At 37.5% G+C, this 72089-nt stretch overlaps 2 protein-coding genes and 1 long non-coding RNA gene across 4 annotated transcripts; 1 reads left to right on the top strand and 2 right to left on the bottom strand.

Annotated features, from left to right (window-relative positions):
- Positions 1–23557: 23557 nt before the first annotated feature.
- Positions 23558–27618, bottom strand: LOC107821096 (E3 ubiquitin-protein ligase RMA1H1). Its single transcript, XM_016647497.2, has 2 exons — positions 27463–27618; positions 23558–24588 (listed from the first exon to the last, which is right to left on the bottom strand). The coding sequence occupies exon 2, from the start codon at positions 24581–24583 to the stop codon at positions 23831–23833; it is 753 nt and encodes a 250-aa protein (XP_016502983.1). The 5' UTR covers positions 24584–24588; positions 27463–27618; the 3' UTR covers positions 23558–23830.
- Positions 27619–36199: 8581 nt separating this feature from the next.
- LOC107821094 (uncharacterized) lies at positions 36200–41983 on the top strand. Of its 2 annotated transcripts, none has more exons than XM_016647496.2 (2): positions 36200–37578; positions 37841–41983. In XM_016647496.2, the coding sequence occupies exon 2, from the start codon at positions 40515–40517 to the stop codon at positions 41580–41582; it is 1068 nt and encodes a 355-aa protein (XP_016502982.1). In that variant the 5' UTR covers positions 36200–37578; positions 37841–40514; the 3' UTR covers positions 41583–41983. The 2 variants fall into 2 exon arrangements, with proteins under 2 accessions (XP_016502982.1, XP_075098094.1); XM_075241993.1 differs by having other exon boundaries at positions 36208–37578; positions 39791–41983.
- Positions 41984–42531: 548 nt separating this feature from the next.
- LOC107821095 (uncharacterized) lies at positions 42532–44323 on the bottom strand. Its single transcript, XR_001656059.2, has 3 exons — positions 44123–44323; positions 43703–43759; positions 42532–42843 (listed from the first exon to the last, which is right to left on the bottom strand). It is a non-coding gene; the product is annotated as an uncharacterized LOC107821095 (long non-coding RNA).
- Between the last annotated feature and the right edge of the window lie 27766 nt (positions 44324–72089).

The following is a 72089-nucleotide window of genomic DNA, read 5'->3' as shown; positions in this document are numbered from 1 at the left end:
GGTAGATATTCATGGCTCTTAATAATCGTCCTCAAGGGATGTTACATACAGACACAAATATTAATCCAAAAGAGCAATCCCGAAGCAACTAATGACTGTGAGTCTGAGAAATGATAGAGATCTAGATTTGGAGCAAGCAATTGCTCGAGAAAGCCAACCAACTGCAACACTTATGCCACTACAACTTGAAGTAGATGAGTCAACTGATTTAATTGAGGAAACATTACAACAAACGTAAGAGGAACCAAGCAAAGAAAAGGGGGTTGCAAAGGAAAATGAGCAAGTGAAAGAGAAGGTATCATAAAAAAATACTTGAACGAGAACCGACTTAAGCCATAGGAAAGAAGCGACCTCCAGAACCCTTCCCGCAGAGGTTGGTTAAATATCATAAGTATGATCAATACAAAAAGTTCATAGAGATGTTAAAGCAGATCTAGGTGAATATTCCACTAATAAATGCCTTGTGAGAGATGCCTGTTTACGCAAAAATGATAAAGGATTTGATATCTCACAAGTTCGACTTCCAAAACCTAGCCACTATGACATTGAGTCAGACTTGTAGTGTTGTTGTTACAAGACATGTAGCTGAGAAGCTATCTGACCCTGGAAGTTTCATAATTCTATGCACCATAGGCAGCTATGCATTCGCCAAAGTGTTGTGTGGTTTGGGGCGAGCATAAATTTGATACCCTTGTCTATCTATAAAAAGTTAGGCATTCAAAGAGCAAGGCCAACATCTATGTTGTTACATCTAACTGACCAAACGGTGAAGAGGCCCTCAGGTATACTTGACAATGTGCTTGTGTAGGCTGGGAGATTTGTGTTCCCTGTAGACTTTTTCATTCTAGACTATCTGGTTGATGGGGAGATTCCCATAATTTTGGGAAGGCCATTGTTGGCCATAGGGAGAGCTCTGATTGATTGTGAAACTGGGGAGCTAAAGATGAGACTGAACAATGAAGAAATCATATTTTATGTGCAAAAGTCCATGCGGCGACCTAGTGAGTTTGCTAATTGCTCTTTGATTGAAGCAGTAGATGTGATCATGGAGGAGGAAGATGAGACGCTTCATACAAAAGACCCTCTAGCAGCCTGCCTCATGAACTTAGAAGACTATATGGTGAGGACTTGGCGGAGTAAGTTTTGGCTATTGAAGGCCAAGGATACTGGAAAAGAGATCTTGAATCTGAGCCTTTATACTTAGAAGAGAGAAAGACCCCTCCGGCTAAGCCGTCAATTGAAGAGCCACTATAGTTGGAGCTAAAATCGCTCCCATCTCATCTTAGGTATGTCTTCTTGGGACCTAACTCGACTTTACGTGTTATTATCTCATCAAATTTGTTAGATGCGCAGGTAGAACAACTTTTGCATATTCTAAAGGAGTGCAAGACTGCAATTGGTTAGACCTAGAGTTGTCTAAGGGGAAGGTATTACTCGTAACCGTACCAGTACCCGTACCGGACCGTACTGCTCCTGATTGGGGGTAGGGGTGAGGGATTCGAGTAAAGGGTAAGTTAATGGTAGGGTACCAGAAAATATACCTTTAGTACTGGTCCGGTTGGTACCCTTAAGGTATTAGACCAGTTCATACCGGTACCCTTAAGTTTTTTTGTTTATTTTTAAATGTGGCCATTTTTGCACCGTTAGCCAAAGATTATTTTTTAAAAATAGCCATTGGCAATGGCCAAAAATGTTACACCCCATATTTTCGTACGTAAAAGTATATTGTAAGTCAATTGATATAAGGTCAGAAATGAGATCATCCTTGAAAGTATATAAAGTAATTTAATCATGTTACCTTGAAGGTTACAAATATTTAAGATCATGAACTACAAGTACCAAGAGGGTTGGAAGGCTTAGAAGCTAAACGAATTGAAGAAAATAAGTTTTGTCGAAAGTCGACAAGTTGGGAATGTTATAACATGTATTTTTGTGGTGAGACTAGGGTGATTAACATAATAAGAAGGTTATGTTATAAGTCATTTTAGTTGTATGATAGTCGTGTGTTACGTTTTGAAGTTAAGTGAGTTGTGAAACAAAAGTTGGGAAAGGTCATCACAAGTTACATTCATAAATGTACTAAATATTAGGTCAAATGTAGCAGGGCTTTTATCTCAATATAATGAGAATTACGGGGTAATCCACATATCAAATTGAAGATCTATGAGTCTAGTTTCCAATGCATTAAACTGTTTATCGATACGACATCGGAGTAGAAAGATATTTGTATTTTTGTGAGCCTGCGCAAGCAGCTCCCAATGGGACTCACTTTGGCGGTGGATGACTCTCCAACCTTTAAAGATCGGGGCAAGGCTCATTTGGGTTCATTTATTCGACCCAAACAGACCCTATACTCTCCCAAAACACTCTTAAATCAGTCTCCATGATTCTAGAGTGAAAATCAAAGATAAAAACATGCATCAAATGCTAGAAATTCCGTTGTGCTAGTGAGTTTCTTGTTCTTCTTGTGGCTGCTGATTTTGGTGATGTTCCATCTCGTGTGGGTGGTTGTTTTAAGTGGTATATGTTCTGTAAAATACTCTCCTGAGGGCCTCATATCAACCCTAAGTGATTTCAAGTATTTCAAAGCGATACTAGATCCGAGAAACCCGAAGTGCTTGCTAGTTTCTCTTCCTTGTTCTTGTGGATGCAATGGAAGGATACTTTGTGGTGAAGTAATATCAAATTCGAGTTGATCCATCTTTTTGAAGGTAAGGAACCTCTTACTCTACATGTATTTGAGTTTATCCAAGTTACGGCTAAGTCGTTGAAGCTAGAACTTGTGAGATATTGATCGAAAGGCTTGTTAGTAATGGTGTTGATTGTTGGACTATTTGGGAGGTGTTCCTGCAGCAATTTATGGATGGAAAATTTATGGAATAACATGAGTATTTTGTGTTGTTATTATCAACATCTTTCTGAATATAAATAAGAGGGAAAGGGTTCAGAATATAGTGTTATTAGACATGAACCGAGCTTACCGCTCGACGTGTTATTGTACTAGTTTTGTTCCATACAGCTACTGGTTGTTGTTTGGGTTATTTGGTGACTTTTAGTAACTTATGGTATGTAGTAAAAATAGGGGAGGTGCTGTCCGTTTTTTTGTAGAATATTAGTTTTGAAATATGAGAGTTGTAATGCTTATATGATGACGACGAAGTCGGTTTACTCATTGTAGACGTAAGAAGATCATATTGATCTTGGTTGACGATTGGAGAGAAGATTGAAAAGGTATGTTAAGGCACTTCCTTCTTTCTTTTGGCATGATCTAAAGTTAAATGAACGTAAATGATACGCTATTTCATAACGGATCTACTCCTAGCAACTAAGGTTGTCAATGTTGTTCTTTCCTTATAAGTTATTCTAAGCAAGTATGTATGATCCTTGAATTCTATTGAGATTCATATTGATGGTATGGATGTCCATAATGTAAATCGAAGGTGCAATGACCTTACGTCACTCCGAAAGGTTTAGAATGTGATTCCATGAATCCAGCATGCATTATATATATGTATCTTTTTAACTCTACCGAGCCGCATTGTAGTTGGCCGGGTACAACACCTACTATGCAACCACTAATTAGTTGGGTTTTACTGAGCTCCACGTGGCGGGTACAATTCTACCGAGCCTTATGATGGCCGAATACGTTTTTACCGAGTCCTCTTCGAGGCCGGGTACGATATGATGATGATGCCCATAGAGGCATATATTTTTTAAAAGTGTGTGTGTATATATATATCATGCATTTTATGCCAGTCGCCCTCAGAGGCACTCAGATGTTATAGGTTGTATCTTCTCTATCTCTCTTTACATTACTATTCTTATTTATGATTTCCTGCATTACATACTCGATACTTTATTCGTACTGACGTCCCTTTTGCCTGGGAATACTTCATTTCATGCCAGCAGGTCCCGATAGAGAGGTTGACAGTCCTCCTAGTAGGTCATGATAATATGATAAGAAAGATATGTTACATTGGTACTCGGTTGAGTAAGACACCGAGCGCCCGTCACGACCCACTGATTTGGGTCATAAAAAACTTGGTATCAGAGCAGTTCTGTCTTAGGGAGTCTACAAGTCATGTCTAGAAGAGTCTTGTTAATGGGTGTGTTATGCACCACACTTATAAGCATGAGGCTACAGGGCATTTAGGACTATCACTCTTTCTTCTTACTCTAGATCGTGTGGTAGAGCTCAGTTGTAAGTATTCAAAATCCTACATCCAGAAAGACAGTTGGTAAGAGATTGAATGTGGTTGTGGAAGAGTTGAGTTAGAGGAACTCGATTTTGTATCATGCTTATGATGAGTAAATGTGAGATCTTCAGCTGATCATATATGTACTAAGATGTGTCATCTTGATAAGGAGCCCTAAGACATGGATATCTATCCACACATATGGTAAAAAGCAACGAGATAATCAGAAGGTAGATACAAGTTTTAACAAATAAAAGAAGCAAGGTGAAGAAGGGTACGAGGTACCCAGTTAGTGAAGATGATCAACATTTACAATTCAGGCAGAGAAATATAAGCATTCTAAGTTACTTTCAATAGTAACAAAGATATACACAATTGACCACACCCATCTCAGTTATGCCCTATGTGAGCTAACATATATAGTTTAAGAGAAGGTTGGGATATCAACATCCAGCTGAAGTTAGAGTAACCCAAAATGGTGGATGGATTGTTAGTGTTAGCTGATATTTTCGAAGGATATTGCAAATGTGGTAATAGTTCTCCTTGTGAGACACCCAGATGGTGCATTCTAGAATAGTACAGTTAGATATGAATACTAGAATATTCAAAAAATTCAAAAAATAGGCACTAAAATCCTAGAAGGAATAAATATCTACCTTAGTATGGCTCACGTCCCTAGTAAAGAGAGAATGTTAGGCGACCTGAATAGCCAGTGGATGGAGCAAGAGGAGCTAAAAGCAAAAGAATATTTTGTTGAAGTTTTCAGAATAAGGTAATAGACGAAAATATTAGCAGGAGAATAAGAGGAGAGTAAATGAAGTATTATGAGTAAGATGTGATAAATGGCTGATAACGGTAAACCAAAATATGATATGATGACAGAGTCTATATTCATTGAAGGAAAATACAAAAGGAGACGGGTCTTGAGACAATAAAAGAGTATAAGCCATAATGTCATATCCTCATTTTGAGAAATGTGTTGGTAATTCCAATGTGACTACCAGAAGGCTCAGTTAGAACCCCAGAGTAATAGAAATTAATATGGGCTAGTAAACAAGATGAAACCGAACATGAGTTATGGATCATAGGATTTGATAATAGTTGACATCATGAGAATTTCAGAGATCACGTTCTGGCAATAATAGAAAGGACAAATAGAAGAATAACCTTTAAATGTCATTCGGGAAGACGCTTCCCTAAGGCAAGCAATGTGAGCAGAGTTAAGCTTAAGGGACGAAGTGTGCCAAGTACACTAGGTGTCACCCTCGTGCCTAAGAAATTCAGTTATCCTTGGTACAGAAGGGTTACCTCAAGGCGAGTAAGATGTCAGTGAAGATGTGAAAGAGACGCCAAAGATGATGAGGTAACTATGGAATAGTATAGGAAGAATGCGGCAAAAAGGAGAAAGGAATGAGATTGCATTTATTCAGATCCTACAGATATGCTATGACTCTAGAATATTATGCAACCACGATGCCAGGGAGAGGCAGAAAGGTTCCCTCCCAGGATGTTATTGATAAATAAGTGCGAATGAACACTTGATACATATGGAGCCAGTGTGAGAGGTAAGTTAATACAAAGGAAATAACCCAAGAGAGATTATGCGGAATATAGATATGAGAATGGACCAACGAGTAGTTAGTAACTAATTCAGGAAGAGTCTAGTTATGGCTAGACAAGAGGATATAGATAAATCAACAGATCGTGCAAGATAAATGTAGTGAACCCCAACATAGGGAATTCAGTCTCACAGATATGACATCGTGATTCTTGAGAAATATTCAAACAAGAGTTGGGGTAGTTAAAGGTACCGCATAAATGTTTTGAAATTAAAAGAGAGTGCCACTAGGGAGACAATCAAAATTTTAGTTCAAAAGTTACCCTACGAGCACAAAGGCGTGGTGGTAAGTAACTAAGAATAATTATAGGCGAGAAACAAAATCAAAAAGATTTTCCTTCGGGTATGCGATGTAATAAGGTCGCAGCTTTACAGGTGTCAGAGGGTCTCCCCTAAGTATTACCACGAAAGACTACCTGAGAAAATAAGGAAGAAGGCTTCAACCTAAGCATAGTCACCTAAAGAAGAAATGATCTTGTAACAATAGTCTCACTAAAACATCGTATGCACTCTATAAGAAAGTGGCACCTATCGTGACTAATGAATGGGAAGTAAAATCAAAAGTAATATTCAAGATCATATGGGTTGTATGGAATTCCGATATATGTGGGCACTAAGATAAGCCAAGTATTCATGCAACAAGTGGCAGAACGACCAGGAAAAGTAATTGCTTACATTTAAAGACAACTGAGAAAGCACGAAAGGGAATCTATGGTGCTAGTAATTTAAAGGAAGGTTGCGCGTAGCATAAATAGATAGGTGTAGGTTGCAAGCTAAAGTTTGGTAGAGCGACAAGGTTTTAGGTAGATAGGAGTAAGAATGAGAAAAGGTGAGTGAGAAGGTGACAAGCATAGGTAAGTCCTTGGGATTAAGCCCATCAAAACAAGAGAGTTGATGGTTTCCGTAAGTTATAGAAAGCTCAGTATAGCCTGAATGAACTCAGAAGAGTCTAAGACTAGGAGCACTTAGAAATGATGGAATGTTTCCTTGGAAGTAGAATAAAGGTATAATTGTGATTGATAAGAGAATAATGTTTAGGCCTTCGATTGAGTAATGATTCAAAGAAAAGAGATTTCATGAGTTGCATGGGATTAGAATACCCTCCATAAGATGAATCACGTTGGGATGCTATGAAATACAGTTATCGAAGTACAATATCGTCCCTAGGGGGATCAGGCAAATAACTTCAGATGTTCCCCAATGAGATGCAAACCCTAGTGAAAATATAGTACGTAAGTGGTTTCAAGCCATCAGTGGTAGATTATAGATCAACAATAAGGTGAATTAGCAATAGATGGATAATTACAAAGTATGAGATGAGATTAGGTTGTCATAATTAAGATGAACAGTAATGAGGAAGCATTAATAAACTTAGATTTATACATATAGGATAAGCAACGAGAAAGTAACCTGGTGTTGGGTAGCAGACCTCGGTAATAATAAATCGAAGTAAGAGTTATGGTATAGTATGACCTACCTAGATATAGTAAAGCCATAAGCATAGTTAACCGAGGCTATTAAAAAAGATATAGCAATAGCCGTAAGTTCGATAAAGTACCGAGCGAAGTACTTCAGTACAGCTATAGATGCCCAGAGGGACAACTTGTCATAGTTATGTATATGTTCACAAAGTGAGGCCTAGAGATTGGCTAAAAGCTGGAAGAAAAAGGAGAGAGCAGTTGTATAGGCTCACATACAAGGACAGAGTCGTACATGCTGCATGACAGAATGTAGCAACAATTATGATATTGGAGAATTCCGACCACAAGTCGTCTTGTGAGAAAGAGACCTAAAAGGGGGAATGCCTTAGTTTGGATTTATTCACAGAACAACTGCCTAGATGGTAGGGACATTATTAAAGTATTCATAAGAGCTATAGGTTATGAGATTGATAAGTGTATCAGTCAACATTTGAGGATGAATGTTCCAAAGGGAGGAATGATGTTATACCCCATGTTTTCATACGTAAAAGTACGTCATAAGTCAATAGATGTAAGGTCGGAAATGAGATCATCCTTGAAAGTACATAAAGTAAGTTAAGCATATTACCTTGGAGGTTACAAATATTTAAGATCATAAACTGCAAGTACCAATAGGGTTGGAAGTCTAAGAAGCTAAACGAATTGAAGAAAATAAGTTTCGTCGAAAGTCGACGAGTTGGGAATGTTATAACATGTGCTTTTAGGGTGATACTATGGTGATTAACATGATAAGGAGGTTATGTTAAAAGTTATTTTAGTCGTATGACAGTTGTGTGTTACGTTAGAATTCAAGCGAGTTGTGGAACAAAAGTTGGGAAAGGTCATCACAAGCTACATTCATAAATATGCTGAAAATTAGGTCAAATGTAGCAGAGCTTTTCTCTCAATATAATAAGAATTACGGGGTGATACATATATCAAATTAAATATCTACAAGTCTAGTTTCCGACGTATTAAACTATTTATTGATACGACATCGGAGTAGAAAGACTATTACATTTTTGCGAGACTATGCAAGCGGCTCCCAATGGAACCCACTTTGGCGGTGGATGACTCTCCAACCTTTAAAGATCGGGGAAAGGCTCATTTGGGTTCATTTATTCGACCCAACCAGACCCTATACTATCCAAAACACTCTCAAAGCAGTCTCTATGATTCTAGAGTAAAAACCAAAGATAAAACACGAATCAAATGCTAGAAATCCCTTCGTGCTAGTGAGTTTCTTGTTCTTCTTGTGGTTGCTGATTTTGGTGTGGTTCCAGCTCATGTGGGGAACTGTTTTAAGTGGTATATGTTTTGGAAAATACTCTCCTGAGGGTTTCATATCAATCCTAAGTGATTTCAAGTATTCAAAGCGATTCTAGTGCCGAGAAACCCGAAGTGCTTGCTAGTTTCTCTTCCTTGTTCTTGTGGATGCAATGGAAGGATACTTTGTGGTGAAGTAATCTCAAATTCGAGTTGATCCATCTTTTTGAAGGTAAGGAACCTCTTACTCTACATGTATTTGAGTTTATCCAAGTTACGGCTAAGTCGTTGAAGCTAGAACTTGTGAGATATCGATCGAAAGTCTTGTTAGTAATGGTGTTGATTGTTGGACTGTTTGGGATGTGTTCCTACAACATTTTATGACTGGAAAATTTGTGGAATAACCTAAGTATATTGTGTTGTTATTATCAACATTTTCCTGAATATAAATAAGAGGGAAAGGGTTCAAAATATAGTATTATTAGACATGAACCGAGCTTACCGCTCGACGTGTTATTGTGCTGGTTGTGTTCCATATAGCTACTGGTTGTTGTTTGGGCTGTTTGGTGACTTTTAGTAACTTATGGGATGTAGTAAAAATAGGGGAGGTGCTGTCCATTTTTTTGTAGAATATTAGTTTTGAAATATGAGAGTTACAATGCTTATATGATGACAACGAAGTCGGTTTACTCATTGTAGACGTAATAAGATCATATTGATCTTGGTTGACGATTGGAGAGAAGATTGAAAAGGTATGTTAAGGAACTTTCTTCTTTCTTTTGGTATGATCTAAAGTTAAATGAATGTAAATGATACGCTATTTCATAACGGATCTACTCCTAGCAACTAAGGTTGTCAATGTTGTTCTTTCCTTATAAGTTATTCTAAGCAAGTATGTATGATCCTTGAATCCTATTGAGATTCATATTGATGGTATGGATGTCCATAATGTTAATCGAAGGTGCAATCACCTTACGTCACTCCTAAAGGTTTAGAACGTGATTCTATAAGTCCGGCATACATTATATATATGTATCTATTTTACTATATGGAGTTGCACTATAGTCGGCTGGGTACAGCACCTACTGTACAACCACTGTTCAGTTGGGTTTTACCGAGCTCCATGTGGCCGGGTACGATTCTACCGAGCCTTATGATGGTCGAGTACGTTTTTACCGAGTCCTCTTCGAGGCCGGGTACGATATGATGATGATGATGATGCCTATAGAGACATATGATGATGATGATGTATATATATGTATTATGCATTTCATGCCAGTCACCCACAGAGACTCTCAGATATTACAGGTTGTATCTTCTCTATCTCTCTTTACGTTACTATTCTTATTTATGCTTTCCTGCCTTACATACTCGGAACTTTATTCATACTGACGTCCCTTTTGCATGTGGACACTGCATTGTATGCCCGCAGGTCCTGATAGACAGGTTGACAGTCCTCCTTGTAGGCTATCAGCTCAGTGAAAGGTGTTGGTGAACTCCACTTGCTCCGGAGTTTCCTATTTGGTCAGTATGCTTTGGGTATATATTGGTTCATATGGAGGGGACCTGTCCCGATCTTTATGATGTTTATGTACTCTTAGAAGCTGTTAGACATATGTCATTTATATAGATACTTGTATGGCCTTGTCTGCCTATGTTTTGAGTGTACAAATGATCTTGTCGGCCTTTTGGCCTGTGTGTCACATGTATAAGTTTGTATATCATGTTGGGTCGTCCTATGTCGAGTATTCCCTTATGTTTTATTCTGATTATCTCATAATGGCCCTTTTGGCCCATTTACCTATGATGATATGATAAGAAAGATATGTTATGTTGGTAGTCGGTTGAGTAAGGCCCCTGGTGCCCATCGCGGCCCTCTGATTTAGGTCGTGACAAAAAATGACTATTTTTGCTTCCCTAGCCCCCTACACCCTAATTTATGTTTATTGACCTCTAAATTTGTTAAAATACACTTTGGCCCTATTTTAAAATTATAAATACGCCATTTCATTCTTTTAATTTTCACACAAAACTCTCATATCTCTCTCTATCTCTAATTGCAATTAACGTTCTAGCACTAATATTAATTTTGCATTTATTTTTGTTATATTTATGTTGCTATTTGTTGTAATTTTAATTATTTATTATTAAAATGGCTCCTAAACTGGTAAAAAAAGTGTATAATAGATTGACTAAGGGTAATTCTAAGGAGAAGAGTCCTCATTTTGAAACAAATCCTAACTTGTTCGGGTTTAAGCGTTACATACTAGAAACGTATAATCCTGACTTTCAAGGTTTTCCTAGAACAACTGTTAGAAATAATATTTTCGATGATGAAATAAATGAAGACTTGCTGAAATATTGGAAGAGAAAAAACTATGGCCTTCAAGAAAAAACTCAAGAAGATGACGATGTGTATAGTGAAATACTATTTACCGGAGACAGCAGGGACGCAGAAGAACAAGTGCTATCAATTTCAAGCGAAGAACCAATAGAAGTTATTAAAAAATTCCATAAATTATAATTTTATTTTAATAAGTATTGAAATAAAAGTATTGAATTTTTTTCATCCATTAAAGTTTGTTTGTTTTTAAATATAATTTTTTTAATTTAAAGTTACCCTTAAGTACCGATATCGCACCCCTATGTACCGCACCATTAGGACCGGTAGAGTTACTGGTAGGGTACTAGTAAAAGTACCCTTACCTCGTATCCTTAAATCTCCTTAAGAAAAGTACCCTTAAGGAACCCTTTCCTTACCCTTACCATCCCAATACCCTTAACCTTTAAGAACCAATACCCTCCTCTTAGACAGCCCTAGTTGGACCATTGCAGACATAAAGGGTATCAACCCATCCTTTTGTATGCATAAAATTCTACTAAAAGACCGACACAAACCTTCTAGAGAACATCAAAGAAGATTGAACCGAAATATGACAGAAATGGTGAATAAAGAGGTGATCAAGTGGTTGGATGCACGAATCATTTTCTCCATCTCCGACAGCAACTGGGTTAGCCCATTTCAGCGTGTTCCGAAGAAAGGTTGAATGACAGTAGTACAAAATGAGAACAATGAGTTTATTTCAACAAGAACAGTCACGGGATGGCGAATCAGTATGGACTACAAGAGATTGAATAAGGCCGCATGAAAAGACTATTTTCTCTTGTCGTTCATTGATCAAATATTAGATTGATTGACATGGAGGTCCCACTTTTGCTTCTTAGAGGGGTACTCAGGGTATAACTTGATCTCTATTGCCCCTGAGCATAGAGAGAAAATGTTGTCCACCTTTCCATATGGCATCTATGCTTTTTGAAGAATGTCGTTTGGCCTATGCAATGAACCTTCCATTTTTTAATGGTGCATGATGGCCAACTTTAGTGATATATTAGAGGATATAATGGAGGTTTTCATAAATGATTTCTCAGTGCTGGGGAACTCATTCGATGACTGCCGTATAAATTTGAGAGGAGTGCTGAAGAGGTGTAGGTATATGGAGACTAATCTGGTATGAAACTGGAAAAAGTGTCATTTCATGGTACATGAAGGTATAGTCTTGGGACAACTAGTGTCAAGTAAGGGTATTGAAGTAGCCGTACTAAAGCTGACGTGACAGAGAAGTTTCCACCATCCACTTCCGTCAAAGCAATAAGAAGTTTTCTTGGTCAGGCCGACTTCTATAGGCGATTTATAAAAGATTTTTTTAAAATTTCTAACCATTTGTGTACATTTCTTGAGAAAGATCACCCTTTTTTATTTTCTTATGATTGTAGTTGCTTTTGAGAAGTTGAAGAAGAGGCTGGTGACTGCATCCATCATAATTGCAATTGACTGAGAGCAACTATTGAGCTGATGTGCGATGAAAGCGACTATGCTGTGGGAGCAGTTCTTGGGCAGCGAAAAGAGAAGGTCATGCATCCAATATACTATGCACGTAGAACCTTGAGTGGTGGACAACTAAACTTCATAATGACTAAGAAGGAGATGCTAGCAGTGGTGTTCGCATTTATCAAATTCAAGTCATACCTGATAGGCTGGTAATTGTGTACACTGACCATGCTGCTCTCAGGTACCTAATTGAGAAGAAGGAGTCAAAGCCATGCCTAATTTGATGGGTGCTACTACTGCAAGAATTTAACTTGGAAATTCGTGACCGAAAGGGAACGGAGAACCAAGTGGCTGATCACTTGTCCAGGCTTGAAGGATATGAAAAGAAGGATGAGGTGGAAGAGATCGTGGAGACCTTCCCTAATGAACAACTATATGCCACTAGCCTTGAGGTAGTATCATGGTATGCAGATATTGCAAACGACCTGGCGAGCGGTATTATTCCTATGACTTGTCCTCTCTGCAAAAGAAAAAGTTTTTTCGTGATTGTCGCATGTATTTCTGGGATGAGTCATATTTGTTCAGGATTTGTACTGATAACATAATCCGGAGATATATCCCCGAGACAGACTAGTCTTCTATTTTGCAAGAATATCACGCTTCACCATATGTTGGCCATTTTGGAGAAGTAAGGACAACTGTTAAGGTGTTGGATTCAGGCTTTTATTGGCCGATGTTATTTAAAGATGCACGTTTTTGGGTGAAGGGTTGTGATAAGTGCTAACAGACTAGGAATATTTTCATCGATATGAGATGCCCATGAATCCAATTCAAGAGGTAGAAGTATTTGGGGAATCTACTTCATGGGACCATTTGTAGCTCATATTGTAATAAGTACATACTGGTAGCTGTGGACTATGTCTCAGAATGGGTGAAAAATGTGGCACTCCCAACGAATAATGCAAAGAGAGTCATTGGGTTTCTGAGAAATAATATCTTCACCCGATTTGGCACTCCAAGGGCAATAATCAGTGATGGAGGCACCCACTTTTGCAACCGAGCCTTTGCAAAATTATTAGAGAAATATGGTGTTCGCCACAAGGTTTCCACTCTGTATAACCCACAAACTAGTGGACAAGTGGAGGTGTCGAACAGATAAATCAAGAGTATTTTTACTAAGAAAGTACCTGCTTCTCAGACGGATTGGGAAAGAAAATTCGATAATGCACTATAGGCTTACAGCACTGCATTCAAAACTTTAATTGGTAAATCGCTGTAAACATTGGTACTTGGAAAGGCATGTCACTTACATATGGAGTTAGAGCACAGAGCGTTCTGGGCATTAAGCAATTAATTCTTGTCGTTGAGGCCGCTGGTACAAGTAGAGTCACATAGCTGCATGAACTTGATGAGTTCTGTTATCATGCTTTTAAGAGCACCAAGTTGTACAAAGAAAGGATGAAGATGTTCCATGACAAAAATATTATGGAGCAAAATTTTAAGCCTTGAGACGTGGTACTATTGTACAATTCAAGACTGGAATTGTTTCCGAGAAAGTTGAAGTTAAGATGGTCAGGACCATTTCGTGTGCTAGAGGCACATCCTATGGGAGCAATTGCAATTAAGTCCGAAGATGGAGCTTGAAGTTCACATTCAATGGGAAAAGGTTGAAATATTTCCTTGACATGGGCAATGAGGAAAATGTTATGTCATTGATTTATTTGAAGGAACCCCAAGTGTTGAGTGAACTCTGATCGTGATTGATTACGTCGTGACGCAACATTAAATCGGGAAATTCCTGGGAGGAAACAAATGGTTGTGTATTACTCCCCATTCCATGACATTAACTGATGCGCTTATTGGGAGGCAACCCAATTCATAGAGTAGACATAGTTTAATTTTTGCTTTTGTTTTTGATATAGAGGCAAATTAACAAGTTAATTTTGTGTGAATTTCATGTGTTTTGCTAGGTTTTAGAGCTATTTGGAGGAAATATGTGCTTGGGGGTCCAAAACAAGCTTAAAGATTGCAAAATGAACAAGGAAACATCGATCCATCGTGGGGTGAAGTCTAAAGCGCTACCTTAGCGCGCCTCATGCGGCCTAGCATTAAAATGGCCCAGCCTCGCACTGAAATTTTAGCGCCCCACGCACAGCCTCGTAAGGTCCAGTGCGCCAGGGTTAGCGCACCTGCTGGTGCCTCGCATACCTCTAATTTCACACCTCACTCGGACTCGCCTTGTCTGCTGCGCCAAGCTTGGCGCACTAGCCACTTCCTCGCGGTCTTCAAGCGGCTCCCCTCACGCTGCCTTGCATCGTCCAACACGCCAAGGCCCCAAGTAAGTCCCTCAATATTTCTTTTGTTTTACCATTCAACCTAACCCCTAAATAAAACCTATCTACCCTACATAAAATCCCTCACGAACCCAGCCCTACAAAAACACTACACCCCATAACCTCCTACAAATAAAACAACTCTGCCAATATCACAAACCAACCCACAGTTCCCCTTACCCAACACAAGTTCTCACACATACTACCCCCATCTGCCCCACTCATCTCTCTGCCTTGCTTCTCTCTCGGACAATAGGTATGTCTCTCCTTTCTTTTACCTCTAGTCTCTCTTTCTCCAAGGTAAAAGAAAAATTTGATAGTTTGCATGATTTGCAAGGTGCAACGATGGTGAAATTGCACTAAAATTTCTCCCAACCCCTCATACCCCATAGGATATCTTGTGTTTGTTGTAAGAGTGTTTCACACACGATTTTTAAATCGACTTGGGAGGGTGACGCAATCATGCACCCACAAAGAAACTCACGCACAAATAATGCATGCTAGGTATTCGATAAATTGCCTCATTGGCGATTTAGTCCCAATTGGAGCCTGAGTCTTCAAAATTGATTGACTTTGTGATCATGATTGACATGAAAAACTATGTGTGGGGTGACTCCACAGAGTCGAGATGGATTGATGATGTGTTCTTGCAATGCATACGTGCTAAGTGTAATGTCGAAATTTAGATGCTAATGCACTTACCTGATAATGGCGAAGTCTGAGTAGCCTATGATTCAGTTAATTAGCATATAGTGGAGCTTTAAGTGTTAGGTCACTCCGACCTTATTTTTGTGATATCTCCTGGCCTTGAATTGACAATTGGTATGGTTGATAGGTACGTACAATATGGTTCATCCAAAGCCTAGTGCTAAGGCCAAAACACCGCCAAAGGCAAATGCTACCCCGTCAGGCCCACCGCCAAAGAAAAGGAACAGAGTTGAGGCTACGTCTGGTAGTCACAGTGGCAACAGAAAGTAAGTGGCTTCTGCTTCTACCAAGGAGCAACTGCAGGAGAAGGCAACTCGAGAATATGGTATCAAGAGCGTGCCCCCATCTGGGAGGACATGATACAGGAAGTGTCGTCCAAACATATATCACCCTAATTTGGCAGTCGATGAGCACAAGTTGAAGTTCCGCTACACTCAAATTTAGAAGACAATACTTGATCTGGGATTGAGTTTTGTCTTTAAAAATCCAGGAGATGCAAACTTTAGCTTAATTCGGGAATTTTATGCAAGCTGGGACCTCCAGGATGAGGAGCAATTAGTGCCAATTTGTGGGAGGCTTATTGATACTTCAGCGAGTGTGTTATGTATATTTTTGGATGTCCCTAATATTCCAACGGGGCCATTATGTGACTTTGTTGTGTGACCTTCTTACACGGATATTAAGCACACATTGTGTGGTGTTAATTTGAATACTGCGTGGACTAGGGACAAGCGATACAACACCCGTACATCTTTTCCTTAAATAAAGTTTACAAAATTGCTAAAGTGTGGTTGTGCCTGGTGAACACGAGACTACTTCTGTGATCATGATACTAATATTGTCCAAGATAGAGCAGGTCTTGTGTATTTTTTATGACACGTAAATATGGAAAAATTGATGCTTCATCATATGGCGCAAACTAGAAAAGGCATGGTTACCAGGACATTCTTTGGGAATGTGCTTACACAATATTTGTGTCAGGAGAAAGTGGATGAGGAGCCCAGGTATTATATGATTATTCCAGTTGTACTTCAAGCTACTGATATTGCTTGTATCCATGGGCCCGATGAGGAGGATGGTACTACATTGAATATAGCCTAGCATCAGGCTCGCGATGATAGCATTATGGTTCATTTGTATGGGATTATGAACTTGCAGTTGCGGATTGGGGGTAGACATGCTACTCCAGAGGAGAGTACTCAGTTGATTGAGCGATTCCCTCTCACCACACATGCTCAGCGGTTGGTTAGTATAGCTGAGGGCTAGGGGTGTCGTCGGATGAGGATGTCAACACTGGAGCATTCTGTGCATGGCGATGAAGAGCGGGTGGATCCAGAGTTTGATGCCACTGGTGAAGATCTGGGCAATGATGCAGATGATTGGGAGGGTGCTGATAGAGCCTTCTTCGATGAAGGACATAGTCTTGAGGACTGACCATGGAGTTTCTTGTTCACCCTTACTATTTTAATTATGCATTTAGGACACTGTATATTTTAAAGTGTGGGATGGGAGACTCTCTTTGTGTATAGTAGTATTATATTAATAACAATTTTAGCTTCTTATATTTTTATTTCTAGCTTCTTGTGTTCTTTTACAGTTAGCTTCTTGTTTTATTATTTTAGGGTACTTATATAGAGTAGTATAACCATTAGTATAGTATTTAGCGGTGTAGTATTTTTAGTAAGAGCTTGAAATAAAAAAAAATTAGAAAAGGAATGGACTTTTCCTGACGGTGGATCTCCTAGACAGCTTTCTTCAGGGATAAAGTCTAAACAAAAATACAAAAAATAAAAATTTTAGAAAATAGAAAAATACAGAAACAAGTCTTTATTTTTCATAGGTAGTAATAATCCCTCGTATTTGTTTTTGTGTCTCGATTCTTTTCCATGGGATATCACTTGAACCGGGTAGTAAAGTAGTTATTTTTAGAGTAGAGTAGTACTTAGGAAATAAAGGAGAAAGAATGATGTGATTCGCATCTTTTGATTTGTTTGATGGTTGCATACTTAGGTTTTGGCAGGTGTTCCACCTTACCTTGGTTTTAAATATATGATGATTCCCTAAAAAAAAATGAATAGCATATGGTATGACTCTTATGTCTCGTTTGCTTGACTTGTGTCACTTTGTGCTAAATCCTTAATATATCTCTTGGCTTTATGAATACTTATTTGATTGAGAGTCGGAATGAGACCTTCCTTAGTGAGTCATGTGCCATGTGTGAAGTGAGTTCTTAATCTAGTCCATGCTATTGCATTTGAGTCTAGAACTTACCTAGAATGTGAATTGAAGTGAAATCCTAGGTGTTGCTCGGTTTGAAAAGTGATGTTAGGCTTTCTTTGATCCTTTTGAATTTTGTTGCTTATAACAAATAAAATCATCCAAAGTTTAACTTTTTGAGCCTATAAGCCTTTATTTTGGCACCCGCATTATAAGTATATACCCTTTTATTCTTAATTGAATCCTTTTGATCCTTATACCTCGTAATGCACTTGAATTGTAAAGAGAGCGCTAGAAAAAAGTAATGAGAAAACTTGGGATAGCTGTTGAGTGGAATCAATAGAAAGAAGAAAGGTGCACTTGTATCTTAATAAAACACCACTAGCGGCAAGGAAAAAACACAAGAAAAATAAATAAATAAATAAATAAATAAGGAAAAAAGAGAGAAAAAAACGGGAAAAAAAACAATGGCTCTTGTTTATGCTAGTGAGTGTGAGTTATAATAGTGCTGGAAAAAAAAGGGAACATATTTTGGGATGAGCTTTCTTGTGATAATTAAAGTGGATTGAAGAAATTTTGCGCTTAAAGTTGACTACGTGTTGTGTTAAAGTGCTTGGGAGATTTAGCTACTATTTCCTAAATATATCATACCCATCAGTTAGCCTAAATTACCACCATAATAAAGTCCTGATTGATTTTGAATCGAGCAGACCTACATTAGTAGAGGTTTACATAATGGGCAAGCCTATAGTACCTTTTGCGTGCATGTGACTTCTTGTGAGTGATTTCCTTCATATATGTGAGTCCTTAAAATATATTCGATCATTTGATTTGGATGTGTGGACTGCTTACTCTCTTGATTTTATTGTGAGGGCACATGATTTCATAATGGATTAGTAACGTTATTAGAGTTCTCTGTTAGATTAAGTATTCAAGCCTTTAGTGCATTGTGACATTGGGTTAGTTTTCGAGATAGGATTGTAATGTGCGTGTTATTCATGTGTTGGATATTTTGACATTTGTCATAAGTACGGGAAGTGTGTATTAACTGCATATGCTAGAGCTTAATTATTGCTATCAACCATATTCATGGGTGTAGTGTATTTTGAATGTGTGGCTTCTTAGGTACTTGAAGAGGAAGTGTTTAGTTGGTTGACTCAAGGGCGATCAATATTTAAGTGTGGGATGTTGATGTCGGGCTATAATTTCATATCTTTTGACGTTATTCACCTTACTTGTTTGTTGTATTGATGCTAATGCGTGCGACATTTGAGTTTAGGTATTTTATGTGTAGGAACACATGTATATAAAGTGGTGAAAAATTGTATGAAAAGATACCTAGATGCTACAAAATAGAGCACAAAAATAAGGCATCACAAGGCTCATATGGTGCAAGGACATAAAAATTCACAGCCTTAAACGGTGCAATGCCATAAAAACTCACAGCCTTAGATGGTGCAAGGCACTGTCCAACGCGCTAACTTTGGAGCCCCTAATGATGCAAGGCAGAGTAGTTTTGGCGCCTCTAATGGCGCCTTGCACTGTAATTTTGGCGCCTTTGATGATGCCCCCATGCTGACGTTGTCTATCCGAGCCACTTTTGTTTCCTCCTCAGTTTTGGACGTGGATAATTTAGTCCTATCTTATAAATACCTCTTAAAGTTAGTTTTTAGAGGGTTAGATATTATTGAAAGCAATGAATCACAAGAGTTTTCTCTCCGTTCTCCCTTAATATGCAGTTTAATGCTTTCAAATATTATTATGATTGTTAGTAAAATTATAAGTAGCTAAACTCTTTTATCTAGGGTTTGATGGAATTTTTCGAATGGTGATTTTCCGTTGCGTTTAATATAAGTTTTCCATTGCCTTTTTTCTACTTGTTTAACTACGTGATTATTATTGTTGATTGAATGCTCCTCGATTAATTGTGCGTTTTTAGTATGTATTGCTTGAAAAATAATACATATTTAGGTAGTTGTTGAACAACATCACTCCTAGCGTACGTGAGAAATCAATACGGAGGGTAAAAAGGTGTGTTTAGGAATAACAAAACTTTGGTGCGATCTTAATGAGCCGTAAATTAGCGTCAACTAGCGTAGTTCGGGAGAATACATCTAGTAAATTGTGATAATTGCTCGAAAAAGAATTATGACACTTGAAGTGCTCACGATCGGTAAAGAATACTTAGAGAAATTTATAGGAGACGCAACGGGGAGGATTCCGATGATTGGAGAAATTATAACTCTAGACTTTTCCAATCTTATCTACAAGCTTTGTTTTACTAGTAATAAGATTATAGCATTTTAATTACTTGAATTCTGTAACGACCCGATCGGTCGTTTTGAGCTCTAGCGCGTCGTTCCGCGGTTTTAGGCCTTGAGTAGTTTCACTTCAGGTATTATGACTTGCACGTATGATCGGAATTGAATTTCGGGAAGTTCGGAGTTAGTTTGGGAAGAAAATTCTAATTTCGGAAGCTTTAAGTTGGAAGAATTGACTAAGATTTGATTTTTGAGTAAACGACCTCGAAATCGGGATTGAAAGGTTCCAACAGGTTCGTATGATGATTTTGGAGTTGGGTGTATGTCCGGATCGGGTTTCGGATGACCCGAGAGCGTTTCGGCGCCTATTGTGGAAGGTTGGCATTTTGGAAAATTTTCATAAATTTGGGATGAAGTGCATTTCAATGCTATTGATGTCCGTTTGGGATTCCGAGTCTAGGAATAACTCTGTATGGTGGTTCTGGTATTGGGAGCGCGCCCGAATGTGGATTTGGAGGTCCGTAGGTCATTTCGGGGTTATTTGGCGAAAGTTAAAAAATTGAAGGTTTTGAGAAGTTTGACCGGGAGTGGACTTTTTGATATCGGGGTCGGGTTCTGATTGGGGAAGTTGGAGTAGGTCCGTAATGTCGAATGTGACTTGTGTGCAAAAATTTGAGGTCAATCAGACGTGATTTGATAGATTTTGGCATCAAATGTGGAAGTTCGAAGTTGTAAAGTTCATTAAACTTGAATTGGGTTGCGATTCGTGATTTCGGTGATGTTTGATGTGATTTGAGGGCTCAACTAGATTCGTAATGTGTTTCGGTACGTGTTGGTGTAATTGATTGAGGTCCCACGGGCCTCGAGTGGATTACGGATGGCAAACGGATTTAGTTTGGGCTTGGAGGAATGTTGGGGCTGCTGTCATCTGGTGTAACCGCACTTGTGAGGTTTTGGCCGCAGGTACGGAGCCGCAAAAGCGGCCAGGAGGGTCGCAGAAGCGATGCTGGGCAGGAGCGCAGGTGCGGGGGAATATCCGCACCCGCGAAGGCGCAGATGCGGAAGGAAAGGCGCAGAAGCCGAAGCGGGCAGCTGGGGGCATCTCCGCAGAAGCGGAATATTTGCCGCACCTGCGGAATCGCAAAAGCGGTCAAGTGACCACAGGTGCGAGAAGTCGCTGGGCAGAAGGGTTCTTTAAGAACGTGGACTTGGCCCATTTTCTTCCATTTTTCACTTGGTTGGGGTGATTTTGGAGAGTTTCAAAGGGAGATTTTCATCAAGCAACACAAGGTAAGTGATTCCCACTTATTATAAGTTAAATACATGGTTTGTATGAGTATTTAAACATGAAAATTACTAGAAATTGTGGGGGGGTTTGGTAGAAAACCTAAAAATTTATATTTTTAGATTTTGACCACGAAATTGGACATGGAATTGAGAATAAATTATATATTTGAGTTCGTGATGTTATGGGTAAAGTTTATCTTCGAAAATTTTCGGAATTCGGGCACGTGGGCCCAAGGGTAATTTTTATCGACTTTTCGAGCAGAGTTGAAAATTATTGTAAAATGGATTATAATGAGTATTAGAGTATATATTTATGGATTTACTCATTTATTGTTTAGTTTGGGAGCGTTGGGCATCGGTTTGAGTTGTTGGAAAGGTTTGGGAGCCGGCTATGGAACTCTAGAGCGAGGTAAGTCTCATGTCTAACTCTGTGAGGGGAAAATTACCCCTAGGTGTTGTATATTGATGTGTGCTACTTGTCGTGGGGCTACGTACGTGCGAGGTGACGAGAGTCCGTACGTAGCTACATTTATGTTATTGTCCGGGTAGGCTTAGGTTCACATCATGCTATAGCTGTACTATTTGAGCACCCTCTCGCCTATTAAATTCCTCTGTTTTACATTACTACTTGAGACTAGACTTGCTATTGTAGAAACTTCACGAGTTCATAATTAGTCACTGAATAATTATACTCCTCTTACGACATGTTTTCGTGATATATATGTTTCATTGAAAGGTTTTTGTTTAAGAAATTACAACTCACACGTTTATTCGTGAGTAGGGTCAAGGACCCGTCAAAGCTCCTTATTCTAATGGGATCGGGCCGTTCGCCTCGGCAGGATTATGTACTTCTTATTCTAATGGGATCGGGTTGTTCGCCTCGGCAGTTTATTTGATGTATCTATGGTTCGCGCCGTTCGACCTTCATCGGTTTAATAGATGCATCTATGGTTCGTGCCGTTCGACCCTCGGCAGTGCACAGTTTAATATTTATGTTGGATCGGGTCGTACGCCTTAGAATTTCTATAAAATATCCTCACGAAATCGTGCGTAACATTTGAAAAGAAGCCAGTGTATCTGTGAGTTCTTCCTGATTTGAAGTATAACGACCCATTTTGGTGAGGTCCACTATATATCTATATATATGCTCCGGTTGAGGAGAAAATTTTCTAAGTGAGAGCTTGAGCCTATTGTAAAGAGGAGAATTTTAACACGTATTTATACTTGTTTATTTTATTTATTTACTCTGCCTCATATTTGTTCACCTCCTTAATGTACCTGATATTATTGGACCACTAGTGAGTGTTGATGTCGACCCCTCGTCACTACTCCTCCAGGGTTAGGCTAGACACTTACTGGGTACACGTGGATTTACGTACTCATACTACACTTGCTGCACATTTTTGTGCATGTACTTTTATGTCTGGTGGTCCTTCGGGCACGGAGGCACGGATGATGCGGGGACTTGCCGCGAACTGCATTTCATGCTACGGTTCGCAACCAGCAGAGTCTCCTCCAGGGTTATTTGTATTTTTCCTATCTAATTTGTATTTCGGACAGATGTTGTATTTTATTTTACTTCCTAGATGATACTCATGCACTTGTGACACCGGATTTTGGGGGCTACTTATGAGTTATTCAGTATTGTAATTGGGAAAATATTATCATTTACTCTGTAAATTTTATTTCTGATTATTTAATTGAAGGAAAATTTCGATTTTAAAATACTAAAAGGAATAATTAAGTGAAACTTTTATTGTTGGCTTGCCTGACAGTGGTGTTAGGTGTCATCACGACCTTTAATGGATTTGGGAACGTGACAAATTAGTGATTCTGTTGTTAGTGCAAGATGGATACAAGAACATGATTTGTAAACTCCATTGATAGCCATTAAAAAGTTTTGAATCTTTGAATTCGAAAAGGATTTTTGCAAAAATGTTGTTTGTTTGGATTGAGTGTTGTTGCAAATGACTGGGAGTATCTTTTGAAGTTTATATATTTGCTAAAGATTCGAGTTTGTTTTGGTTGAAATTTTATATTAAAACTCGAAAAAGAAGATATTAATAAATTGTATATATTTTGTATGTTATATAAACGACATACAAGATATATACAAAGAACACAATTTGATACAAGTTATATGTAAGATGTATGTAAATTATAACTTTTGACCAGATTCCGTACAACAAAAAATTCAAGTTGTACACAAATTGTAGCTTTTGACCGGATTTGTATATATTTTGTTAAAAACTTTAGTTACTTTTTGTAAATAGGAAACCCAACTAAAACCAGGTAAATAAGTTTAAAATTTCGTACACATATAGTAAAAACCCGAAGTACTATGATAGAACAAATGTCAGGCCAAGACAACCAAAATGATTATCATCTGCAATGGCAACTAATACATTAACAGAAGATCTATGATAGAACAAACACAGAGCATGTTTAATTGTCTTACTACCTTCTGAAGAACAATATCCTTTTGCCAAAGAGGCATAAAGAGAAGGGAATGAAGCAATGTTTGCATGGTGTAAAGCTATTTCTGTTAAATCTCTTAAGTAGTCTATGTTTTTCTACTATGAACTACTCCCAGACTGTTGTAAGCAGTCACATATTTTGTACAAATGTATGATGAAGAGAAACATTATATGACCCTCAAAACAGGAGGAGACACAAGATAAAGCAGCAGAAAAGAAAGAGGGACAATCTGTTAAGAAATTTGTCCACCTGCATTTCTTGCCTTCTCACTCTAGGGCTACCACTTCCCGGGATGAGGTAAGGGCTAGGATGAGGATAAGCAATTAATCTTGCGCCTGAGCTTCCAAACATTCTCGCAGAAAATATTTCTCCAAACACACCAGCCACTGGGCTGAACAAACTGGTCATTGCAGTGCCCCCAAAGCTAGACGGAGCCATAGCTGCATAGCTACCAAAGGCTTGGGGCAAGTATGGCCGGTAATGTTGAAATGACGGTTGTGGAGGATTGACAGAAGATTGATGAAATTGCTGATTTACGTGAGAAGTTGGAGACAGTGAATTATGCGGTGTGATTGTCCCAATCGCTTGAGGCCTATGAGGTATGTCCATGTTAACTTGAGACTTCTTCGATTCAGACTCCAGTGATGATGTCCCACGACCATAGAGAGGCACCAGTGAGGAATTTGAGACATGAGCTTTGCAGACTGGACATTTAGGTTTTTCTTCGGATCCTGGTGTAGAGCTCTCAATCTGGATCCACTTGTAAATGCAAGGCCAGCAGTAGAGGTGACCGCAGAGGGTGACTACAGGATCATGTGCTGAGTCAAGGCAGATGTTGCAATCAAAACAGGACGCCATATTTTCAGAGGTAACTGAGTTTCTCTTCTTAAAGGAAACATCTTCATCGGATTCAACACGGGTAATAGGCATGAAATCTGTTAACGAAAAAATTTCAAAATCAATTAATCGCCTCAAAAAGTGCACAACGGACTGAAACATCTATGTTTATCAGCAAACTACATGATATGTACAAATGGCAGTAACTAATGTCCGATTTGGTGAATTGATCATTAATTCTGTGCAAAATTAAAAAGCTAACCAGGAAAGCATGTCATTGTTTTCTCCTATTTTCTTCCTTTTTGAGCTTTAAATAGGAGTGAGAGTATGAAAGCAAGCGGCATGGATTGGATACAAAGCCCTAGTCCCATTTAAAGACCCTCCATTCGAGCACTAAACAAAGCCCTACGAAGTTTCATTTCTTTTGGCTTGAGTCTGTCCTTTCTGAACCAATCAATGAAAGATTTACTTACTAGTTCAAGTTGTATAAAGAGGGGGGAAAAGCTTGTTATTGGCTTATTGCTTCCCAAAATTTAAATAGATAAACCTAGATTATTAGCTAAACCACCCCAAACACTCCATTTGGATAAAAGGATTTGAAAAATGCACTTCTGTGAGAAAATATCACGTTTCCTAGTCATTTTCAATTTTCTTTTTAGTCTCACATAAAAATGGAAGGTATCAGATGGAAACATAACGCCATGCCAGATAACATAAAAACAAAGTATTCCCTCCCCCTCCCCCTCCCCCTCCCCCTTTAAGCTCAACAGCCAAGTACCAATTCTGTTTTCATTTCTGTTCACTAAATACAGAAGAGTATACACCAGGATTAGAAGAAAATCCTAAATGTCCAGTCTGTCGAACTCAACTTGTCTAGATCAGAAGAAATATCTGAATATGCAGTGTGTAAATCTATTCTAAAAACACTATTACAGGCCAAAATCTTCAGTAAAACATTGAGCATGTATCATTTGTGTTGCTACTAATAGGAGAAAAATATTGTTATGGAGAAATGCTTTGTGCAAGAATGCTGGAAGCTCATACACAAGTTTAATTGCTTATCCACTAATCCAGGGATGCAGTAGCCCTAGAATAAGAAGGCAAGATCATGCTCAACCTATAGTAAATATTTCTTAACACAAACATATATTCTCGACCTATAATGATGCTTTTAGGATAGATTTACAGACTGATCATATAGATTTTCCGGTTTACATTTGAAAATAGGGTTCAAGATATCGCCGTGTTACTGTTCCAGTTTCTTGTTAATAACTTGGGAGAACTTACTGGTGTTCATGTCATTTTTGAAACCAAACTTCAAATCCAATGGACTTTTTCTATGTGTACTCAACAGACTGATTTATGATCCACTTTCGGCCATAACTAGCTTGGCATTAAGGCATAGTAGTAGTTGTCAAAGTGCTCTATTCTAAATGCCTCATTACAAAAGCTCCGAAACCAAAATATCGCACAGGATTCTAATGAGAGTCAGATTAAAAGGGCAGCCCGATGCACAAAGCATCACGCGTTCACGCAGGGTCCGGAAAGGGCCGCATCCCAAGGGGGTGTAATGTAAGCAGCCTATCCTAATACAAGCATACATGGCTGATTCCCCGGCTCGAACCCATGACCTACAGGTCACACAGAAGACAACTTAATAGTGGCTCCAAGGCGTTCACGCAGGGTCCGGAAAAGGGCCGCACCCCAAGGGGTTGTAAGATTTCATGATTAGTTATTAATTTTTGGATAGGCTTACTGATTCCACGACTCGAACCCATGACCTACAGGTCACACAGAAGACAACTTAACCGTTGCTCCAAGGTTCACGTAGGGTCCGGAAAAGGGCCGCACCCCAAGGGGTGTAATGTAGGCAGCCTATCCTAATACAAGCATACCATTTTTAGCAACTTTTAATAGTACTTATATTGGACAAAATTATATTAAATTATTTTTCTTAAAATTTTAAGATTTTGCACTTAACTAAAACTTTAGTTATAATTTTTTTATTAGTTCCAATGCATAAAGTTGTTGATATGTATATTGAAGTCAATATCAATAATTTATTTAAGATATTGAAGTCACCAGGACAAATTACCTATTGATTTCACGTTCAGAAGCCTATTTTTTCTCTTTTCCGGTTTAAAACTTTTAATTATCTCTACACATGTATTACTATTACAATATTTTGTTTGTTTGTAAGATTTCATGATTAGTTATTAATTTTTGGATAGGCTTACTGATTCCACGACTCGAACCCATGACCTACAGGTCACACAGAAGACAACTTAACCGTTGCTCCAAGGTTCACGTAGGGTCCGGAAAAGGGCCGCACCCCAAGGGGTGTAATGTAGGCAGCCTATCCTAATACAAGCATACGTGGCTGATTCCACGGCTCGAACCCATGACCTACAGGTCACACAAAAGACAACTTAACCGTTGCTCCAAGGTTCCCCTTCTAATGAGAGAGTCAGATTAATCTATTAATTAGCCAAAAGGGGTTAGTGGCAACAAATGAAGAGTAATAAACTTTTCCTTTTTATTCCCATACAAGAAGATGTCAAACACCCAAATATCAGGTTTTCAGTATTCTGCAGACATTTTAACATTATTTCTTCGAGTTATTTCCTCATTTTTCATCCTTTTTAATGTTAGGATTAAAAAACTACTGATATATTTTCTAACCACAGAAATGTAAAATCATAGCTCCAATTTAAGGTTTACCCTGAAATCGAATGATCAAACTGCAATTCCACACTTTCTATTTCGGGAAGGGGAAAATCTTGAATAAAACAGAAAAGCAACATAGTATTAATCAATTAAGAATGCCAAAACTCTTCTCGTTGAATTTTTTTTTTAAAAAGAACTATAATCAAACTCAAGCATTAAAAAAAGATGCATTGAACGAGATCAAATAGGCAGTAAGAAACCAAATGAAATCAAAAATGAGAAAGAAGAAGGAAAAGGGTATATACCACCGACAGATGAAAATGCCCTCAAAAAATGAAAGGGAGCCGCTACAGAGGAGAAAGGGTAGTGTTGGTAGGAACTAGGAAATGAGTGATTTTTTTTTTTCTCAGCGGAAATGAGTGAATGGAAGATAATATGAATGAAAAGTGTGATAGGCAATGAGACCCAAAAATGCCGAATTAGATGGAAAGTGATTTATAAGGCCAAAAATGACCCAAAGAAAATAGTGACAAAATATTTTAATTTAAAATTTAATTAATTTCATATTATTGAGGGAAAACAAGTTATGTACATTTTTATTCATGTCAATTTGCATACACTTAGCTAGCGTGTGGACATAGATTTGATTGAAACTTGAAAAAAGAGTTTTTGAAGTTGTATTGAAAAATATTTTTTGAAAGTTTAAGTCATGTTTGGACATGCATTTTATTTAAAGAAAAATTGAAGTTTTGTGAGTGGAAGAAAAAATTTCACTCAAGAACTGCCCTAAACCAGTTTTGGGAAACTTTTTTGATTTGTTTCCCCCAAAATATGTTCATATTTCATAAACAAACAATATTTTTAATTTTAAAAAAAATGAAACCAGAATCAATGGCCAAAGGAAAACTTACACTAATTTCAAGCTTTACAACTTACCAATACATGTTTAAATTATTTGTTTATTAAGTAGATATTTATGACTTAAATATTAAAATTATGTTTTTTTATGGAGATGGTAACATATTTGTATATATTAATCAAATCAGTACATAGGTTGTACTGAAACCTTATTTATAAGTAGGCAAAAGAAAAGAAAAGTTCTGCTATGCAGTCCTAGAAAAGTTGTATAATATCTAGGATTGACATAATGTCCTCTGTGTAGCTCTGTTTACACCAAAAATAAAAAAGTAAAACACAATTTACTATGATCTTCTGTACTGAGTTGCTTTTGTCCTAAAAACATCTAAAATTTCTTTCTTTCCAAATTGTCCACCAAATACATGTTGGGACAGTCCTCCGTCTATCTCTATCTCTTGCTCCAGCTCCAGCTTCATCCCAGCTAAAAAGCACTTCAGTAATCTTACTAGGCATTGTCCAAGCTATACCTCTGGGATTAATAAAGATTTTACATAGCTGATCTGTTGTCCTGCAGTGAAGAAATAGATGGCCGATTGTCTCAGCTGTTTCCCCGTATAGAAAGCACCTTGAACAAAGTGGAATCCCTCTCTTTTTAAGATTGTCTTAGGTCAAGACAACCTCATATGTTAGCAGCCAAGTAAAACAAGCTACCTTATATGGAACTTTTACTTTTCAAATATCCTTCCATGGCCAATTAGTTAATTGCTGATTTGAATGGTTTAAGAGTTTGTATGCTGAACTCACCTTATACATACCTTTGTTGTATCCCTGCCACCATAGTGTATCCACCCCACTCTGTAACCCTTTAAAGTCTTCTAATTGCTTGTAAAACTCAGTCAACCTAACCACCTCCCAGTCATTTAACATCCTCCTAAATATAAGATCCCAACCTTGGGGAGTCCATACTTCAGCTATTGTTCTATGTTGATGTTGAACCAAATCATATATATCAGGAAAAAGTTCCTTTAAACAACCAACTCCCAACCAGTTATCCTTCCAAAAGGAAGTTTTGTTGCCATTACTTACTCTGATGGAAGAATGACTCTTCATCATAGGCCAAAGTGACCTAATGGACTTTCATAAACTAACTCCATATGTTGTATTAACTACCTTTGATACCTACTTTCCTTCCGCTCCATATTTAGGTTTGATTACCTTGCCCCATAAGGTTTCAATTTCCTATGAGTACCTCCATAATCATTTCATCTTTAGGGCCTTGTTTTGGTTCTTCAGGTTCCTAATGCCTAAACCACCATGATCTTTGCCAATTGTAAGAGATTTTCACTTAACCAAATGAACAACCCTTTTTTCTTTGTTTCCTTGCCATAGAAAGGATCTTCTAAGTCTATCAAGTCTCTGAGTAACCCCTGCAGGAATGGGAAATAAAGACATCATGTATGTTGGAATAGAATCTAAGACTGAGTTGATCAAGGTGAGTCTACCTCCCAAAGACAAATATTGGAATTTTCATCTAGCCAGCTTTTTTTCACATTTTTCAATAATAGAATTCCAAATCACCTTAGATTTAGACTCAAGGGCATACCAAGGTAAATAGTAAGTAGGCTTCCTACTTCTCCACCCACGATCAGTGCCAGTTGCTCCATTTCAGGAACTTCATTGATGGGGAACAAATGGCTTTTTCTCCAATTGATGTGCAATCCTAAAATGCCTTCAAATAGTACCAAGATAATTCTCAGGAACCTCAGTTATTCCTATTTTGTATCATAAAATATTAAAGTGTCATCAGCATACTGGAGATGCGTATCCTCCAGACTATTGTTTCCATTTTTGGCTACCTCAAAACCTTTGATCCAACTCTGATTTCTTGATGTATTGACCATATTGTTAAGACCTTCCATTGATAATATGAATAGAAAAGGAGACAGAGGATCTCCTTGTCTTAAACCTCTGTGTGCAGGAAAGAATCCTTTAGGAGATACATTAATAAGAATTGAGAATCTAACAGTGGAGATGCAATATTTTATCCATTTGATCCATTTCTCCCCAAAACACATTTTGTCTAACATTTTCAACAAGAAGTTCCAGTTGACATGATCATATGCCTTCTCGATGTCTAATTTACAAAAAAATCCTGGCTTCTTCTGTTTGATTCTAGAGTACACAGCTTCATTAGCTATCAGAACATCATCCATTATTTGTCTTCTTTTAATAAAGACCATTTGTTGTGAGTCTACCAATTTATCTATCACCTTTTTGAGTCTCTCTGTCAAAACCTTTGAGAATAACTTGTAGACGCTGCCTATCAAGCTTATAGGCCTGAAATCTCTCAGTTCTTTAGTTTCTGTCTTCTTAGGGATCAAAGCAATGTATGTACCATTGAAACTTTTTTCAAAAATTTCATGGGAGTGGAAATTCCGGAAAGTATCCATAATATCATGCTTTAAACCATCCCAGCACTTTACAAAGAAACCCATTGTGTAGCCATCAGGTCCAGGAGCTTTATCTATTGCACACATCTTCAGACAACCTAAAATCTCTTGTTCCTCAAAACTTCCTTGCAAAAACTCCTTTTTTTCCTCAGATATTATAGGACAGTTTTCAGAATTGCTCGTTAGTCTCCACCCTTCAGCCTCTGCATACAATCTTTTATAAAAATTAATAATCTCACTCTTGATTCTACCTGGCTCTTCTATTGTTTTACCATGGGTCACTAACTGGTCTATGTTGTTGTTTCTCTTGTGAGCATTAGAAGTTATATGAAAGAACATTGTATTCCTATCCCCTTCCTTAAGCCAAAAGGCCCATTGATCTTTGCCTCCATGCAATTTCTTCATTTTTTATGTGCTCTTCATATTCCATAAGGAGAGATGTTTTCTTGACTGATTCATCCTCCATCAAGGCTCTAATATCCTGAATTGAATCAAAAGCTGCTAGTTGACTTAGCAGATTGGTCTTTTGCAAGGCCAAATTCCCCTTGCTACTTCTGCTCCATTCCTTACGTTTACCTTTAAGAGCTTTAAGTTTACATGCTAAGATGTAGTATAGTTTCCCCAAGAATTTTAAAGAAGACCACCATTCTCTAATCTTGTCAACAAAACCTTCAGTACCTAGCCACCAATTATCAAATTTGAAATATAATTTTATTTGCTCCCAAGAACCACACTGTAAAGATACCGGTACATGATCAGATTCCAATCTTTGAAGAAGAGTTTGCTTGATATTTCTGAAACTAGCATCCCATTCTTTCGATATCAATATTCTATCAATTCTAGAAGCATGAACTTGGTTATCCCCTTTAAACTAAGTAAAAGAACCCCCTTCTAGTTGAAGATCAATCAATTCCATATCTTCTATAAAGTCTGAAAACTCCAACATAGCTCTAGTTCTCCTATTGCAATTTCTTTTTTCAGAAGCATACCTGGTGATATTAAAGTCACCATAAACAACCCATGGTCCTTCCATCAATCCTCTAACACCACCTATTTCCCTCCAAACTGCTCTCCTTTCAATGTAATAATTAGGAGCATATACCCCGGTTATGTGGCACTCAAAACTTTGGAAAAGTGCCTCAAATCTGCATGTTAGAGTATAAGCTCCAATCTGCAGTACCTCCCCTTTCCAAACTCTACTATCTCAAAATACCTCCTAGTACCAATGGCTTCCAAACATGCAAACCTCACCCATCACCCTCCCCAAATCTGATTAACTAACTCCTTTATTTGACCCCCTCCAATTTTGTTTCCTGGACATAGAGGATATCTGCATTCCAGTCTATTACTATACTCTTTACAATTCTTCTTTTTTCCAAATCATTAAAACCCCTTACATTCCATGAAATTAATTTGAACTTCATAATTCAATTGATAACACTCATTTCTCCCTGTTTCTCTTCCCATTACTCTTAAAGTTCAAATTAAAGGAAGATAAACCTTTCAATTCCTGAATACCTCTGAATCTAGGCTTTCTACTTTTCGAGTCTATCTCCATCATTCTAGCTTGTCTGCAACTATCAATTTGCTTTAACAGTTCCAAAGCTTCTTCTTCATGCCCCAAAAAGTCAACCCCGAATATTTTCCCCAGTTTGATCAAATTTTGATGCACCCAAATAGTCGCATCCATCTCTTTCTCAAGAAATAAATCCTGATGTTGAAGGGGTTCAACATCTTCCACTTCCCAGTCATTAAAATCAGTGCATGCATTGCATGTTGTCGAAGTTTGTTGTTGCATGAGATCGTTGTTAGCGAGAGAATCCCCCAGATTGATTAAAGACAAAGCATTATCTTCTTTTTCTCCCTATATGTCTGCACCTTCTCGCTCTACTGAATTCTCACACGACATTGACACCTCTATGTGTGTCAAATTTTCCTTGGCTGCACTTGTTTCGAGCAAGCAACATGGGATAATTTGACTATATTCTTGTTCTGCCAAAACTGTAGCTTCCATCCCTTCTAACAAAGGGTCAAACCTTATATCTTTGATGGGCCTACCACTTAAGTCATTAAAAATGACTTGGGCAGCTACATCTGATCCAAGAGTTTTTTTAATAAATGTGTCTGCTTTGGGCCCAGTAGGAAGGCCCAATATTGAAATTAAATCTGCAGACTCCCCCATCTTCATCTCACGTGCCTTCTACTTTAATTTAAAGTCAACAATAATTGACACATCACTCAAGCACCCCACGTGATTAACACCCATCTCCTATGCAACTATAATATTGCCCTGACCTATCTCTGTCATATATGTGGATATTGTACAGCCGTCCTTTGGGAGCTTCTGGCCTTCCCCTTCTCTGGAACCTTCATTTGCACCTGCTCTTTTCAGGGAGACCGATGATCCCAGTTCATATTGCGTTTGTCTCTCAACCCAAATTGGGATGAGAAATTTGATCCCATCCCTCTCAATCGCTACCTCAATAGGGCAATTTTGACCATCTCCGGCTACTTCTATTCTAGCCCACTTGAGATGATTTTTGAGATTTGTTTCTTCCTCTGTAGCAATCCATTCTCTGTGATCTCCGATTTCTTTGAATATCTTCTGCGACCAAAGATAAAGAAGGACCCTCAGTGCTCTAACCCATCTAGTTTTGACGGAGAAAGAATTGGAGATACAACCAGCTATGGGGTTCACCATTCAAGATAAAACTTGAATTTGTTCCATCTCTATTCACTTTGGAGAATCTGCTCTGCCATGCATCTATTAGGAAACTCGAACAGAAATATGTTTTCAGTCATCTCGTACATATTCACCCCAAACACCGCTTTTCAAGTAATAGAGGCACATCTCCTAATGTCTGATAGAGTGGGTCTCTCAGTTACTTCTTCCCCAAAATACCCAAGTACACATCTTTCTAGCAGACCAGTGTCCTTTAACCCAGGTGGCTCCAAAATGAAAATGGCACCTTTATTGGTGCTGACAGTTGATTCACGGAGGATATTCGATTGCCATCTGCTCTCACGTATAGCTTTGGTATAGGGATAGTTCAGCTTTGAAGAGCCTTTAATGAACCTTTCATTCTTAAAAGCTATGTCCTTCCATCCCGCATGCAATGTTGTTTCTGGGATTATAATAACCGATCTCCCATTAATGACAGAATACTCATATATCTTCCATGGTCATTGTACTTCCTAGTACAAAAATAGTCTGTTAGTTGGTCTTTGGTTTTCCATCTCCTAACCAGATTTTTCTGATCCTTAGGGGCTTCTTTGAGAACGAAGCAAATCCACTCCATAGCTTTTTTGCTTATTGTTGAACGTCTCATCATGTTACGGCTTCTCTCTACCCAGTCATACCATGTGTTCTTTTTCGAGGTCCACCTGATGATGTCAAAGGATTTGAAACCTGCGTTGAAATAAATTTTGTTATCCCCCATGGAAGTGATGTTAGAGCTACCAGCTTAAAGGACAGAAAATGAAGGTGATTTTTCAGTGATCACAACGGGTGAAAACTAGGGTAACGAAAAGTTTACACCGGTAAAGGTTACGCCGGAAAAGGTAGTTCAGGCATTCTAGGAAGTAGGAGAGAGAAAGGTCTCGAGAAGAGTGCATGGGAGCATCCAGATTTTTAGATTGACCTACTTCTTTTTATTGAAATTATGTTTTTACGACTGAAAGTCACTTTAGGGGTAGAATCGTTAAAATCACTTCATGGGAAAGAATCAATAGATTGGAAATGAGGGTATTACAAAGGAAGATTTAAGATTACAAGTTTTAAAATAAAAATAAAAATTAATTTCGTATTGAGTCAAAATTTAAGTGGGGTGTAATCTTTATGTGAGTGGGTAGGGGTAGAAATGTTTTGTCTTATTATCTAAACACTATATTTTTTCTCGATTACCTGAACATTATCGCCTGTCATATTGTGTACTCCCTTAATTCCAATTTATGTGAATATGTTTGACTGGGTACAAAGTTTAAAAAAAAAAATTTTAGAATTTGTGGTCCTAAACAAGTCAAAAGGAGGTCCAGAGTATTTATGTGGTTATACAAATTTCTCATTAAGGGTAAAATTATAAGTTTAGGCTAAATTATTACTAAATTTAGAAAGGAGTCATTCTTTTTGGAACGGACCAAAAAAAATAAGTTCACATAAACTGGAACAGAGGGAGTAGTAATAAAATCTTTCTATCAATACATTTTAAATTGTAATATTCATGGGCTCCTTCTCATTAATCATTGACCTCAGCACTAGCTCACAAGGGTAGTGGCGAAGCCAGAATTTATTTTAAGGGTGTTCAAACTTAAAATAAGTAAAAAATAAATTTCGAGAAAGGGTGTTCAATACATGTTATATACCTTTAAAACCTAATGTTTTACTTATATACGCAATGTAATTTTCTAACTTGACCACCCTTATCAGAGTGTAGTTTCGCCCATGCACACGGATCAATTGGTTTTGTGGCTCTTTACAAATTTATATTTAGTTTTATGACCCTACCTCTTTTTTACATATGAGAGATTTACTTTTACACGTAAGAGATCTGTCTTTTATACATAAAAATTCTAAAAATATCATTTTCTTAATTTTAAAACTATAAAGGGGCATGATGTATAAATAGTATAGCTCCACACATATATGGTCTTTTTTCTGCTTATAAAAGCTAGTAATGAAGGAAAAAAGATATACACAACACAACACACTGAAATATATATAATGCAGCAATCAATCTCTCTCGACCATTTCAAACATCTTGATCACTCTACTAAAGGAAAACTATTCAATTTCTATACAGGTTAATACTTGCTCTTCTTGGTGAGTCAATGACTACTCAGGAATTTCATTTCATCTATGTATAACAAAGTTAAATTTTTGAATTTTGTTGTATCCTAGAGACATTCACAATACTCTTCTTTTGCACACCAGATGATTCATATGGTTGAATTTAGCCTCAAGAAAAAAGACATAATAATGCACCCTTTATTTAAGCACTTTATTGAAGTAACATCTTTGTGTTCTCCTAATTCATACCATAGACTGTTAAAATAGAAGCCCTTCTAATTGTAATCAAGCTAGAAGAAGATAGAGGCCGGTAAAAAGAAAAGGATTTCTCATGACCAAAACAAACCTCAAAAAATAATTACTTGAAATTGTGAACACGTAATTTTTGCCCCACATAGAAAATTACTCCTAAAAATGCTCAAAATAATTTTTATTTTTTTTCTAGATTTTTAGGAATTTTATTTGTGTATTTGATTGCATTTTTATTGCATTAGTAGATCATTTTCATCATTAGAAATACTATTTTTAAAAATCAAATCAAATCAAAAACATTTTTATCATTCATCTTTGCATTTTTAGATTTTTTATTTTATAATTACATAAATACATGGTTTAAATGCATAAAAATCACCAAAAAAATACATTAGTTGATTTGCCTTTGTTTTGCATTCTTAGATTGAATTAGCTGGGTCAATATTGTAAATTAGCTTTAAATTGTGTGTTGTTAGGATAAGTGGCTAGTTGTTAAATTCAAAACAAAAGAAGGAAAGGCTATTAGCCATGATTTGGCATTGGGCCAACTTTGAATAGCCCAATTACTCATTTAAATCTGCCCAACCCGTCTTTTGAGCCGACTCAGTCCGTTTGACCTCTTTAAAAATAACCAAACGACCCCCTTTTGTCACCTTTCAATCCCCACCCTCCATCACCTTTGATCCAACGGCCATGAACTGGCCATCCCTTCACTTAAAGATGTCCAAACCAGCCCTACCCTACCCCCAAACTAATCTCTCAGACCCCTCATCTCCCTCTCTTTGTTCCACCGCGAGGCAGCACCACTCCAAATCACCCCAAAATATCACCCTACAATCCCCAGAACCTCATTAATCCAAATCCATGCTTAGTTTCACCGAAATCCCTTCTAATCTTTTCATTTAGTAGATCTAAGAAAGTACCAAAACCTAAATCTATCCATTTTTTATTTTCTTCTCACTTTCGGCTTGTTTGAACTTGAAACCTACATTATTCGATTGCTCTTTATGAGATCAACCGATTAACGTTAGTTTTAGTTCACTTTACGGCCACTAGAATCCGGTCAAGTCCTGTTGAACAACCAGTTTTTTCTCCAATGGTTTTTCTCTGATCATTTCAATTCCAGCAGATATACATCTTTCCGTCTTCCCTTTAATTACTTCCAGTTACATGTTTCATTGGTTTGGTTTGAAATTGTTTAGTTGTTTAAGTTTACTCATATGTAAAATTTATTTGAATCAGTAATAAAGTCACACATCTCTAGGCTAGGGAATCTGATTATTGGATTTTTGATTAGTCGCTTAATTGCTTTGGCATGATTAATTAATTACTTTCTTTGATTAATTAGGTTTCTGTTACTTTCGAGTTTGTTTGTTTGTTTGTTTGCTCGTAAAAGATTGGGCTATTGATTCAATTCATTCGGGTAAGAGTTTTGGGCCTGTTGGCCCAAGGCCCAGGCAGAATTAGTAGTGAAATACAATTCACAAAGCTTAAGAGGGTCAATAGGGAATTATTTTTAAGAGAATCTTTCTGTTATTTGGTTGAGGAAGGTTCCAGAAATTGGGGGAAGGACTAATTAGAAATAGAAAATAAAGGGGTCAGGGGTGAGGAAGTAAATAATATATAAAAAAAAGGGTTAAAAAGAATTGAAATAACAGAAAAGATGTTGAAAGTTGGTTATAAAATAGTACTTTCATTTTGCATACAGAGGACACACATTCACAGAAACATTTTTTACTCTCTCTTATCTGTTATTTTTCATGTATCCTCTCATCTGCATACATTCAGAATCTACACACATTCTCACTGATTTTTCAGTCCTCTTCTTCACACACACTCATACATTCTCATCTTCTTAGACACACGCACAGAATAGCTAAGAAAGCTTGAAATTAAAAAAAAATTGAGATCTAAAAGAAAAAGCTATTTTTGATTTCTGCTGCAATACTTCACAATTTCGAGCTGGTTGTTGGCTGGGAATTGAAGCTGCTCTTTGCTAAGTCTACTTTGCTGAGATTCCTATAGTTTCTTCCAACCTTTATTTGGTTTTGATTTCCTGTTTACCTGCTGTTAAGGTACGAATCCTGGTTTCAAATAGTATGACTGTTATTTTTCAATAATATTGTTAGCTTTTGTTGTAATCAATCATTGATGTGTGTAAAATGCTTCAATGTTAAATGCAAACTTGATTTGGTTTCAATTACCTTGATATATGAAGTACAACATAGAATCATGTATAAATATTATTTTGTGAAAATTATTGCTGAAACTTCTGTGTTTTTCAAATGGATTAATGCGTTCATGTACTGACATGTGAGTATTGCTCAATTAAAGTAGGGTTTGGAGTTAGCTTTCAGTTTATTTTGGAGTTATAGAATATCAGCATCAATTCATGAACCAAACCAATAGATCTGGATGGTAACAGGCCTAAAGGTGATTATTAGTATAATAGTGTAATCTGATTAAGGTATTTTTCCGATTTATTTTTCTTCTGTGAAACTGATCCATGGCCTGATGATTTATTTGGAAATTAAATCTGTAATAATGGGGATTCATAGATGTATCGGATTTGCAAAGCAAGCTGGTTGTAGTCGATAGAGAGGTTGTATGTGTAATAAGGTTCAATTGAATTGATTGACTGATAGAATGGCCATTTGTATAATATAAGGTTTCCAATTAGGTATCACTCTAGTTTGGAATTTGAATTTTCTGTAAAAATAATTAATTTATATGATGTTCATTTAAGGTTGAATCTATAATAACATTTGTTCCTGGTGACTTTTCCTTTAAGGTTTGCAAAGCATGTTAGCTGGCTAATTGCGATCATGTTTAAAACTCTATAAGAATTATTGGGCTGCACCCTTGGGAGATTTTCGAGCCCAATTTATTTGTAAAATGAAAAGAGTCAACGACTCTATGAACGAAAGGCCAAGCCCTAATGGGCCTTATCCCAAGCGCATCCAGTTTCGTTCATTAAAGTTAGGTCATTGTTTTTAGCATTGCGAATATGATTTTCAAGTGAACTCTAAAGCAGCAAAGGTCCCAAGATTAGAATTAATTAATACTTGTACACCAATGATTTCCATAATTTATTAGACCTCACAATGAATCTCAAATTAGTTTAGGGCAAATAATTGATGAACATCGTAGCTTGTTTTAGGTGCAACTAATAATAAATCATTGTGACTATGGATACGGTTTTCGCGGCATAGTAATGATACATAAATCCCAAATTCGAGTGTACGCTCACGTGACACGACTCTATAACTTCAAATCAATTAAACAAATAAGCATGTCGTAAATTGCGGGTGTGTTTCACGCGGCATGATTTTTGATGTGCACAAAATGACAAGTGTACAATATTGTAGCTTATTAAAATTAATTCCATAAATATTAAAAATAGTTTAAATATATAATAAAAGTGGTAAAAAGGAAAAAATGCAAAGTAGGTCTAAAACATGTAACAAATTGGATAATTAAGTCAAGTATTAATTATTAAGCGACCGTGCTAAAATCACAGAACTCGGGAGTGCCTCACACCATCTCTTGGATTAACAGAATTTCTTACCCAATCTTCTGTGTTCGCGGACCATTAATAGAGTTAAACGTCCGTGAATTGGGATTCCAAATTTGGTGACTCAAAACATCGTTAATGAAATAATTCCGAGTGGCGACTCTAAAAAATAAAAAATAAAAAAATCCTATTTCAAATAATGTCACTTTAGTTGAAAAAATTCCTTATCTTTGGAAAAAAGAGGTGTGACAGCTCTGGCGACTATACTGGTGATCGAACCCAGAATCTTTGGTTCAGGGTTCAGAATTCGAGCTTAGAATAACTATTATATTTGGCTACTTGTGATTGTCTGATATTACTTGTTTGAGCCTAAATAACGAAAAACATGAAATGTAGTAAAATTGTCGAAAATAAAGTCAGGTGACGCTTTTTTTTTTCAAACAGCCAGAAATGTCCTGTCGGGACGCCAGAAGGCTATTTTTGCAAGAATAGTCACCTATGGTCCTTTTTTCAAATTTTAGGCTACTTAGCAAGCACATCCCTAAAATTTTCCCCTTCGAAGTGCTGAAAGGCCGTATTTGCAAAAGTAGCCGTGTTATTTTGACTTGGTTTTTGAAAAAATTACTATTGTTTGGTCATTTTTTAAAAATAATTCCACTTGTTTTAACCTGGTCACCCTATTAAAATGTGCAAAATGAGCACTATTCAAAATATACCTGTAAGGGTTGTAGGCCAGATCCCATTGACACTCCACATATGGTCGGAACATTTAGGAAAACAAGGACGAGATCGAGTCAATCAGTATCTGGGGGCGCTCACAGGTCTGTTAAAGATTCAGCCTAGAAGTGATTTGATAGAGGCACTAGTGCCATTTTGGGACCCAACCCACAATGTTTTCCACTTCTCGGTTTTTGACTCACACCCACTCTGGAAGAAATGGCAGGCTATGCCGGGAGTACAGAAGGATCGAGGCACAAGTATTTGATGTCTCCAAGGACCATCACTCCCCACAAGTTTCTAGATCTACAGAAAATAAATAGGCAGATTAAGACAGAAAGTTTGGCAGGTGGAGCATACACTCTTCCATTTTCTATACTAGCGATACATGCATCAGGGGGCATTCGAGAATCCAGAAAGTGGACTCTACGGTAAAAGTAACCAGTCAAAGTGGGAGGTACATAGATGTTTTGCATTCATGGTGGCATTTTTAGGCATTGTGTTGTTTCCAAGGGAGGATGGGCATATTGACCTGCGTCTAGACAGAATTGCCCATGTGTTGACTACTCAGGCCAAAAGCACCCACGCACCTATGATTGTAACTGATATATTCCGAGCCTTGACCTTTTGTAAGGCCGGAACCAAGTTTTTTTAGGGGTGTAATTTGCTAATACAGATGTGGATGATCGAACACCTTTGTCACCGTCCCCGATACATGAATTATGGTTCTACCGAAAAAACTGCATCGAGGAATTTGGTACATGGGTGACTGGATTCGTAATGCCGGAGGGAGTCAGGAATTGGATTACCCGCCTTCGTTCTTTGACCGCGGATCAAATAGAATGGATATTGGGTTGGCTTCCTGTGGATGAGATTGTTCATATGCCGGCCACTGGTCCCTACTTCCTTTTGATGGGTCTTCGCAGTATCCAGCCATATGCCCCATACCGGATTTTGAGACAGCTGGGAAGGTGCCAGATAGTTCCCAAAGATGAGGACCTTATTACTTACGTGGTTGAAATTTGCTCTGATGCTCAATTTTCCGAAGATGTGGTACGTCAAATTTGGAGCGAGTGCTGGTATTTGGGGTCAAACACCAGAGTACATGATTTGTCTAAGGGCGAGGTTGAACCTGGGTATGCCATTTGGTATGGAAAGAGAGTCACAATGAATAACGAATCTGAAAGGCCGGCTAAAAGGCCCCATGTCCAGGAATTTGTTGATACATCGCAAGAGCAGTGGGCTTGGGTAGCCAAAGAGAAAGATTATTGGGCCACCATAAGCAAATTAGAGAATCAGGCGAGGGCCATTAAATTTGAAAGTGGTTTGCAAGCTGCCGAAGATGAGGGAGAGAAGAAACGGTTAGCTCAAGAAAATGAAGCCCTCCGAGCTCAACTCCGGGAAATGAGAATAGCCGTTGAGATGCCTGTAAGAAGTGAAAGGGACCAAAAAATCATAGGCAACTTGAGGCAAAAAGTGCACGACTATGCGACCGATCTAACAAAGGCCGAAAAAGATTTAGCAAAAGCTCGGGCAAGGATGGTCCAATTGGGGAAAGATGTGGAAGAACAGACAAGGTTAGCCCGCCAGGCAAAGCAAAGTTACAACAAAGAGGTCGCGATTTTAAGGAAAGAGTTGGCCACTCTCGAAAATGAAATGGGTCAACAGGTAAAAGACTTCAAGACGGAGAGAGAGCATTGCTATGCATTGATTAACAAATTAGAAGAGAATGTGTTGAATTTACAAAATCGAAACAACATGGCCATGCAAGTAGTGGAAGTCCGAGAACAACAGATTGGACGATTGCTCCAGGAGAAGGGTGCTATTAAGCTTAGAATCAAAAAATAGCTTACTACACCGATATGAAATGCAATGAGTGTGAGAATATGACTAAAGCTATGTTCTTTGCTTCAGTGCTATCATTCGCTCGCTAGGTCATGGCCGACCTAGAGTTCCTTCAGGATGAGCTTACAAGCGGGCCCGCATCGAGACCGACTGATGTCACCCGGGCCCTTGAAATAAAGTTTGAGAGTCATCTGTGTTCTTTAATTGTTCAGTCATCGAGTCTGTAGTTTACTTTTTTTTCTTGCGTCGAGTCTGTTTGTCCTTCGTCTATTTTGAGTCTGTTGTTATTTTTCTTCAAGTCTGTATGTTTTCCTTTTAAAGTCAGTTGTCGATGTTTTTGAGTCTTTGTAATGAAAAACCTAAAAAAAAAATTTATTAATGAAATATTGAAAACCCCCAAAAAATTTCTTTGCTTTCATTTTACATTTATTCCCTGAACTACGTAATGGTCTGATTCATGCGGCATCATGATACGTAGGCAATCCCCATCGAATGTGATCATAGACATAAACAAAACTGAGCGAAAAATCAACAAAAAGAGAGAGAAATTAAGAAAAACCAAACAAAAAGAAAAGAAGACAAAGAGTGACAAAACAAAAAGACAAAGACAAAGAGCGATGAAATACAAAAGAGAAAAAACCAGAAGCGACAAAACAAAAGATAAAAAGAGAGCGAGAAGTGGAAGAAAAGAGTACAGACATTTAAAAGCCGGGATGAAACACGCGACTGTTGCAAACACATGGTAGAAGCGTTTAACTGTTTAGGTGCATTGCATCCCAACGTGCGATTTCCTATCTGTTAAATGTTTCAAAACTAACAACGTTGTTGTTACGCCCCCAAAAGGCTAGCGCAACTGGCACCCAGTGCCTTTAACTTCCACCGGGCGAACCACCTGTTTTAGCTACCAACTCTCATATCGATAAATCAAAATAAAACTTTGCCAAAAATAATAAGTATCGATGACAAAGCATCCTTCTAGTTTCAAAACATAAGTTGAGCCAATGGCCAAAATACATAAGTAGCGGAAATAAAAATAACAACATAACATAAAAGATAAAATGATAGTTCCCATGAACACCCATAGACCTCCCACAACTGTGCCTGGAACCTCTAAGAAAGTACACGAGACATAAATCCCCGGCTCATCCAAAAGAAGTACTAAAATAGCAATGAACCCACGGAAGTAGTATTGGGTCTCACCAAAAGCAACTGAAAGATGGAGAAGATGCCTAGCACACACCGTCAGCCCCAAAGTGAGTAGGATCTGAAACAATGAGGTAAGATGTCCCACGAAGGAGGCTGAGTAAAATTTCTATAGAAATTGTACCCCGTAAGTATCATTGAATCCTTCTATTAAGATTGAAGCGATACTTTCGGGATACATAAAAAAATACACATGATATGTGATAAGTCAAACACTTTGTAAAAACAGTGATGATAAACAATGAACATTTAAGCATTTCAACAATTTAAACAATTTTTATTAAACTGTAACTCTTTCTATGATTATGAACCTTCAATAAACTTTAAACGTTTTTGTGGGGAGTTCCATAGTTTCCATAAGCAACAATATTCGATAACTGTAGTGACCATCGCCTGCTCACGAGGCCGTCTCACCCAATATCGTGGGATTTTGACGATAGTGCTAGCACGGTAAACTATCTCTATGGACATCAAGTGATACACACATGGCAAGTGTGATCCATATTCAATATATATATATAATTCTTCTGAAACTATAGCTTTAAAGCATTTTGACCCATAGGTCCTGTACACTTTTTAATATCTCCAGTGAGCAATATTTCCTTTGAGATAATTTAATAACTTGAAAGTCTATTCACAAATAAACTTTAACATTTAACAATATTATCAACTCAAATCAAGTTGGTAAAATACAATAGAAAGTGTTATCGAAGAATGAAAGCATGAAAATATTCAGCGACACAACTTATGCGTAAACAATACTATATAATAACACTATACACTATATAATGTTAAACCATGGTTGGTAGATTTCGCTCGCTCTAACAGAGCGAAACCAACATTTAAAGAATTTTAGTAACTCTTTGGAATTTATGGAATATTTTCAAATATTCCTTAAGGGAAGGTACATCTTAACTTACCTTACTCTAACCTTCCACACCATGCAATAATCTTCAACGCGCTCAACTCGATTCAATCTACATGATAATAATCATTTTTTAAAAATCAAATTGAATCAACGGAATCCAACTCAACTCATATAGATTTCAGAACATAGCTACAAGACCATCCTCAATTCAAACCCACCTTTCTTCCATCTAATGAGCTTAATAATTCAATACCTAATAATAATTGAATTATTAAAAATCATGAAGAACAATATTCAACTTATTTCACAACCCCAAAATACTAGTTATGTCCTTCTGCACCTATTTCTTCAATTTTAAGAATGCCAACTTCGAAAATTCACTTAATCCTCAATTTAAATGATGTTTTCAACTCCTAAATACCTTCATTAACCTCTATGTTCATCATAGTTGAAAGAGAAGACAAGAAATTACCTCTTGAAGAAATTCTAGAAATCCTCTTCTTAAATTTCTTGGGAGGAAACCTTGAAATAAAATTAGAACAACATTCTTGCTACTGTTGTTACTTCTTCTTATTTGCAATAAAAAAAAACTTGTGGGATTCAAGCTTACCAGCCCCCTTTAGTGTCACTAGCATTTTCAAACACAGAAGAAGGCTCTGTTTCGTTCCCCTCTGTTCAGCCAAGAATGACCAAGAATTCATTTGATTCATATCTTATATTGTCTTAAAATGACCCTTATGTCCCTATCTAATTTATCAGTACATTGGACTAGTTTCTCATCTTCACGTGTAAAGCTACTTTATAAGATACCTTTGGAATATAATTCTTCTCTTATAGAAACATTTTATATATTTGTATTTGTAGAAACTAGATGCTGCAATATTCTCTCACATGATAGGGTAAGCAATATTTTATTGACCTGCCTTTCTTTGACACACGTAAGCTCCAATATAATTATCCATTAAAGTTGCTGCCCATGATAGTTTTAATCGGGCCTTATTCATCCAGTTATGTAATGTATAATTCATTTCCAACTTTGTTCTCAAGATAAAAAGGATCTTAATCCCTTCAAAACTCTCTACTCCTCATAACATCCCACTTTAGAGTTTCATTTCTTAATTCATGTATCTTATATACATATATAGTATAACTATTAAAATAATAATCACCACCACCTTCATGTGGGTTTATTCACGCAAGGAGAGTACCTCAACTCGTCATTGGATACATAGTTAGCCCAAATAAACATTTAAAAGTTACGGGGCTTTATAGTTGTGCATGTAATAAAATCAGGTTCTATTCAAGTGGTTGGTTTTTGTTGGTAATTTGGCTTTCTATCCCTATTTTACAAGATCTAAAGGAAAGGTTCTGATGGCCTCTGAAAGCAATCTACACATTATCAACCCTGACGATAGCCTGACACCGGCTATTTCACAACCAGAATTAGCAACTATTGAAGAGAATAAGATGTTATGTCTCCGCATGTTGGAAATGTGGGACGCCTGGTTTAATGGTAGGGAACCGCCAAGTGTAATTCCTGGATTCCCTGAGTTGATCCCAAGGTTGGGTGGGTCTACCCACGTCTCAGCATCCAACCCGTTTATCCCATGCGGGTACCCTCCAATATCATCTAACTTTTCCGACATGCCTTCTGTGGTTTGCCCCCAGGCACCGATTTTCGGGGCACCTCCAGCATTGTTCTCCGCAACACTTGTCTTCACTGTGACACAAACAACCGTGCCCAGGCCGTATTTTGAACCTCCGGCATTCACATTCTAGGGCCCCCAATTTCAGCAGGATATGACTTACATCACTCCGGACTCGTACACCCAACATCCACAGTATGAGCTTCTGGCTGAACCAGAAAGAACAAAACAAAATCCTGAGCAGGAAGAAATGGCTCGGAAAATGAAAAGCTTTGAGCAGAGTTTGAAGAACATGCAAGGCCTAAGTGGCCAAAAGAGTGTCTCCTACTCCGATTTGTGCATGTTTCCGTATGTCCATTTGCCGCCTAATTTCAAGACGCCAAAATTCGAAAAGTACGATGGGCACAAAGACCTGATTGCTCATTTGAAAAGGTACTACAACCAGTTAAGGGGTGTGATGATTGCCTATAATTACGTATTTTAGTCGCTTATTACACTCTAATTTACTGCACTTTAATTGAGTTTGAGCTTTAATCGCTAGTGTTTTGCATTAATTATGTGTTTTATGCCTTGTAGGAGTGATTCCGAGCTATGTAGATGTTATGGAATGAATTCAAGTGATTTGAAGCTTTGAAGTCTGAGTAAAAGCCCAAGGAATTAAGCCGGGATCGTGTTCGTGGATCAAATTTGATAGTTAAGAACGAACGAAGAATCGAGTAGGCATATTGCGCACTGTCTAGTAAAATGCACATAACTTTTCGCCTAGAACTCCATTTGATCTCCACAATATATGGTTGGAAATAATTCAAAAGGCTAAAGCTTTCATGTTTTACGTTTTTCCAAATTTCAAACAGAACGGGGTGAAAAATATGGTCGAATCCGCGGCCGCGGATCTGGCCGCGGATGTGAGGAAGAACACTGGGTAAAATCCGCGGTTGAATCCGCGGACGCGGACGTCCTGACCTGGAAAAATATCTTTTTTCGCGTAAGAGAGCGTATAATTGTTTGGGCCCGACCCTACTTGGTATATATACATGAAAAAAATGGTATTTTGAGGACAGACTTTGACATACTTTTGATATACTTTTGACATAATTTAGACTTAAGGAGGCTAAGGAGACTGGGGATTCGACCTAAGGAGGCAAGAATACGCGAGAAGCAAGGAGGAAGATTCAACCACGAGTTTTTCCCTTCTTCTTCCTACTTTTCATTATTGGTTATGACTTTTAGTATTGTAGTTTTTACATGCTATTATGAGTAACTAATTTGTTATCTAGGGTTTTGATGGAACCTCTTGGAGGATGAATTCTTGTTATGTTTTAATATAATTTAACCTTTAAATTTGTCTATTTGTTCAACTACGTGCTTATTTCAGTTGATTGAATGGCCATCGATTGAATGTGCCTATTTATTATGTGTTGCTTGAGAAAGGATACATATTTAGGTGGTTGTTGAACAACGTCACTCCTAACGTATGTGAGAAATCAATACAGCAGATTTAAAGGTAGGTTTAGAAATAACAAAGCCTTGACGTGGTCATAATGAGCGGTTAGATAAAGCCAACTAGCGTAGTTCGAGAGAATATGCCTAGTAAATTGTTATAGTTGCTCGAGAGAGAATTACGGCACCTAAAGTGCTCATGGATCAGTAGAGAATACATAGGCGAAATTGCAGGGAACATAGCGGGAAGAATTCCGACAATTGGGGAAATCATAACTCTAGACCTCCTTAATTTAGTCTCCAACCCTTTGTCTCCTTAATTCGTTAGAAATTTCTAGCGAATTAACTAGCAAATACTAGAAAACGGTAAAATTATCAACTAACGAGACAAAGGGTTGGAGACTAAATTAAGGAGGTCTAGAGTTATGATTTTCCCAATTGTCGGAATCCTTCCCGCTATGTTCCCTGCAATTTAGCCTATGTATTCTTTACTGATCATGAGCACTTAAGGTGCCGTAATTCTCTTTCGAACAACTACAACAATTTACTAGGCATATTCTCTCGAACTACGCTAGTTGGCTTTATCTAACCGCTCATTATGACCACGTCAAGACTTTGTTATTTCTAAGAAGAAGGGAAAAACTCGTGGTTGAATCTTCCTCCTTGCTTCTCGCGTATTCTTGCCTCCTTAGGTCGAATCCCCAGTCTCCTTAGGTCTAAATTATGTCAAAAGTATATCAAAAGTATATCAAAGGCTGTCCTCAAAATACCGTTTTTCATGTATATATACCAAGTAGGGTCGGGCCCAAACAATTATACCCTCTCCTACGCAAAAAAGGATACTTTTCCAGGTCAGGACGTCCGCGGCCGTGGATTTTACCCAGTGTTCTGCCTCACATCCGCGGCCAGATCCGCGGCCGCAGATTCGACCGCATTTTTCACCCTGTTCTGTTTGGAATTTGGAAAAGCGTAAAACATAAAAATTGTATCCCTTTGAATTAGATTTTCAACCATATATTGTGGAGACCAAATGGAGTTCTGAGAGAAAAGTTATGTGTACTTTACTAGACAGTGCGCAATATGCCTACTCGATTCTTCGTTCGTTCTTAACTATCAAATTTGATCCCCGAACACGATCCCGACTTAATTCCTTGGGCTTTTACTTAGACTTCAAAGCTTCAAATCACTTGAATTTATTCCATAACATCTACATAGCTCGGAATCGCTCCTACAAGGCATAAAATACATAATTAGTGCAAAACACTAGCGATTAAAGCTCGAACTCAATTAAAGTGCAGTAAATTAGAGTGTAATAAGCGACTAAAATACGTAATTATAACCTATTATTAGGGTGCCAATGGAAAAGAGGAACTTCTGATGGCCTACTTCAGAGAGAGTCTAATGGGAATTGCTTAGGAATAGTACATGGACCAGGAAATCGCTCACTGGCACGTATGGGACGACCTTACCAGAGATTTCATCTGCCAATTTCAATACAATGTGGATATTGCTCCGGATAGAAACTCCCTATCTAATCTGAAAAAGAAATCCATGAGAAGTTTCCATGAGTATGATGTTAAGTGGCGCGAGCAGGCTGCCCGTGTAAAGCCTTCGATGGATGAGACAGAGATGATCACAATTTTCTTGCAGGCCCAAGAGGCTGATTATTTCCAGAACACGATATACGTCATGGGAAAGCCATTTGCTGAAGCCATAAATATTGGAGAAATGGTTGAAAATGGGTTGAAAATAGGATGGATATTGAGTCAAGCAGTCCTTAAAGCTACATTGCAAGCCATCCAGAATGGCTCGGGGGGTCTAGCCAATCGGGAAAAGAGAGAAGAGGGAGCCATGATGGCTTCAAGCTCGAGGGAGTCTCGCATATCTTTTAACCAGTCTTATATGCCACCTCGAACCCCACAACATTACTACTCATACCATGATATTGCTTATACCATGGCTCCTCAGCCATATGTAGTGATGAATGCACAACCCTACACACGGCCCCAATAAAACTACAATCAAAACCAAGCTCCACCTCCCAGAAATAACCGTCCTTACTAAGCTCTATACAATCCTCGCCCCCCACAAAATACACCCCAATATAATCCACGTTCCCGAGAGCCTCCTAGAAGAAATTATTTCACCCTCATCGATGAATCATATTCGAGTTTTCTCCAGAAATTAATCCAATTGAGTTTACTGCAACCTGTGGCTCCAAATCGGCTAAATCTCAAGTCTCCAACATACAGGGCTGATGCCAGATGTGCATACCACTCAAGGGTGGTAGGTTATGATACAGAAGATTGTTGGACCCTCAAGAGGCGGTTGAAGACTTGATTGAAGCGAAAAGAATTGTGCTAAGGGACTAGAAGGCTTCCAATGTGACCAATAATCCATTGTCTGCTTACAATAACAGGCCAGTTATTGGTATGATCTGTGATGACAAAGAATTTGACCCAGAGCTGAAGGCCATTGTTGCCATCGTTAGTCCAGAGGCAAAACCTAAAGTAGCAGCAAAACCGGCCAAAACCGAAAAGAAAGTAGCTCCGGTCCCTCAGGCTATTGAAACGAAAGCTGATCTGGCACCTGCTAAGAATTTGGTTCTTTATGTTCCAAAAGCCCCGAAGAACAGTTTGTCCTCAGCACTTGCGGGGGCCGATAATTTCACCAAGACTGACTGAGCCCGTGGTTATCAGTCCTGCACCATAGAGTCCTATGAAAGATCCTACTGCGGTCCCTTGGAATTATAGAAAAACAATTGTCACTTACAAAGGGAAAGAAGTTGTGGGAGAGGTTAATGAGATGACTCGATCGGGGAAGTACTATACCCCAGATGAGCTAAGGAAAGCCAAACAAAACAGGGACAACTAGATGCCACCCAAGAAACCTGTGAGCAATGAAGAAGCGGATGAGTTCTTTAAGAAAATAAAGACTTCATAGTACTCGATAGTCGACCAACTCCGGAAGACTCCCTCTCATATCTCACTTCTATCTATGTTGTTGAGTTTAGACGAACACCAAAAAGTGCTCCTTAAAACTTTGAGTGAAGCGTATGTCCCAGTTGAAACTACTATTACACAGTTGGAAAGAATGGCTGAGAGATTTTTTGAGGTCAATAAGATCTCATTCAGCCGTGATGATTTGCCTGTAGAGGGAGCTGCCCACAACAAAGCCCTCCACCTGACTGTTAAATGTGAGGGCTACTATGTGAAAAGGGTGATGCTGGATGGTGGGTTTGGAGTAGATATTTGTCCCCTCTCAACGCTCTAGATGATGTAAATCGGTACAGAAAGAATTCGGGCCAACAATGTCTGTGTACGAGCTTTCGATGGGGTTAAGAGGATTAGAGAAATTGATCTAGTCTTAACTATTGGCCCTGTGGACTTTGAGGTGACTTTCCAAGTCTCGGACATGGAAACCTCGTACAATTTCCTTCTTGGCAGACCATGGATTCACGCCGCCGGAACTCTTCCATCTACTCTCCATCAGATAGTCAAGTTTGAGTATGACAGTCAAGAAATAGTTTTCCATGGAGAAGATGAGCAATTTATTTACCAGTACCCCTCAGTCCCGTGTCTTGAAGTCAGGGAAGGCAATGAGCACATCGTATATAAAGCTTTTGAAATCGTGGTCGCAGACCAGGTTGAAGAGGGAGCCCCACTACCTCAACCGTGTTTGTCTAATGGTTCAATTATGGTTGCCACCCAGATGATCAGAAATGGGTACAAGCCCGAAAAGGGGCTCGGGGCATCTTTGCAGGGAATTACTGAGCCCATTTCCCTAGTCGTGAATGAGAAGTTTTTTGGTTTGGGTTTCTGAGCTACAACGACTGACAGAACATGGTCTGACAAATGCAAATAAAACATGTGGCTCATGTCACAACCCATCCCACTTCTCGACCGATCATTTGTCAAACAAAAGTATGTGGAGGAAGAAAAAGAGTCCTTCATGGCTGAAGAAATTGATGATATTTGTGGAGCTCTGAAACAAATGATATATGAATCCACCATGGTCCAGCTAGGGGAAGGCACGGACCGTGCTGAGGTGCAGTATATGGGACCTAATTTCAAGCTCTAGAACTGGGAGGCTACCTGGTTCCTCGTCATGCTGGAGTCCTGGTAGTTCAGTTTTGCTATCTTTTTTGAATTACGGGTTATTTCAGGGTGTAACTCAAATATTTTTACTTTACTATCTTTAAATTCTAATGCAACCCTTCTATCTTTCAATTCAATTCAATGAAATCAATATTTCATTGTTCATAGATGTCTCTGTTTCTTTTTCTAATTTTGCTATTTTTCTTATCTTTTTCTTTTCAGTTCTAATGATGTGGACTTTAATAACATGACATATTTGTGGACTTTATGCTCAGATCCTAAAATGCTGTCTAATTTTGAAATAATGAATCAAGAGCCAGAATATGATGAAGATGAGGCTTTTAGGGAAATAAATCGAGATTCGGAACAATTTGAGAATAATCCTAAGCCCAACTTAAATGAAACTGAGCCAGTTAATTTGGGCAATTCATAAGAGGTCCGAGAAACTAAGATAAGCATTCACACTGATGAGAGAACTGGAGATTCCTTAATCCAACTTTTGTTTGAATTCAAAGACGTGTTTGCCTGGCCTTATCATGATATGCCAGGGATGAGTGTTGATTTGATGATACATAAATTGTCTACCTATCCTGGTTATCCGGCCGTCCAACAGAAGTAGAGAAAGTTCAAAACTGACATCAGTGATAAGATTAGGAAAGAAGTTACCAAACAATTAAAAGCTAGTGTGATCCGAGTGGTCCAATACACCACATGGCTGGCTAATGTGGTATCCGTGCCAAAGAAAGACGGAAAAACCTAAGTTTGTGTTGATTATCGGGATTTGAACAAGGTAAGTCCCAAGGACAACATTCCATTGCCAAACAACCATATTCTTGTTGACAATTGTGCTAAACACGAGATACAGGCTTTCATAGATTGCTATGTTAGGTATCACCAGGTTCTGATGGATGAAGAAGATGCAGAAAAGACTACTTTTACCACACCTTAGGGCATTTACTGTTACAGGGTCATGCCGTTTGGTTTGAAAAATGCAGGAGCAACCTATATGAGAGATATGACTGCCATATTCCATGACATGATGCATCAAGAGATTGAGGTATATGTGGATGATGTGATCATTAAATCTAGAACGCAAGATTACCATGTGAGAGGTCTGAGGAAGTTCTTCGAGAGGTTGCACAAGTATGATTTGAAGTTAAATCTAGCTAAATATGCATTCAGAGTTCTATCTGGGAAGCTCTTGGGGTTTATAGTCAGTTGGAGGGGCATCGAATTAGATCCGACAAAGATAAAGTCTATTCGGGATTTACCATCTCCGAAGAGCAAGAAAGAGGTTATGAGTCTGCTAGGGAGATTGAATTACATCAACAGATTCATCGCTCTGCTTACCACCCTTTGTGAGCCTATATTCAAGTTGTTGAAGGAAGATGCTACAATCAAATGGACGGACGAGTGTCAAGAAGCTTTTGAAAAAATCAAATAATATATGTCAAATCTGCCGGTGTTAGTTCCACCCGAACCAGGAAGACCTATGTTCTTGTATCTGACTGTACTGGAAAATTCTTTTGGCTGCGTCCTGGGGCAGCACGATATAACTGGGAAGAGAGAACAAGCCATATATTATCTGAGCAAGAAGTTCACCAGTTATTAAGTTAAGTACACTTTGTTGGAAAGAACCTGTTGCGCCCTAATTTGGGTCGCCCAGAAGTTGAGACACTACTTGTTGTCTTACACAACATATCTCATAACCAGGATGGATCCTTTGAAGTATATATTCCAGAAGCCAATGGCCCCTGGAAGGTTAGCAAAGTGGCAGATCCTGCTCACCGAGTTCGACATTGTCTATGTCACTCGCACGGCAATGAAAGCTCAAGCCTTGGAGGATCATCTAGCTGAGAACCCGGTCGATGATGAATGCCAACCCTTAAGCAGTTATTTTCCAGACGAGAAAGTAAACTCGGTCGAAGTGATTCCAGAGAACATTAATGCCTGGAAAATATTCTTTAATGGGGATGTGAATGCAAAAGGCATAGGGATTGGGGCAATTCTGATTTCGCTCATGGGTCAGCACTATCCGTCTACGGCCCGGCTTCAGCTCTTTTGTACAAACAACACTACCGAGTATGAAGCGTGCATCATGGGCATGAACATGGCGGTTGATCTGGATGTACACGAGAATTAATCATGGGAGATTGTGATTTTATCATTCAGCAAGCTCAAGGTGAGTGGCAAACTCGGGACATCAAGCTTATCCCCTACAGGCAAAATGTGGAAGACCTCAGTAAACGGTTTAAATCCGTCGAGTTCAAGTATATTCCCTAATTCTACAATGAGCTAGTAGATGCACTAGCTACTTTGGCCTCAATGCTACCATATCCGGGTAATGTTCGTATTGACCCACTGGAAATTTAGGTTCGATAAAGGCATGGTTATCGTAACACAATTGAAATGGAGCTAGATGGTGAGCCATGGTATCATGACATCAAAAGGTTCTTGAAAACAAAAGAATATCCCGAGCAGGCCAGTGAGGATCAAAAGAGAACTATCAAAAAGCTTGCAAGCAGTTTTTTTTGAGTGGGGAGATCATGTACAAAAGAACTCCAGATGTGAATGTATTGAGGTGTGTAGATTCTCGAGAAGCTGAAAGGATCATGAACGAAGTGCATTCGGGAGTATGTGGGCCTCACATGAAGGGGTATGTTCTTCCAAAGAAAATCCTCCGGGCAGGTTATTACTGGATGACCATGGAAAAAGATTATTTTAGTTTTGTCCGAAAATGCCATCAGTGTCAGATACACAGTGACCAGATTCACTCACCACCTTCAAAATTGCATCCTATGTCAGCGCCTAGGCCGTTCATTGCTTGGGGCATGTATGTTATTGGGCCAATCGAGCCAAAGGATTCAAATGGGCACAGATTCATCTTGGTTGTCATTGATTATTTCACAAAGTAGGTCGAAGCAGTCACTTTCAAAGCCGTCACTAAGAAAGCAATGGTGGACTTCATGCATTCCAACATTATTTGTCGTTTTGATATTCCTAAAACTATCATTACGGACAATTCTACAAATCTGAACAACCACTTGATGAGGGAGGTATGCGAACAATTTAAAATTACTCACTGTAATCTACCCCTTATCTGCCCAAAGCCAATGGCATCGTTGAAGCTGCAAACAAGAAGATTAAAAAGATCCTCAGGAAAATGGTTCACGGTTCCAGGCAGTGGCCTGAAAAGTTACCTTTTGAACTATTGGGATATTGAACAACCGTGCGCAAATCAGTTGGGGCCACCCCTACCTATTGGTTTATGGCACTGAAGTCGCAATACCTGCAGAAGTCGAGATTCTCTCTCTTCAGATCATTGTTGAAGCCGAGATCGAGGATGATGATTGAGTCAAAACTCGGTTGGAACAATTGACTATGATTGATGAAAAGCGATTGGACACAGTTTGCCACGGGCAATTGAACCAACAAAGAATGGCCCGTGCCTACAACAAAAAAATACGGCCCATAAAATTTGAAGTGGGTCAACTCGTTCTGAGGCATATTCTTCCGCATCACGAGGAAGCTAAAAGAAAATTCTCTCCAAATTGGAAAGGTTCATACATTGTAACCACAGTTTTACCGAAGGGAGCATTGTACTTGGGAGACATTGAAGGCAATATCCTCGAGACAGCTGTTAATGTAGACGCGGTCAAAATGTATTATGTTTGACCCTTTTATGCAGTTTTAACATTCTCTGATTAGGATGATGAAGGCTTTTTTTCTCGTTACCCAAACACTATCAACCCTTTTGAAAACCATTTGAGTCGGTTCCTTTTCTTTGATTACCCTCTTTGGAACCTAGAAGTTATTATTGAAAAAAAGTGAAAAGTAAAATAAAAAGAAAGAAAGAAAAGAAAAACAAAACAAAAATCAAAACAAATTCATGTAATTGAACTACGTTCGACCTGATTCCGAAAGGATACGTAGGCGGCCTCACTTTGGGGTTCGGTCACACCAAAACAAAAATCCACATTCTCCCAAAAGTTGAAACTGGGGAAGCAGTTATAACGTTTTGGCGATGATTTCGCCCGAAGGTTCCAAAGGTGTAATTCAATCCGAATTCTTTTTACCCAAACCCCTTTCAAGTCCTTTCGATCAATCAGCGAGAATGTTCGGAAATCGGAGGTCACAAATATTTGGATCTGATGCAACCAAAACGAGAGAAATAAAATGAGAGAGTCATGTTGGTGAAAACTCTCACGGGCACCGTAAGGCGATGGTGAGTAGAGAAAGTGAAAATGAAAGAGTCTTGTTAATGAAAAACTGAAAAGGGTACCTCTAAGGCGATGGTAATAAGAGAAATGGGAGAGGTCAGCTAGTGAAAACCCGTAAAGGGCATTACTAATTGAAAAGAGGATCCTCACAGGTATGGCATCAACACAGTCCTAGGTAGGTTTCTCAATTTCAAGACAAGAGTTGCGATTAGTTTCTGAAAAGTCGGACGGTTTACACAGATCAGGCATCCAGTCTAAAAGTCATGTCATGTTCATTGAAGTCCGTATATATTTCCAGTTAAGTCCTTCTTTTCCTTTCCCCGAAAGGGACACCCCTTGTTTAAACTCATTCGCTATTCCATGGTTTGTTTTCCTTGAATCCCTTTTGGTCTAACCTTGTTCCAAAACTAAGCCAAAGAAGAGATGACAAGACTGATTTATAGGGCTCTCGTTCGACACAAGCTGATATTCAAAAGGCACCCAGCCTCGTCAAGGGTATCAAGTCGACCCCGACAGGCTATGGTGGCCGATGTTTTGAAATCAAAAACTGTAGGAAGAAGGAATTCAATTTAAAGTGCCTGCAAGGGAAAAATAAAGTTGAAAAGGTTAAGTCCTATGCGACTAACTGTCTTGCAAGTTTGAAAAGCCAAAGGTTCCCTAATGCTCTGAAATTGGAACTTTGAAGAAAGAAGTCAAAAGTTAAATGCCCATAAAGGCAAAATAACGTTGGAAAGGTTAAGTCTAGCTATGCGACTAGCCGTCATGGAAAAAGTTTGAAAAGCCAAAGGTTCTCCGGGGCCAGAAATGCAATCAGTATTTGGGAAACAACCAGTTGCAGTTGAAATCATCATCAAAAGAAGATGGGCCGAGATCAAGTGACTGAAACACTCAAGGCCACAAAATCAATCACCATTTTAAACTGACAATTGTTCTTTGTTGAAAAATAGGAAACACACAATGCCGGAAAAACAACCTTGCAAGAAGCAGGTGCAACCAAAAAGGAAACCACGCGGAGACTAAAAATAGCTCTGCAAAACTTTAAAAAGGGAAGTCTTCCTAAAATTCTTTCCTGCATTTTACTCATTCTCTAAATAAAATAAAATAAACAAAAAGAAGGAAAAAGGAAAGAAAATTCAAAATCATGATAGTATAGGGTACACCAATCCCTAGCTGCATTTTCTAACATAGGGTACACTACTCCTTAATTGATGATTTTAGACATAGGGTACACCAGTTCCTAGTCTCTTTACCAGTATATGGCACACCAATACCTAGCTATATTTTCTAACATAGGGTACACTACTCTCTAGTTGATTGATCTTAAATGCAGGGTACACCACTCCCTGATATCTTTATTGAGTGGAGCTGAAATGTAAGGTACACCACTCCCTGATCTCTTTCCTAGACATAGGGTATACCATTCCCTAGTCTCCTTACCAGTATAGGGTACACCAATCCCTAGCTGTGTTTTCCAATGTAGGGTACACCACTCCCTAGTTGATTGATCTTAAATGCAGGGTACACTACTCCCTGATATCTTTATTGATAGAGTTTAAATGCAGGGTACACCATTCCCTGATATCATTCCTATACATAAGGTACACCACTCCATAGTCTCCTTACCAGTATAGGGCACACCAATCCTTAGTTGTGTTTTCCAACGTAGGGTACACCACTCCCTAGTTGATGATATTTTAGACATAGGGTACACCACTCCCTAGTCTCCTTACCAGTATAGGGTACACCAATCCCTAGCTATTTGTTTCTAACGTAGGGTACACCATTCCCTAGTTGATAATATTTCAGGCATAGGGTACACCAATCCCTGATCTCCTTACCAGTATAGGGTACACCAATCCCTAACTGTGTTCTCCAACATAGGGTACACCACTCCCTAGTTGATTTGATTTTAAATACAGGATACACCACTCCTTGATATCATTCCTAGACATAGGGGACACCACTTCCTAGTCTCCTTACTAGTATAGGGTACACCAATCCCTAACTGTATTTTCCGACATAGGGTACACCACTCCCTGGTTGAGTTGAGCTTAAACGCAGGGTACACCACTCCCTAATATCATTACCATTTGATCTTAAGTGTAGGGTACACCACTCCCTGATATCATTACTGTTTGATTGATATGAAATGCAGGGTACACCACTCCCTGATATCATTACCAATATAGGATACACCATTCCCTAGTCTCTTTACTGATATAGGGTATACTAATCCCTAGCTGTGTTTTCCAACATAGGGTACACCACTCCCTATTTGATTGATCTTAAATGTAGGGTACACCACTCCCTGACATCTTTGCCAATAAAGGGTATACCATTCTCCGACCGTATTTTCCCAATGTAAGGTACACCAATCCTTAGTTGAGGCACCATTTAGACAATCAGGGTACACCATTCCCAAAGAAACATGTTTTCCCAGGGTACACTAGTCCTGGCCTTTTATTGCTTTCAATAATGAAGTAGTTTAGAATTTTTGTTATAATAACTCACAAAATTTTTCTAGTAAAAATTGGGATAGAAAAATTGCGTTCGTTTGTTTATTTTGGTGTTTGAGCAGGTTTTACCTTGAGGCACAGGGTTCAAGATAACTAAATAAAGAAGTCTCAATCCACAATAAAGAAAAGAAAAGAAAAGTAGTAAATTCAAAATGCGGAAGCGGATGAAAGGATATGGATTGCTCAAGACATGACTGAAGTCATGAGTTTTACATTTCCCGCTTTGATCAGAAAAAGTCATAGAAGAATGAATTAGCACCCGCAGCTGGCAAGCATCAAGGTTCAGATCAGAGTCTACACAAAGAACCAGTCAAGACTCAAGATCAAGTTTCAGAAGACTTACAGATAGGAATCTTGTAACTCATAGCTGATAGACTTGTTTAGTTTCTTTTGATTTTTATTTTAGTGAAATAAGGAGTTCAGCAAGCAACAACAGTAGTGAAATCACAGCTTCTCGGTAGTCCCAGCTACCAAAACTTTCAGAATTACACTGACCTTATTCCTTTATAGCTAAGGATATGTAGTCAACCTCGGAAGCAAGGTTCGGTTAAACTTTTTCAAAATGCTTCCCGTGGAGTGCCAAACGGGAAACAATTGCCCATGATTGCTCACTTTATCTTTGTCCAAAAACTCTTCATGTTCTCGAGCAAAGATGGGCAGCTGTGAGCACGTAATATTTTCCCCACATTGGAAATTACTCCTAAAAATACTCAAAATAATTTTTAATTATTTTCTAGAGTTTTAGAAATTTTATTTGTGTATTTGATTGCATTCGTAAATCATTTGCATCATTAGAAATATTTTTTTTTAAAATCAAAATCAAATCAAAAACATTTTTATCATTCATCTTTGCAGTTTTAGAATTTTTATTTTATAATTACATAAATACATGGTTTAAATGCATAAACATCACATAAAAAATATACATTAGTTGCTTTGTCTTTGTTTTGCATTCTTAGATTTAATTAATTAGACAATTAGTTAAGTGGTTAATCATTGGTTGAAATATTTAGTTGGGTCAATATTACAAATTAACTTTAAATTGGGTGTTGTTAGGATAAATGGCTAGTTGTTGAATTCAAAACAAAAGAAGAAAAGACTATTAGCCATGTTTTGGCATTGGGCCAACTTTGAATAGCCCAATTACTCATTTAAATCCGACAAACCCGTCTTTTCAGCCGATCCAGTCCGTTTGGCCTCTTTAAAAATAACCAAACGACCCTGTTTTGTCACTTTTCAATCCCCACCCTCTATCACCTTTGATCCAAAGGCCATGAACTGGCCATTCCTTCACTTAAAGAAATCCCTTCTAATCTTTCGTTTAGTATATATAAGAAAGTACCAAAACCTAAATCTGTCCCTTTTTGATTTTCTCCTCAATTTTGGCTTGTTTGAACTTGAAACCTACATATTCGATTGCTCTTGATGAGAGAAACCGACTAACGTTAGTTTTAGTTCACTTTACGGCCACTGGAATCCGATCAAGTCCTGTTGAACAACCGAAATTAACATTAGTTTAAGTCACGCATCTCTTGGCTAGGGAATCTGATTATTGGATTTTTGATTAGTCGCTTAATTGCTTTGGCATGATTAATTAATTACCTTCTTTGATTAATTAGGTTTCTGTTACTTTCGAGTTTGGTTGTTTGCTCTTAAAAGTTTAGGCTACTGATTCGATTCGTTTGGGTAGGAGTTTTGGGCCTGTTGGCCCAAGGCCTATGCAGAATTAGTAGTGAAATACAATTCACAAAGCTTAAAGAAGTCATTAGGGAATTATTTTTAAGGGAATCTTTTTGTTATTTGGTTGAGGAAGGTTCGAGAAATTGGGAAAAGTACTAATTAGCAATAGAAAATAAAGGGATCGGGGGTGAGGGAGTAAATAACAAAAAAAGAAAAGGATTAAAAAGAATTGAAATAACATAAAAGATGCTGAAAGTTGGTTATAAAATGTACTCTCATTCTGCATACAGAGGATACACATTCACATACGCATTTTTGACTCTCTCTCATCTGCAATTTTTTATTTATCCTCTGATCTGCATACATTCAGAATCGACGCATATTCTCACTGATTTTTCAGTCCTCTTCTTCACACACACTCATACATTCTACTCCTCTTAGATACACGCACAAAATAACTAAGAAAGCTTGGAATTCAAAAAAAAAAAACAATTTGAGATCTAAAAGAAAAAGCTATTTTTTATTTCTGCTGCAATCTTCAGAATTTCTAGGATTTCGAGCTGGTTGTTGGATGGGAATTAAAGCTGCTCTTTGCTAAGTCTGCTTTGCTGAGATTCCTATCATTTCTTCCAACCTTTATTTGGTTTTGATTTCCTGTTTACCTGTTGTTAAGGTACGAATCCTGGTTTCAAATAGTATGACTGTTATTTTGCTATAATGTTGTTAGCTTTTGCTGTAATCAGTCATCTATGTGTGTAAAATACTTCAATATTAAATACAAACTTGATTTGGTTTCAATTACCTCTATATGTGAAGTACAACATAGAACCATGTATAAATGTTATTTTGTGAAAATCATTGGTGAAACTTCTCTGTTTTTCAAATGGATTAATGCGTTCATGTACTGAAATGTGAGTATTGCTCAATTAAAGTAGGAGTTGGTGTTACATTTTACTTTATTTTGGAGTTATAGAATATCAACATCAAGTCGTGAACCCAACCAATAAATCTGGATGGTAACGGGCCTAAAGGTGGTTATTAGTATAATAGTTTAATCTGATTAAGGTGTTTTTCCAATTTAATTTTCTTCTGTGAAACTGATCCATGACCTGATGATTCATTTGGAAATTAAATCTGTAATAATTGGGATTCATAGATGTATCGTATTTGCAAAGCAGGTTGGTTGTAGTCGATAGAGTGGTTGTATGTGTAATAAGATTCAATTGAATTGATTGACTGATAGAATGGTCATTTGTATAATATAAGGTTTCCAATTAGGTATCACTCTAGTTTGGAATCTGAATTTTCTGTAAAAATAATTGATTTATATAATGTTCATTTATGGTTGAATCTGTAATAGCATTTGTTCCTGGTGACTTTTCTTTTAAGGTTTGCAAAGCATGTTAGCTGGCTAGTTACGATCATGTTTAAAACTCTGTAAGAATTATTGGGCTGCACCCTTGGGAGATTTTTGAGCCCAATTTATTTGTAAAATGAAAAGAGTCAACGACTCTACGAACGAAAGGCCAAGCCCTAATGGGCCTTATCCCAAGCACATCCAGTTTCTTTCATTAAAGTTAGGTCATTTTTTTAGCATTGCGAATCTGATTTTCAAGTGAACTCTAATGGAGCAAAGGTCCCAAGATTAGAATTAATTAATACTTGTACACCAATGATTTCCATAATTCGTTAGACCTCACAATGAATCTCAAATTAGTTTAGGACAAATAATTGATGAATATCGTAACTTACTTTAGGCGCAACTAATATTAAATCATTGTGACTATGGGTACGGTTTTTGTGGCATAGTCATGATACATAAATCCAAAATTCGAGTGCACGCTCGCGTAACTCGACCCTACAACTTCAATTCAATTAATAAAATAAACACGTCTTAAATTGCGGGTACGTTTCACGTGGTGCGATTTCCGATATGCACAAAATGACAAGTGTACGACATCGTAACTTGTTCAAATTAATTCCATAAATATTAAAAATAGTTTAAATATATAATAAAAATGGTAAAAAGGTAAAAATACACAATAGGTCTAAAATATGTAACGTATCGGATAATTAAGCCAAATATTAATTGTTAAGCGGCCGTGCTAAAACCACGGAACTCGGGAGTGCCTCACACCTTCTCCCGAGTTAACAGAATTCCTTCCCCGGCCTTCTGTGTTCACCGACCATAAATAGAGTCAAACTTCCTTGAATTGGGATTCCAAATTTGGTGACTCGGAACACCGTTAATTAAATAATTCTGAGTAGCGACTCTAAAAAATAAAAAATAAAATACATTTCATTTCAAATAATGTTACTTTAATTGAAAAAACTCATTATTTTCGAAAAAGGATGTGTGACGGAAATTAACATTAATTGGTGGAATGAGAATAGCTACATCTTTAACTTAATAACTACTAGTAGCATAGAGTTATATGACCTTTAAACCGAAAAAGTGATAAAAACTTAATTATTGTTATAAGAAAAATCAAATTATGGTGGATGTCTATTCTTCCTCCATGATCTTCTCAAGTACTTAATGACATATTCAATGATATGTTTTTCTTCATTTTTCATGCCTATATAAAGGCCTTGTCATAGATAAGAAAATACACACAATTGAAGAAGAAAATCTCTGCCTTCTCTCTATCTCCATTTCTTGTTCATGTTTTACTAAATTGCTTTTATTTTATAATACGTTATCAACACGAATTGCTCATTTCTTGATCTTCTACGTCAAGACTATGTAAATTATAGGCAGACAATGAGATCAAGTACAATGAAAAATGTCTTGGATGATAATACAAAGATAAGTTTTACATCCATCTAAACACATTCATACTTTCATATCTTTGCATTAACTTTATGTGCAGCGTTTAGTTAAAATATTATTTTCAATTATATCCAGTGAAATAAAGAACTAGAAATGTATGTCTTTATTTGCTACATCTCTTATAGGACAAAGATAATATTTCAACGTATATATATGTTCTGACCGTTTACATACTATGTTAGATAATTATTAAGGTAATTTAGTAATAATATTTTTACCATCACATGATGCTACATCTCTTCAATTGTATCTAGTGAAATAAAGAACTAGAAATGTATGTCTTTATTTGCTACATCTCTTATAGGACAAAGATAATATTTCAACGTATATATATATTCTGACCGTTTACATACTATGTTAGATAATTATTAAGGTAATTTAGTAATAATATTTTTACCATCACATGATGTATTTTATTGAAATAAAAATTATCAAATATGTAGGCGATTTTACAGTACCTTGCAAATTTGGCATTCGAATATACAATCAATATAAACTCATTATAGTTATAATTTATAATAGTCATGGTTATGCATTAAGCCTTAAATATTTTTGCTGGAAACATAAGGCTCATTCCTCCGTATTAAATTTTTTTGGTGAAGTTCTTATAATCTTTGAAATATAAGTGGTTATAGGTTATCTGCACCTTTCCCCTAATTAATTTATTAAAATATAAAAGTGATTGTATCATTTAAAAAAAAATTGGCATATATCCTAACTAGCATTTTTGTTGCAGAGGAACTGTTTCAAGATTGAAATAGTTATATATGTCTTCTTGAAAGTTAATTTACTTATGCCTATAATTATAAAATAATAATATTTTAAAGGCTCGAGTGTGAATCCTAGTGAATTTTGGCCTATTATGCCAAAGATTGAGGGTAAGACGATGGGTTCAAGTCCCAACGCACTATGTTGATGAAAAGACGTTGGGTTCAAGTTCCAACACATTATGGCCTAGCATGCCTTTATATGGGTAATGCATTGGGTTTGAGTCCTAATGCATCATATTGATAATAATAATAACTAAAGAAAAATGATGTATTTTTCATGAAAAAGCATGAAGCTTGTCCCACTTGATTTGCTTTATTCTTGAAGTGAATGTGATAGCAGTACATGATAAGTCTAAATAAAGACAAGTGGTTGACCAATGAATGTGGACGTGCGAAAGGCCAAAATAATAATAGTTATCACTATGGTAATTATAAAAAGGGAGAACAAGACAATGTTTACCATTAAATTGGTATGAAAAAAATAAATAAAGCACATCGCTATGATTATATTCCATTCTTTGAAGAGAATGTGACTTGTGATAAACATTGAGAATGCATACTCATTCCTGAAAGTGAATGTAAAAATATATATGTGATAAAGATTATGCATAATAATATACTTATGCATGGTTGGATAAATACTACAACTCACCTCTAAGGGAGGTTTGAGACAAAGAAAGATAATGAATATTACTGTGTAGTTACATGAATATATCATTGGTCGCATACAGGTGATACGCCAAAAATATTTTGTCATGCCTTATGAAAGTTATTAAAAGAAAAATTAAAGCAAGAAATTATTTTTCTTATGATGATTTTGAACATGACAATTATTATGATATGATTCTCTTTGTGAAGGAGACATTCATTATATGGATGGTGTGACAAAAGATCTTGTAGAACAAAAGCAGTTAAGAGCTCTGAAAGAACTAATTTGTTACTACCCGGATGAATGAAATTGTTCATGACATTATTACTGTAGTAAGTCTCAAAAGAAATATTTTGATTTACAAATATATTAGCCAAAGTGGTTGGCATATTGAGACTATAAATGAAAAGAAGATTGAATATCTTTATATTACTATAATCATACCGGGTAAATATGAAAGGTTACCTGACTTTTATTCTATTTGTACTACACAAGTATAAGCATGATGATGCAATCACAAGCCACAAGTAAACTAGAGGTTTACTGAAAATAAATATTAGTTGGCATGATCGGTTGACCATCTCGGTTCAATTATGATGCGAAAAATTAATTAAGAATTATATTGGCATATATTGAAGAAATATAAGATTCTTCAAGAATTCTCTTGTGCTGCTTATTCTTATGATATACCAGTTAAGGTTGAAATTGAATCTCTTGATTTCTGGAAAGAATAAAAGGTGATAAATATATAGGCTCAGTCACCTTCCATGTGGACCGTTTACTATTATATGATTTTAATAGATGCATCTATTCTATGGTCACATGTGCATTTGTTATCAACTTGCAGTTTGGCTTTTGCAAGATTGATTGCTCAAATTAATAGAGCACAGTTCCAGAATATAAATTATGATGATTTATCTTGAGAATACTGGTTTAAATCCAAGTTGGTTTAGCAGAAATTGTATGCCTCCAATTATATTTAAACCATTGGTTATGAGAACAAAACTGCCAAAATAAAATTTGGTATGTGATGTATTATTTAATATACAACAATACTTGTACGCATCTAGCCAAGTTATGATAAGTTCTCCCTATCACAATCGATTCAGAGTCAGAAACCAAATAATTTCCATCTAGAAATATGAATGTGCTATATGATTTAATTGTTCCACTACAATGCACAAAGATGGATCCCTTAATAAGGTTAGGGATATGTGTTGGTGATCCCAACAATAGGGGGAGAAAATGGGCAGCTGAAAAAGTAATGCATTTAATGAATTATTATGAGTACATCTAGATCCTCGTACGAGAAAATGTGAACTTGAAGTTCAAGTGATAATTCATTTACAAAATATTACCAGGCGTATTTGCTGACCCAAAGCTAAATATCATATTCAACTGCTAATGCTCCAAATAAAATAAAGTTCATAATGAATAGAGTCTATGGCATGCATGAAGCATAATAGACTAATCGGTTCCAAAGATAAAACTCCTTGAAGAAGGAGATGAGCAAATGTTCAAGATGGTCATAATAAGGAGGCAAGTGCTCTAGAAGAGCACCACGACATAACACTTCATAAGACCTCATGGGAGAGGCTCAGGTACCTGAAAATAATAAGATAAAGAGATCTCAATAAGTTATGTCTTTATTGGGTAATAGTAGAACCAATATAAAATGATCGTTGACGATATTGTTAATATAATGTAGCGCTCAATATTATTAATATTGACGAGGATCTTGAGCTTAAATCTGTCATGAAATTTGGACAGATAAATGATTGGCCAAATGAAAAATACACGAAATTGATTTCACCTGAAAAATATGAAGTTGGACGGATAGTCCCAACACCTGAAAGTATAAAGTCAGTGGAGGTATAAATGTATTCTTGTGTGAAAAAAAAAGGTCAAGTCGATAGATATAAAAATGACTTGTGTCACAAAAAGATTTGTAAATATCCCGGCATTGATTATATAGAGACATGTTCTCCTGTGGTGGATGTCGCCATTTCAGGTTTTAATCTGGCAATACAAGAAAAACGTGATACGCGTATAATGAAAGTCATTGAAGGATTTAAATTGTTCTGAAGCATATTAAGGTTTCCAAGAAATTTATTAAATAAAGCTTCAAAAATCCTTATACGGATTGAAACAATCAGGGCGCATGTGGTATAATCGCCTGAGTGAGTATCTGTTGAAAGAAGGGTACAAGAATGATTCAATTTGTCCTTGTGTCTTTATAAAAAGATCTGGATCTAAATTTGTTATAACACCATGTATGTTGATGATTTAAATATCATTGGAACTCCTAGGGAGCTTCCTAAAGCAGTAGAGCTTCCTAAAGCAGTAGACTATTTAAAGAAAGAATTTGAAATGAAAGATCTTGGAAAGACAAAATTTTGTCTTGGTCTACAAATTGAGTATATGAAAGATAGAATTTTTGTCCATCAATCAGCATACACTAAAAAGATTTTAAATATGGATAAAGCACATCCATTCCGATCTCATGAAAATAATGAAGAGCTTCTTAGTCCCGAAGTACCATATCTTAGTGCAATTAGTGCACTAATGTATCTTTCTAATATTACAAGGTCTGCCATAACTTTTTCAGTTAATGTCTTAACAAGATATAGCTCTGCTCCTACAAGGAGACATTGGAATGGAATCAAACACATATTGCAGTATTTAAAAGGGACTACCAATATGGGATTATTGTATGGCAATGATTGCAGTCCCGATCTTGTTGGTTATGCCGATGTTGGGTATTTACCTGACCCACACAAGGCTCGATCTCAAATAGGCTATGTGTTTACATATGGAGGCACTGCCATATCTTGGCGATCGACTAAGCTATCAATGTTCAAATGATAATATGGCTGATCTGTTCACCAAATCTCTACCGACGTCAATCTTCAAGAAACTAGAGTACAAGATTGGGATGCGAAGGCTCAAGGATATGAATTGATGCTCTCACCAGGGAGAGTTAATACGCGTTGTACTCTTTTTTCCTTACAAGGTTTTTGTCACACTCCGAACCTGGGGGGCGAGACCGGCACGCGGTGCCTCACCTATCCTTGCGTACCAACTTGCGACTAAGGGACTCTGAACATATAATGTCATACTTTGGGCATGGGCCATATTGCAAGACAATTTGCGAATGCTGACTAAACATCAATATAAAGCTGGGCCGACAAGGCCGTCATAAATACTACAGCTGGCAAACCAACAAAATATACATACAAGACTTACAAGTCCAACATACTGCACTAACTGACAGGATATGTCTATAAGCCTCTACTGATGGATGTACTGTGATCGGAACAGGGTCCCGACCTATCCATAACATATATATATACATATATATACAAGATGTACATAAAACTCTAGACCCGGCAGCTCTGAAGGATGCAGAGCTTACCGATCAAGATGAGCTTGGGCAACACCTACTGAAGAGGTCTACTCATCTGTCTGACTGAACCTGCACGCATGAAATGCAGCGTCCCCGACAAAATGGACGTCAGTACAAAATAATGTACCGAGTATGTAAGGCAACAGAATAACTGAAAACTAAAATTGAACTGATAATAGAATAACTGAAAGTAAGAGGGAGTCAAAGATAATCTGAAGATATACTCACCTGCTGACACTGACTCAACTCTCTCAATATAGTAAGCAAAATAGTTGTCCGGCCTTATAAGGCTCGGTATATATATAACTGCTCTGCCATAGTAGCTTGCTCATAGGCGCTCGACCACAGTAGGCTCGGTATATAACTTACCATCTGATCAGAGGTTGCCCAATAGGGGCCTGCCCATCGATTATAGCTCGATGGTAATGAAAATACTGTAATACTGTATATATAGGCTCTCTGCTCTCTTGACTGGAAGAAGACAATACTCAATTGAATATGAAGTCCCGATAAGGGAGAATACTGTAACTTATGAGACTAGAAAAATGTACATAAATTCCGGAATATGAATTTCTCTTTATGTCTCGTTATCAATCACATATAGTTATTGGATCATGCCAAAATAAAGAAAGGTTTAGCCTTAACATACCTGAGCCAGTTCACTTGATAATCGCTCTAATATATGTCAATTGCGACAACACGTAACGGCGAATCGAAGTAGGAAAAAATCTGTATGATGTTCTTGAGAAAGATTACACCGTACTCCTTTAGAATCGCAAAATCTCGTTGCTAATTTTCTAAGAAGTCTCGTATGAATTGAAGTAACTTATGTTACTATCTTATATGATCTTGGATGAAATTGTCTTGGTGAAGTTTTCCATCCTTAATTAGCAAGCCTAACATCCAATCTAATGAGATAAGAAGTTTATTTAATTAGTAGGTTGTGGGCCCCACTTCATGTGGTGACTTAGCAACATAAACCTCTAATTTTTCCACCTTACCATACAACTTAAGAGTCACTAATATGGGTGTAGGTTTGCTGCCACGTTTTTGGCTTGTTTAAGAAGATCATTTGCTGCCAAGTTTCTATATCCCAAGTGGATGATGTCCCCTAAAACAATCTCACTTAAATATTTCACCAAATATTTGTTTTTTCAAATTCTACATTTTCCACTAAAATTAATAATTAACCCCTTCCTAACATAATTAGGTAATATCCTAATTCACTTAAACTACTAATCACTTTTAACATACTTTATACACCTTACTACCATGGTCATGTGGTACCTTGTATGACACTAGTCCATAAATACGGGGTATTATAGCTTGGACCGTATTTTATACCAAAATGATAAACTTCGACGAAACTCATTTTCTTCGATTCGCTTACCCTCTCACCTTCACGAATTTACTCATCACTTATTTGAAATAGCGTAATACTTATAATCTCAAATAATCTCATTCCCGAGCTTACGTCGATTAGCTTATGATGAAACTTTATCGTACGAGAATGGGGGATGTAACATCTCATTTCCAGGCTTATATCAATTTAGTTATGGCGTACTTTCACGTACGAAAATATGGAGTGTAACATCATTCCCCCTTGGAACATTTGTCCTCGAATGTTGACTGATGCACTTATCATTATCATAACCTATAGTCCTTGCGAATACTTTAGTATTCTTCTTGCCATCTAGGCAAATGTTCTGTGAATAAATCCAAAAGCCAGGTCATTCCCCCCTTTAGGCCTCTTTCTCACACCACGGCCTGTGGTAGGCATTCTTCCAATCTCGTAACTTTTGCTACCTTTTATTATGCAGCATGTACGACTCTGACCTCGTAAGTGCGCCGATTATTCCCTCTTTTTTTTCCTCCAGTTATTTTTTAGCCAATCTCTAGGTCTCACTTTGTAAACATATACAGAGCTTGACAGGATGTCCCTCTGGGCATCTATATGTATACTGAAGTTCTTCGCTCGGTATTTTGTTGAACTTACGAATACTACTATACCTTATTTCATAGACCCGGTTATCCATCCGTATGACTTTACCGCATCAAGGTAGGTCATACTATATCATAACTCTTACTTCAATTTATCGTTACTGAGGTCTGCTACCAAACTTCAGGTTACTCTCGTTGCTTATCCTATATGTATAAATCTAAGTCCTTTAATGCTTCTTCATTACTGTTCATCTTAAGAATAATGGCCTAATCTCATCTCATACTTTTTGACTTTTATCCATCTATTGTTGATTCTCCTTAATATTGATCTACAATCTACCATTGATAACTTGAAACCTCTTACGTAATCACTAGGGCTCACGTTGCATCGAAGAACATTTGAAGTGATTTTCCTGATCCACCTGGGGGCGATACCATACTTCCATAACCGTATTTCATAGCATCCCAACGTGATTCATCTTATGGGTAGGGGTATTCTAATCCCGTGTCGTCCATGAAATCAAATCGAAGGACCAAAGGTCATCCTTTATCTATCATAATTACACCCTCATTATACTATCAGGGCAGCATTTTATCTCTTCTAAATGCTATTAGTCTTAGACTCCCTTGAGTTCATTCAGGCTATACTGAGCTTTCGATAACTTAGAGAAACCATTAGCCCTCTTATTTTCATGGGCTTAAGCCTGAGGACTTATTCATTCTCGTCACCTTCTCACTCGCCTTTTCTTATCCTTACTCCTGTCTTTCTAAAACCCTGTCGCTTTATCATACTTTAGCTTGCGACCTACACATATCTATTTATACTACTCGCAACCTTCCTTCAACTTGCTTGCATCATAGATTTCCTTATGTCATCCTGGAATATCAAGTGAGACATCACATCGTCTCTAACTCTTCTTTACTCTCTTAATTAGGCTTCTCGATACCTAGAAACCATAGGCTGGAAGATATGCTACTGGCGACGCCGCTATCATTCCTGGATACTGAATCCCTGTACTTCTAGCTTTTTATCCGAAGTATTGACTACTCAAACGGTTGTTGTACTATCTCTCTTGCACCTCTGATATTAAGAGTGATTCTGCTATGTTCTCAATCACGGTTTCTATAATTTTCTAGGTCTAATAATCAGACTCCTGATTTATTTGGTTGATGTAACTCTTTAGTTTCCTCTTCCTTCTGATCAGCCTTCATGTAGGCTTGATCTATCTTCCGATCTGCGGCTCCTGGTATTAGTTATTACTTTAGCATTCCATGGGCGCTATAGAATATCCATGATACAATCTTCTAACAATTCAATTCTTTGTTTATACCCTGGGATAAATTCTTTCTTTTAACTTATACCGGAGTCTTCTATGGTTATATGAATGTCAGTATATATATGTTGCATGGATAATATTCTGAAATCGTAAGTGCGTTCATGACGTAACTAACTCTAGATCACTGATCGAATAGTTCCTTTCGTTCCTTCTCAGCTTTCTTTAAACGTAGGCAATTACTTTTCCTGGTCTTTCTGCCCCCTTGTTGCGTGCATACTTAACTTATCTTAGTGCCCATACATATTGGAATTCCATACCACTCATATGATCTTGATTATCACTTCTGATTTTTACTTCCTGTCCGATAGCCACAGTTAGGGGTGGCATGTGGGTCGGGCCCGGTCCTAAGTGGGTTTCGCGGGCCCAGTCCTAAGTGGGTCGGTCCTAGGTGGGCCGGTCCTAACCGGTCCCAGGCTTCGCGGGATTCTTGTTGGAACCGGTCCGGGACCGGGACCACGAACTAACGGTCCCGTGTTAAGGCCGGTCCCGGGCCTAAGCGGGCAAAAACGGTCCTAAGCGGGCCCAAGAGGGCCCAACGGATACTTTCTATTTTTTAAATTATTTTTATACAAGTTAGAGGAAAAAAATGGTAATAAAAATATCTAAGGCAATTCCTAGTAAATTATATTATAGAATTGTCACCTAAATTTTTTAATTCAAATTTAAAGACAAAAATATTGTAAAGAGATATTCAAAGCAATGCGTTATAATATATACACTATACTATACTATATATATATACTATACTATACTATATATACATCTTTAATGGTATATATCAGCAATCTTTAGCTTTAAATTCGTCCGAACAGACTATTCGTTTGTTAAACAAGCATGATGTAGATGTTTATAAACACCAGTATAATTATTTGCATATTGGTATGGTTCAAATTGCTTTTAAGCCTTTAACCCTTAAAGGGTTACCAGAGACATTTTTGGCTGCTCTCAGAGATGCCAGAAATTTGAATTTTAGACAGTCTCTGATGGGTTCTATTGAATCTACTGTCGCCTATGGCCCAGTATATTTTAATACTCAACCCAATTTACAATTATCTTTATCTGATGTTAATATACTTGATGCATTAACATTAAATGTGAAAACGCATGGTTATAATTATGCGCCTGGTTCTGAACTGATATGTTTATCGTATAGAATATATTTTAAATTACTATCTACGTTAAACCCCAGATGTAAATTATATGATACATCTGATCAGACTATTCTAGTGGAAACGAATTTTGCAAAGTCTAAGGTCACCACGAGAAGACCTATTAAGTGGGAAGAAATTAATTTTTCAACCACATGGACTTTGGATTCGGTTATATCCCCCAGTCAGATAACTGATACTGTTAGTAATACTGAGTATTCTCATATTACTCAAAATCCGGATGGTAGGATTTGCATTCAGTTTGACGATAATAGTTCCACTTATAGTAGACAGTCATTTTCTAATAATAGACTGTTGCCTACTATTAGTTCTAGTTATAACAGACATTCATTTACTAGTCGTAGACTGTTGCCTGATATTCAACACATTTCTCCTGTTGAACCAGTCTATGGACCAGCTAGAAATCGTGCTGCATCTTTACACACAATTTCTACTAAAGTAGGTGATAAACCTGTTGAAAGGGATAAGATTAACCCCAAAACAAATATTGTTCACGACATAGAATGGTATCAGAAATATTGTTCCCTCCATAACCAATATTAGACGCATCAGTCTTTATAATTTTTTGCCATGTAGGATTAGCAAGGGTTAAGCAAGGTAAAGATTTAACATGTTGTTTAATATTTTTTACCAAAGTAGTGTGACTATCAGTCCAAGGGTTTTTATAATTATTTTTTAACCTATCATATAAGGGGGCTAAATCACGTGACAGATCTTTATAAAAAGGTGAAATAT

This window comes from Nicotiana tabacum, chromosome 21 (genome assembly GCF_000715075.1).
Source record: "Nicotiana tabacum cultivar K326 chromosome 21, ASM71507v2, whole genome shotgun sequence".
NCBI classification, from domain to species: Eukaryota; Viridiplantae; Streptophyta; class Magnoliopsida; order Solanales; family Solanaceae; genus Nicotiana; species Nicotiana tabacum.
This window is presented reverse-complemented; position numbering and strand designations above follow the sequence as displayed.

Bases quoted from the DNA above. Each gene is read 5' to 3' on its own strand.
- LOC107821094 (XM_016647496.2), top strand. From the start codon at position 40,515: ATGCCGGAGGGAGTCAGGAATTGGATTACCCGCCTTCGTTCTTTGACC.
- LOC107821096 (XM_016647497.2), bottom strand. From the start codon at position 24,583: ATGCCTATTACCCGTGTTGAATCCGATGAAGATGTTTCCTTTAAGAAG.